The sequence below is a fragment of the Balaenoptera ricei genome, chromosome 1, assembly GCF_028023285.1.
Source record: "Balaenoptera ricei isolate mBalRic1 chromosome 1, mBalRic1.hap2, whole genome shotgun sequence".
Taxonomy (NCBI): domain Eukaryota; kingdom Metazoa; phylum Chordata; class Mammalia; order Artiodactyla; family Balaenopteridae; genus Balaenoptera; species Balaenoptera ricei.
In genome coordinates, this window is record NC_082639.1 from 135132693 (window position 1) to 135204781 (window position 72089).

General features: G+C 39.3%; 1 protein-coding gene across 1 annotated transcript; it reads right to left on the reverse strand.

Annotated features, from left to right (window-relative positions):
• Positions 1 to 19578: 19578 nt before the first annotated feature.
• On the reverse strand, positions 19579 to 37613 carry TNFSF4 (TNF superfamily member 4). Its single transcript, XM_059903586.1, has 3 exons — positions 37461 to 37613; positions 21480 to 21528; positions 19579 to 19928 (listed from the first exon to the last, which is right to left on the reverse strand). Exons 1-3 carry the CDS (start codon positions 37608 to 37610, stop codon positions 19579 to 19581), a joined length of 549 nt encoding a protein of 182 aa, XP_059759569.1. The 5' UTR covers positions 37611 to 37613.
• Positions 37614 to 72089: the final 34476 nt, after the last annotated feature.

Consider the following 72089-nt stretch of genomic DNA (forward strand, 5'->3'; position numbering starts at 1 on the left):
TTCCAAAGAGCCACCAAAGTGCTTCATGAAAGACTCTGCTTTCAACAGCTGCCATATATAAACTGATTCTATTTGGTCGGTTCAACTGATGCTTTTTCTATCCCTTTTACACTCCCAGACCAGCAAGCTGGGGAAGGATGAGAGGATGGGGAGATGGAGAAGCAGCCAACCACATTCCCCTTTCCTACTAGAAGCTTCCAGGCTGAGACAGGCTGATCCAGGGGTAGGAGGAGATAAGCCATTAAATCCCATTTTGATATCTGTTTAATATCTCCTCCTGGATATTCTAATTACTGACTTCAGACTGTGTTTGTTACCTGAAGCAACCCTACCTCCTGAACATAAAAGCCTTGGGATCCACTAGAGTTTTCATAGAATAGGAAAGAGTACCTCCTCTGAAGAAACATTAAAGGGATGGAGGGAGACAATGAACTTGTACTCTGCTTATATCATGAGTTATACATGGTGACTCTACTGCTTAGACTTCATGTGATCCACTCGATAACCAGTGAGGGATGAAGGGCAGTTCTAAAGCCAAGACCCACAGATGTTATCAAGAGGCAACAGAATGTCAGCTAGGTCTCTTAGTTGCAAAAACTATCAATAGCTAGTTTAAGCAGAAAAGGAATTTATTATGGGATATTAGGTAGCTCAAGGGTCCAGAGAAATAAACTTATGGCTGAGTTTCCGAAAACTCCTCCCAGAACTTCACCACAGAACAGCACTTTCAACACTGGTCCCAGAACCAAGCCACTGCCACCTGCACCCAGCCCTTTTCCTTACATTATTTACTCCAAGGTTGCATGTCTGATTGGTGGAATCTAGATTACATGCCAGCACCATCCTATTCAACAAAGGTGGGAATCATAACAGGAGAACAATCAAAGTATAGAGTCTATTTAAAAGACTTTGGACAGCCACAAATGCAGATGTCCTTATTCTGGTTTATTCTGGCTTCTCATCCTGTTTATTGCACTGTGGAGTAATTCTTGACTTTTTTCCAAAGCCTTGAGGATGTCTAGGTTTTGTAACTCTTCTTGGCAATAGGAGTTTTCTGCCTGTTAGGATCCACAAAGATTGCACGTTGCAGGGCAAGCTGCCTAGCATTTTTATTTTTTCTGCTACTCAATCAGAAATCTTAATATTCAGCTACAGCTTACCACATCCATGAAGACGTTTCAGGGAGCTCCAACTTACAATGACTTCTTTTGCCAATACAATAGCAGTCCATGTCCATCCCATTCATCAGCACTCATAGCATCTTTCACTGTGTTGTTGTTTAACTATTGTCTTATTTGTAAAAGCAGCTGGAGTGGAGTGAAGAGAACTCCATCAGGGGTCATTTGTCACAGACATTCATACATACACCTCCCATGCTTGATACATGATCAACGTTGAGCAAATATTTATATAATCATCACATTTAGAAGTCAGGACACCACTGGGTAGTAAGCTTCTGAAAAGCAATCCGAAGTCATGTGATCAAAGTTTCACCACTTTCTCAGTGTGCACCCAGAACTACCTAGTGGCTTATTGGGAGCCTGCCCACAGAATGTACCCAATTCAGTGCTTGCTTGCCACCTCCACATCTCAGCGTCTCTGCCCACTCCACTGTCATCCCAGAAGCACTACTGGCGGGACTTCCCTGGTGGCGCAGCGGTTAAGACTGGCACTCCCAATGCAGGGGGCTGGGTTTGGTCCCTAGTCAGGAAACTAGATCCCACATGCATGCCCCAACCAAGAGTTCACATGCCACAACTAAGGAGCCCGCAGGCCACAACTAAGAAGCACACGTGCTGCAACTAAGGAGCTGGTGAGCCATAACTAAGGAGCATGTTTGCCACAACTAAGACCCAGCACAACCAAATAAATAAATTTTTTTTAAAATGTTTAAAAATACAAAAAAGCAGCACTGCTGGTTTCCAAGCTCTTTTTCACAAATCTCTGAAGAAAGTTTCTATAGTACTAAGGTGTAAGGAATGAGGACATGTCATAAATAAGCTGTGTGACTTATGACATAGGTTGTAGGTCAGTGGCTCCTGAAGAGTTTCTAGGAGCTACGTGAGCCCTCACAAACAGCTGGGTCTGGATTAGCATCAGATGTCCCCGTCCTCTGAAAACCAGTCCCTTCTTACTCGTATGAGTTTCTTCTAACACTGTGTTTCCTAACCAGTGGGAATAGTTCTGTTTGTTGGGTTTGGTGTCTCTTTTTCATGTTGTGGGATTTCCTTAAGTTTTTGTTCATCTTTGTGTTGGGGAACTTGGTTTGTTTTAAGTAACAATTTTGTGTTAGTTATTTTAAACACAAAATTATTCAAGAAAATCATAAGCAGTGTAATTCACTCTTGGCAAACAAATACTTCCAGCCAGGTTTCAGTCTCTCCATAGACACAGACCCCAAGGCACGTGAACATCTGGCAAATTATGATCTACTCAGAAAGGAAAAAAAGACCATGAAAGTGTGAGTAACAAAAACTGGGAACAAAAAGTCAAATTTACGCGAAGAGTTGATGGTATCAGTGCAACATTTGGCACATGGTGACATTCTCCTCTAAACCCATTACTCAACCTCAAAAGAGCCAGACCGATCCCTTGGGTTTTGTTTGGTTTAAATTAGAGATGTTATTTTCCCTGAAGAAATAACCATCCTTGATTGAATTTTCCTCTAAGCCATGGTATGTGGGAAAAGAGGAGAAGGAGGAAGAGTGAGGAGTGCGTATTGATAAAGGCAAATCATAGACAAAAGTGGAAATCTGCTATTTTCTCTTGCTTCTGTGGAACAAGAGGCTATATCATGTGATATCAGGGGAACCAAAAGGACCACCCACTTCTTTCATAGGAGTTAAACTCTGACCTCTTTTTACAGGAAAATAGCCCTATTAGAAGAAGCTCATGCAGATAAATCCATAATTTTCATTTTGGTATGAATTCACTCATTCATTCATTCACTAGTCACCACACATTTACTGACTGGCTCTAAGGTACCAGGATTGCAGTAGATATTAGAGATAAAACTGTAGACATGACACAGTTCTTGCTATCACTGACCCTAAGACCTAGTAAAGGAAGCAGGTAAGCAATTTATCAATTACAGTTGATACCAGACAAGATAGAAGGTATAGGATTTAATGGAAATAGGTAGGAAGGATAACTGTTTAGACTTAGAATGAAAAGGAAGCTTTCCTGGAATAAGTGATAATTAAGAAGAGTAGACATTAAACTAGTCAAAGGGAGGGAAGAAAGCATTTTAGGCAGAGAGATTAGAAAACAGGCTTAAGGAACTGAAACTAATTTGTTATGCTTTAGATATAGGTCTTTGAGGGTTGAGGACAAAAGTGGGTAGAATATGAGGCTGAAGAGATAGATACCAGACCTTAAGCCACGAATATCATTTAGAAATTATGTATGGATGTGAGAAATGGTAGTCACCCAAACACCATTTCAATAAGATAGTGGGTTATTTTTCTCTCATGTAAAACAAATCCAGAAGTAGACAGTCCAAACTATTTCCATGATGGAGGAACCATCAAAGATTTCAGCTCATTCTTACTTTCAGTTCTGCCATCTTTATGGCAGGACCCCTCTCCACAAGACCATTTCAAGGTCTCACGATGGCCACTTCAGCTTGAGCCACTATTTCTTTCAGTCAAGGAGATGGAAGGAGAGAGAAAAAGCAACAGGTTACAGTCCCCCTGAGTTAGTTTCCTTTTGGTGGAGCTTTTCTAGATGCCACACTTGACATTTTGGCTTATATCTCACTGGCCAGAATTTAGTCATACAACCATTCCTATCTGTAAGGAGTGCTTGGAAATGTAGTTTCTTAGTTGAGTACAATTGCTCTCCCTAACAAAATCAGGGTTCTGTTAGTAAGGAAGAAGGAGAAAACAATATTAAAGGGAACTAGTAGTCTTTGCTATGTCATTCCATGTTAATTCTACCTTGAGGGCAATGGAGACTCATCCAAGAGTTTCAAGACAAGAAGTGACCTGATCAAAGTTGTATTTTCAAAAGGACCTCTTACATGCGGGGTAGAGACAGGATTGGAGGAGACTTGATTGGTGGCAAGGGGACCTATTAGGAGGATGTTGAATAAAACCAGGCAATAGGTGATGGTGGCCCAAAAGTGTGATTTGATAAGGATAGAATGTGAGACCAGAAGGAAAACCAGGAGTATAAAAGAGTAAAGACAAGGATCTTGTTGGCATCAAAGACAAATCTCACCCACTTACCATTGTATTTGATATGGCTCATCCCCACTCAGTCTCATTTTCTGGGCAAAGCAAGCCAACGTTGCATTTAACTCAGCTCTTTGGATGTCACTCTACAACTGAGGTAATCAGAGTGCTTGTCCCATGATTTTTTAAATGTTATAAAACCATTCTTATTACATATGCACATCCATTTATATAATTTTATATAAATTCATAAATAGGGCTTCACAAATCCTATTGTTTTTGATGAAATATTTGACGCATGCAAAATAATATGTACATTATGGAACACAGTAATAAAACACTCATTACCCCCTATCCAACTTAAGAATCAGAATGTTAGTGATACTTCCTCATGTTTAAAGGCCTTCACCCACAGAGAGTCAAAATATCCATGCTTTTTGGCCACCTATGACCATGCTCTTTATATATATAGAGAGAGAGGTGACAGCAATATGCGACCTCAGTGGCCTTATATTTTCCCCAGTGCCATAAGTTACCCTAAAACCATAACAATAATAGCTAATATGTAATCAGTGCTTATTATATGCCAGACACTCTTCTAAATGTTTTACATACATGAAATAACTTAATCTCCTCAATGATTCTGTGAAGTAACTATTACTCTCCTCCTTATTTTACAGATGAACAAACTGAGGCATGGACTAGTCTAGTATTTTGCCCAAGATCACACAGCTAATGAATGGTAAAACCAAGATTCGAAGAGGTCATCTGGCTTTCACATCTGTTTCTAGCCACCATACTATCCCATTGCCTGTAGATATATGACAACACTGATGGTAGTGGTGCTGGTGGCAGTGCTGGTGGTACCTTTTCCCCTTAAATATGGCTGGTACTCTAGTAGAATGTTAGATTCAGAAATTTTAGAGATTATACTGACAGATTTATCCATCCCATAGATTTAGAACTTCTTGACAATAAGAATTAGGACGAGAAATTACAGATCTAAGGCCCAGGGTTGTGATGTGCGTGGCAGACTTTATTCTGGAACCTAAGGGTCTTACCTTAAGTACATCTCTTATTCTAGTACACCAGACTGGCTAGGTTACAAAGGATACCTTAACTGTTGTCTTGCAAATAAAGCATAAGTAATGAATTAAACCAGACAAGTCAGTGGTGAAGTTTTCATCTCTCTCCTTGATCACTACTGCAAGGAATCTGGAGACTTTTTTGTTTGTAAAAACTCCAAGTGAGTAATTTAAAATCTCTTTTGAGCAGAGATGTGGAGTCTCAGGTCTCTTTGCGGTAGTGGTGAATAAGGTTATACTCCAGGCACCTAAAACAGTACATGGCAAAATATAAGCTCCATGAAAATTAGGTGTTAACATCATAACCATGATTCTATGATTTTAAAGTAGGAAAAGCCCCTTGGAAAATAACTGATTTGAAGACCCCACTGCTCTTTGTACGCAAGACTTTAATTGTTGTATAAAATATTTAGACTTCTGAAGAATAATGTTTGTAGTACTGCCATATTGCTTGACTTAACCTGTACAACGACATTAGAAAGTATACAAAAGCAAGTGTCACCAAATTACAGAAGAGTGATGTAAAGCTTACCTTTGACCACTTGTATTTTTAATACAAATATAAACATGATTATTCCCCACCAATATGCATTAATCCCAGCATAGTTAGGAACCAGACCAACAGTTTTACAAGTTCCAAGCTATGTCTAGAGGTACAACAGGTGTAAAAAATGATAAAGGTAGATTTATGATCTGATTCCTTGATGCTCTGAGATTTTAAATATGGCTCTGTGAGTTGTTCTATATACAGTCAATTTCTTATTCTCTCCAACTGTTTTAGCTGAGCAATCCTAGTTACTGTAAAAAAAAAAAAAAATCCCAGACTCTCAATAACTTAAAGCAGTGGAAATTTCTTGTGTATGTAGGCCAAAAAGGTGTTTCTGATTGATAACGAGAGAGAGGAAAAAGACTATTTCATGCAGTCAGTTACAGACCCAGGCTGAAGAAGGCTTCAAAGTTTCCCTGGAGATCAAAATCCAGCCAGTATATAGGAGAAGAGCATAGAGTATTGCAAGTAGGATGGGCTACGACTCACATTCCATTGGTTAGAACTCAGTCACATGGCTACTTCTAACTTCAAGGGAGGAAGAGAGAAAAGGAAACAGTTTTGTCAATTAGCTAGTAGTCTCTGCTATTGTAAACCTTAGTTTTCTCATCTGTAAAATGCTAAGTCTGCCTTTTTTTAAAACTTTCTTAAGCCCATAGAAGTTTCAATAAAACCCTCAGGCCTACTACTTCATACAAATCATAAAGTCTGCACCATTTGCTAATGATGCAAAACATTCTATTTATCTTATTCATCTTTCTTGCAAACCCACAACATTTTCTCTCTCTCTACTTCTTTTAGAGGCTCTTATGTCTTTGGTTTCTGTTAAATAAGACTCTACAGGTAGTGACTAAAGATTATTAAATGTCTTGAAAATGTCGAGAATTGAGCTGTGCTTAGTGCTCCATTTCACCCTCACAACAATCCAGTGAGATATGTTTCATTATCCCTATTTGTACAGTGGTGGAGCAGGGAAGGCAATGAGTAGGGGACCTACAATTAAGTAATTAGCCAAAGAACACAGCTGATAAGTGATAGCAAAATCCCAACTTGAAGTCAAGCCTCCTTTGATTCCAAATGTTGGGTTTATACCAATCATATTATTCTACTTCCTTTCTATCTCTCTCAGATTCTCCAGAACACCTACTGTGTCAGGCACCTGGTGAAAGAAACTGAACAAGTACTTGTTCAAATAAATTGAATTGAAATAATAATAAACCTCTATTGTAAACCTCAAGTTTAATAAACCTCTATTGTAAATCTATGTTTTTGAAGGACATTTATATTGTCCCTTCCTTGATTGTCTTCTCCATGCCTGCTTTATTTTTGCTTTTCCTTCACTGCATTCCCTTCCCTTTCTTGATGGTCCCAAGGGCCATCTCAGCCCTCCTAAGAAGGAAGCGTTTATTTAGGAAATTATAGCATACATTGTGCAGCCTGCCACTTAGCCGCTTGAGAATTTCTGGCAAAAGTCTTATGAAGAGCATGACTTACTGCAATTTGAGAGAGTTTCCTGTCTATTTAACTTTATGGGAAAAACATTAATTCAATGGAATGTGGATCTAGACTCAACTGTCTGCTCGTCTAGACTTAGCTTGGGATACTATTTTTTCTCCAGTCTCCTTAGCTAGATATTTATTCCTCTTCCAGAAAGACTCCTGTTGCATGCTAAATGAGTTATGTTTTCAACTGACAGTAAATTAACAGGGAAGTCAGCCAAAACATTAGAAAGTCATGCTTTTTTTTCTGGTCTAAGAGCAACTGGCAGAAGTCTCCTCTTACAAGTATCTTCTGCTTGTAAGCACGTGGCTAGCCTACAGACTCAGAATGAATTCTACAGCTATAAAGGTGTGGGCAGGTGATTAACAAAGGTGGGATTGTTTTTTTGTGGGTAGTTAATTATGGTTTATGAGGCTTGTCTAACAAATTATACCCATAGGAACAAACTACCTTCAGAAAATAAAAGTATGGGTCCTTAGGGAGCTATTTCCATACTACCAATCTAAACAACAACAAATAACTAGGGGGCCGAACCTGGGCTTATAGAAGGAAGATTTCACTATTTAGTGAGCAGACATTATTAATGAGGATACTCTATCCTTCACAACACTTTGGGAAAAAAGAAATGTGGACCCAGTATAAGAATTTTATTAGTAATACCAATGTTTTATCTCTGTACCTGCTAAGTTTCCTCGAGATAAATGATTTATTTATTCACAAAAAATTATTCACTGGCCAACCTTATATGCTTAGCACTGTGTCAGGTATAGAAACTCATCATTGTAGTGCTTGAGAAAAAAAACTTGCTTCAAATCACCATAATAAAAATTTTTTTGAAATGTATCATAAAAGAATTATATAATGTATAATGGGAATTCAAAGAAAGGAAAAGATTTCTTCTTCCTAGTGGAATTAAAGGAGGACTTAAAGGGGAGTTTTCTTTGAGCTAATCCTTAAATGATGATTGTACATTTATTTTATTCCACATTATACACAACACAGTTTCAGAATAGCAGTACTAATATGACTACCATCTATACAGTTACTAAGAACAGTTTAAAACATATTTTTAATATACCCTCCCCATTCTCCCTTACACATTTTAAAGTTACGTTGTCAGAGGATGTAGCCATTATATACTATAATCTCTTCCTTCCAAGTCTTATCTTTATGAAAACTAGGTGTTTCATGATCACCGCAAGTCCTTAGGTCAATGTCTATCTATTTATTATAGCTCATTTTCTAATAGATTCTTCAGGAAGGGTTTATGGGAACAATATTTCCTGAGTTCTTAAAAGTTGAAAGCAATTTATCTATGCCCATTATATTTGAATGTTATTTTTGCTGGATGTAAAATTTTTATCTTGTATTTTCTTTCCTTGAGTATTTTAAATGTTTTCCATTTTCTTCTGGCTGTTTGTTTAAGTGTTTGTGATAGGCTGCATAATGCCTCCCCCAGCCCCCTCAAAGATACCCATATCCTAATACCTGGAGCCTGTGTGTGTTACCTTATATGGCAAAGGGGATTTTACAGACGTGATTAAGTGTCTTGAGATAGGGAGGTTACCCTGGATTATCCAGATGGACCCTAAATGCAATCACAAATATCCTTATGAGAGAGAAGCAGAGGCAGGTGTGACTACAGAAAAGAAAGAAGGCAATGTGTTGATTGAAGCAAGGAGAGAAAATGTGAGGTGAGGCAGGGCTATTGACCAAGGAATGAGAACAGTCTCTAGAAGCTGGAAAACACAAAGAAAGGGATTCTCCCTGAAAGCCTCCAGAAGGAGCCAGCCCTGCTGACATCTTGATCTTAGCCCTGTAAGATTCATTTCAGACTTAGTCTCTAGAACTGTAAGAGAATAAGTTTCGGTTGTTTTAAGCCCATTAGTTTCTGGTAATCTTTTACAGTAGAAATAGGAAACTAATAGAGTGTTGGTCTCAAAGAGTCTGGTGATAACATTTTTGCCAAGATGCCTATTAAATGATTTCCCTTTTTTTTAAGTTCAGTAATTTTACTATGTCTTGGTATTGGTCATTGAGGGTCAGTATTCCCATGCATGCAATATGTGGTTTCAAATCTTTTTGATTTCAGAACAGTTTTTTAAACTATAGTTTTTAGCACTTTTTGTTTGTTTTTTTTTAATTGGTTTTCTTCTTCAAGGACTCCTGTTATCTTATATATTGGTACTTCCCTGCCTCTTCTCCATGCTGTCACTTTCTCTTGAACACTAGACCCAGGGAGACAAGCTGGAATCCACATCTGTCTCTGGATACCACCAACTTTAAGGACACTGGTAACCTGCAGGAGAAATTAGATCCCTTTACCACAGAGCTGCACAAGTATATGGCCCAGGACTTGGAGAAGCCGAGGAAGGAGATCTGGAAGGAGGTAGATAAGCTGTGAGTTCGGGTGTTGCCTCACAGTAACATGGTGACCTGGCAGATCAGCACCAATGGCTGTCAGTTGCCACAATGTCTCCAACCTCTCGAGTATAAAAACGGCTGCTCCTTCATTTCCACCTTCTAATTGTCATGCAAACTTCTCCCTGTACAGGGGAAAGAATGCTAGGAATTATACTTCAACCTTAGCTAACTTGTACTAATATGAACCCACCACAGTTCACCCATGTCAACATAGTATCTTTTAATCATACTTAACTTCCAAATAAAGACAATAGCAAAATGATGCTTCTACCAATGATGCAGCTATCACTTGTGCAACCAAAAACCTGTTAACTCTCACCCACAAATAAGATACAAAGTTTACTTATCCATCTTTGGATGGTGTTCTGTTCCTCTTCCAGCTGAGTCACACTAAGATGTAAAGTTAACACCATGAACACATGTTATAGTAGATGACAGAGGAATGGGAAAGTGGAAGGAAAAGAGTGGTTAATGTGTGCATAAATATGGTCATGTCAAAGTAAGGAAAAATACTCATAACTATTATAGTTCTCATTTCCAAAGTTGGTCACATGGTCATAGATGTGACCAATTTTTTAACTTCCTTTTTCCACTATTCACCCCCACCTCATTGGCCCCTGCTAACACGTTTTGCTTCAAACAGCTGGTTTCTTCAAATTTTCAGATCTTGAGTTAAATGGCATCTCAACAAGGTCTCTCCCCAATTTAAAGTAAATAACCCCACTATTTTTTTTTTATCATAGCACTCTCATTTTCTCTTCGTTTTTTGCTTGTTGTTTCTTATTTTTTCATGACTCTCAAAACAACAGTAGTTTTAATGAATGAGCAAATGAATTCCTCACCACTAAATCTACCACTCACATCCTACCAATCAACAGGTCCTATTAGTTTTTTGTTCCTGATATCTTTCAGATCCATTCCTTTCTTTATAGTCATCAACACTCAGCTTCTTACTGATATCCTGATATCTTACCTGGTATCTAGTTTCTCCTCACTCCAGTTAACACTATGCACTATTCTCAATACTTCGTGGAAAGAAATGATTCTGTGTTTGTCTTTATATTTTGAGTACCTAGCATAGTAGGCACACAGTAACACAAAGCAGGAATTCAATAATTATCTGTGGATGAATGGATAAAATGTCATCAATCATATAAGGAATGCTATACAAGAAATCTACTAACTCTGTCTCTGGTCTCCTTATCTTATGAATTCAACACTCTAAAAATGAAAATTCAGAGACAAAATTATTTTGAGCTTTCAAATATCTGCTCTTTCAAAAATGCTATGTATTTGACTTCCAATAAAATGAGTTTTAACTGTAAATGAAATGAGAATTGTTTATTACTCACCTAAAAAAAGTGTGTTTGCATCAATTTTTAAGAGATTAAAATAGTATTAACATGATTAAGGGGATAGAAATAGTTTTAATGAAAAATATACAAATAATGTGGTATATTATATCAATGTTTTTATTGATCGATAATATTCTATAATGCATCTGGGTAATGCATGTGTGCTAGGAGAAGGATGGACAATAGACATAATAGCAGCAAGTATTGGGGGTTTGAGACTAAAAGATCAATAATAATGGCTCATTTTCATTTCTCATGAGGAAAAAAGGTATCACTAAGTGCCAAGTACAATGCCTGGCATATAGTAGGAGTAGAACATATTTATGTTGACTGCCTGACTATTGCTTATTTATAATCGTGAATGAGATTTTTATAAATTGAAAGGCTCAAGTTGCCTTAAGGAATTGTCATAGGATTACAGAATGTTAACTCTTAAAATAGATTATACAGGGAGGATACAGATTGTCATATCTTAAAAATCACTAAGATGATATATGTCCTTACTAATAAATAGTACATCCTAAATGAAAGTAAAGAGCTGGGCTGAAATGACCTTTAGAAATTATTTCCTGCTTATATTTCTACAATATAGATTGCTTTTTTGGTTACTGTTCTTCTTTTAACCTCAGACCTCAAAAACCAAAGGTCAAGACTGAATAAATCAGGAGGAAAATAAAGGTCTTTTATATCCATTAGCAATAAAGAGAATGTATATGAACATAAAAGTATTTTCTCAGCCTTGGCATGACTCCAAGGAAACCCAAATGCTAAAAGTCTGTTTCAGCTCCTAGCATTTCTCTGCTCCTTCCCACAGACAGACCATAGGAAGATGAACAAAGTCAATGAGTTCCATTAAACAAAATGCTGGTCAAGGCCCATGTTTAACCACACCCTATGTACAGTGGTTCCAGAGTTCTGAAGGGCTGTAGCAGAATGATAGAATACCCTGGAAGCTCAACATTCTCTTCCTAAGGCAACTCCCTGCCTGCTTCTGGATTGAATGCTACCCTAGTTGTCCCCCAGGCATCAGTCAGAACTAAAGGACCTTACATCCCATGCCCTCAAGATTGGCATGAACCATCTGACCAGCTTTTTGTTGGGGGGAGTGATAATGGTAAAGTATTAATAGGCTTCATGTGTCAGCTCTCCTAAGTAATATTTACATTAAAATTTTAACAATATCCTTCCATGTCTTGATCCCATGGATTATGGACTGAATGAGTGGCTATAAGAGCCACCATGACTAATTACTAGGGATGTTCTTGGGGAAGTCCCAGGCTACCCACATACTCTGTAAGGGAGGCTATTGCAGGGGAAAAGTATAGATAGATAGATGATAGAGAGATGATAGATAGGTGATAGATAAGATAGATGATGATGATGATAGACAGATAGATAGGTGATAGATAGATGATAGATAGGTGATAGATAAGATAAATGATGATGATAGGTAGATAGATAGATAGACAGATAGATAGATGATAGGCAATTCCAAAGCACTGCCAAAAACTAAATTTTAGAAACAGGATATATTTAAGTCGCAAACAAATAAATAAATGTGCACAGTGATTGAAATCTTCAGGGATTATTGTTTAGTGCTCATAACCTCTCTCTGGTTGATATCTGAAAATACTTTTTTAAAAATATATAATTAATATTTTAAAAACCACCCACTGTGGTCTTTATTAAACATTAATTCTGAATTTAATAAGAAGCTCTCTGTATACCTTTTGCCAAAAGTATTAAAAACTTTTATGACATTTCCTTTTCTTATTTTCTTCTAGTAGAAGTAATTGAAAGCTTTTGTTCAACTGACAGAGAACAGTACTCCTATGAATTGGGTCAAAATGAAAAGTGATATTGACAAGAACTTAGGCTCTGCCCCCAAATCATAATAAATTCTCTCTATTCAAAAACATTGATTGTCTCCCTTTGCAGGATATGATCTAAAATTCTTAGCTATGTCTTTAATGCCTCCAATATTTTATCCTCAAACTACTCATTAATCCTTACCTCCAACCGCGACCAAACACAGATTTCTGTCCTGGAAAACAGAATATGCTCAAATAAAGGAATGAGAGAATGAGTGTCATAACCACAGTGGAAGTTCCTTGTCCCCAGAAAACACCATGAGAATTTCCACCTCTAGGCATTTGCACACACTGTTCTCCCCCTGCTATGTTCTCCTTTCCTCTTCTCCCATCTAAATTCTGCAAGGCTCTTCCATTTGCTTTAGTGATTTCCCCATCACTAAACCAGATAAATTCCATTATTCACTTGGCACTCACTTTCTGCCTTGTGGAGTGACTTTGTAAATTAACAATTATTCAGTAATAGTCCACTGTATATATGTGCCACATCTTCTTTATCCATTCATCTATTGATGGACACTTAGGTTGTTTCCATGTCCTGGCTATTGTAAATAGAGCTGCAATGAACATTGTGGTACATGACTCTTTTGGAATTATGGTTTTCTCAGGGTATATGCCCAGTAGTGGGACTGCTGGGTCGTATGGTAGTTCTATTTTTAGTTTTTTTAAGGAACCTCCATACTGTTCTCCATAGTGGCTGTATCAATTTACATTCCCACCAACAGTGCAAGAGGGTTCCCTTTTCTCCACACCCTCTCCAGCATTTATTGTTTCTAGATTTTTTGATGATAGCCATTCTGACTGGTATGAGATGATATCTCATTGTAGTTTTGATTTGCATTTCTCTAATGATTAATGATGTTGAGCATTCTTTCATGTGTTTGTTGGCAATCTGTATATCTTCTTTGGAGAAATGTCTATTTAGGTCTTCTGCCCATTTTTGGATTGGGTTGTTTGTTTTTTTGATATTGAGCTGCATGAGCTGCTTGTAAATTTTGGAGATTAATCCTTTGTCAGTTGCTTCATATGCAAATATTTTCTCCCATTCTGAGGGTTGTCTTTTGGTCTTGTTTATGGTTTCCTTTGCTGTGTAAAAGCTTTTAAGTTTCACTAGGTTCCATTTGTTTATTTTTGTTTTTATTTCCATTTCTCTAGGAGGTGGGTCAAAAAGGATCTTGCTGTGATTTATGTCATAGAGTGTTCCACCTATGTTATCCTCTAAGAGTTTGATAGTATCTGGCCTTACCTTTAGGTCTTTAATCCATTTTGAGTTTATTTTTGTGTATGGTGTTGTCTGTCATACAGAGTGAAGTAAGTCAGAAAGAGAAAAACAAATACCATATGCTAACACATATATATGGAATCTAAAAAAAAAATGGTCATGAAGAACCTAGGGGCAGGACAGGAATAAAGACTCAGACCTACTAGAGAATGGACTTGAGGACACGGGGAGGGGGAAGGGTAAGCTGGGACAAAGTGAGAGAGTGGCATGGACATATATACACTACCAAATGTAAAATAGATAGCTAGTGGGAAGCAGCCGCATAGCACAGGGAGATCAGCTCGGTGCTATGTGACCACCTAGAGGGGTGGGATAGGGAAGGTGGGAGGGAGGGAGATGCAAGAGGGAAGAGATATGGGGATATATATATATATATATATATATATATATATATATATCTGATTCACTTTGTTATAAAGCAGAAACTAACACACCACTGTAAAGCAATTATACTCCAATAAAGATGTTTAAAAAAATACAAAAAAAGATAAAGAAACCAACAGGAAAAAGTAAATAAATAAATAAAATAATTATTGAGTATTGAGACCAACTATGTTCCAGGCGATATGTTAGGTACTCTTATGCTCACAATAACCCAGAAGGTATGTGTTAATATCCCCTCTTTACAGATAAAGAAAGATTCAGAGAGGTTTTAAAAAAAAGAAAAATTTGTCAAGGTCACCGAGCTAGAGAATGACAGAGTCAGGATTTAAAACTAGGTTCCAAACATCGTGAGCTTTTCACCACAGCACTCTGCTTCATTTTGTCCATTCATCTCATTCATTTATTGAACTAGAGTGTATCATTTTCTTAATCCAATGAGAACTCACTGAGGCATGGAGGCCTGGTGAGAGGTTATCTCTATAGTCTAAAGAAGAGTTAATGAGGAGAAGCCATAGCCCACAGGCTCATCGGTGGGGACTGGGAAAAGGAGGAAAACAGGATGACACTGGGGCTTCTGGCTTCAGCAATGATTATGATGTCTTTAAACAACATCATGAGTCAGGAGGAGGGGTAGTCTTGGTGAGGGGGAGGACATTCTTTTGCGAGCATCCTGAGTAAAGTGCCCATTACTTCCACATGGAGTTTCCCAGAGGCAGGGAAGCAGTGGTTAAAAGCATGGGTTTTTGGTGTCAACTATCCCTGGTCTTGATTCTGAGCTCCACCACTTATAAGCTGCATGTCTTTGGGCAAATTATGTTACCCCTTAGAGTTTCAGTTTCTCATACATAAAACAGGAATAATAATACCTACCGCAAAGAGCTGTTAGGAAGATAGAATTAAACAATTCATATAAAATGGCTAATATGATGTCTGGCCTATAAGTACTCAATGAATGGCATGTATTACTAATTATACAGATGATTACAGTAAATTTGACTCTGGAGTGGAAGACATCTGAGATGGAGAATGATTTTAGATATCAGTATATGAGCAGCGGTTGAAGGCATAAGAATCAATGAAATTGGCAAGTGTGTGGAACAGAGATCACAACTCAAATGCCCCATGGCCAGGCAGCAAGTGAGTGAAGTGAGCTGCTATAAGCACATCTGCACATTGTATGAAATGGGGGGAACTCTGGAGAAATGGAGAGTGCACAGTCCCTCTAAAGAAGGAGGCTGCTACCCTGCTTGAGATGATTCCTGTCATGTCAAAACTGGGCCCAGCATCACCGGATCTCCTGTTTTGTATCGTTTTGTCAAAAGAAGCCAAAAATTCCCCAATGTTTAAGTGTTAGCAACTAAATTCGAACTTAACAAGCAAATTGAACACACACATAAGCCAGGCTGTGGCTTCTAGGCTGCCAGACTGTGACCCTCATTGTAGAGAAAGAGGGCTGAGGATGGAGCTCTATAGAGCATTATTGTGAAAGTGATGGGTAGAGAAAGAGGAGGGGTAAAGGAGATGGAGACAGGCAGCGAACAGAGAGGGAAAGAGTGGACCACAAAGGGGTGAGTTCAGAAAAGTCAGGGAAGAGGAGCATTCAGGAAGGAGAGAGTTAACACCATCACAGGTGGCACAGGGATCACTGTGGCCAGTTTGTGCACACAAACTCATTAAGTGTTAGGACCTCTACTTAAAACTGCAGATGTAATTACTACTAAGGAGAGGGGACATAATACTCAAAGAGACCATCCCAGACTTAGAGACAAGACAAGAAGTCCCAAGGGAAAGGACAACAGTACATAGTAGAATTCTATTTGTATCAGTCTCTTGAACCATGAAGAGGAGGCCTGCGGAATTCCAGTGAATGCCTTTTCAAAAGCAAAGGTGGACTTTGGCAGCTCAACCATCCCTTGGACACAATTGGGATGGCTGGAATTGGAGGCAGATAGGAAACCAGAAAGTTTACTCTGTCCTCCCCTCATTGGGGAACTAGCTGATCAGAACACGGAAAGGAAGAGAAGGATAAATAAAAACTCTCAACCCTCTAACCAGTAGTGAATTCTGAGATCTTTTATTTGTTTCCATGTAAATATCAATATTATTATTAGCTATATTATTAATATTAATATTAATACTCTCTGAGAGCCAGGAGAGCACTAAATACAAAACTATGGTTTAAAATAGGGGACCTGCCCGGTATGCATAAGAACTAATTACAATTTGAATCAAGATTGGAATCCCTTAAGCCATTCCCTAAACAGAAAGTCACTAAGTAACAATTGGCAACTGCCCTGAAAGGAATCACCAAAAAGGCTGAGGGAAAATGTTAGTTTGTACGAGAAAAAAAAAAAACTCCATACAGTAAAAGAGAAGATTATACATATTGACTCACAGCAACCAGTACATAGATATTTACTATGTACATTCACAGTTAGCATTATGAGCATAAGATTCTAAAATGATCATTCAACAAGGGAAGAAAAAAGCAGGATCCAAAAATGGGGAATTAGTTGTCCAAGGTCCCTTGGCTAGTTAGTGACTGAGTCAAAATTAGAATTCTAATCTCCTGACTTTTCATTTCCACAAAACTCCACTGTTTTCGGAGAAAGGTTAATTATCCCTTTGAAGGAATGATTTACATGGGACACACATACTTTGACGGGTGGCAGCTGGGGGAGTGAGTCTAGTGGATGGCAGAAATGTCCCTGTGTGGCTGGAGGAGGCCAGCATGGGAAGAGCAGGCCATGTGTATCCACAGGGAGTGGGCGCCTGTGAGGAGGGGCCGTTAACACCAAAGACAACCAACCCACAAAACAAGCTTTGGCTTGGAATGTGTACGTCCAGAAGAAATATAGTCAGAAATTCCAAACTTAAAAAAGTAAACATACATTTTCTTAAATATTATCTATATTCATAAACATTTACTTAGAATAAGTAATACTGAATAACTTTGACTTTGAGAACATAGTCAATAACAAAGAAGTACACACGCGCACACACACACGTTTAAATCCTCTGAGTAGTCAAGACGGGTCTCATAGAATATCTTGCTCAGAACAATTCACGTAGGGGAGTTCCCTGGCGGTCCAGTGGTTAGGAGTTGGCACTTTCACTGCCCTGGGCCAGGAACTAAGATCCCGCAAGCCGGCTTGGGGAAGGGGGGAGGGGCAATTCATGTAAAGCATTTAGCCTAACGCTTGGTCTACAGCAGGCCCTCCATAGATGTTTACCTAGGATTATAACAATTATGTGAGTGCCTGGGCAGCCACTCAGAGTTTGGTTACTCTTACCTTATGCACAGTTTCTTTTATTTAGCTTCTTTTTATTTAGCATTTTGATTTAGCTTCTGCCTATAACAGATTAAAACTGAGTGGTGGGAATATAGTTGGAGACAGACAGGCACTTAATTGGAGATGGAAAATAATTGTATCAAACAGACAAGAAAAAAACCCAAATGTAATTGAGACCATTCAGCGTAGGGCCAAACTGCCTTCCACCTTTCTGGAGACCCTGAAGATATCACTGTAGCGCACCACAGTACAACTACTATGATGACCCAGAATCATCCAGAAATATTCTATGATATGTCACACACTCTATTTAAAATTGCAGGGAAACACTTGCTACCATTCTAAAAAGTTTTTATAAAAAAATTCAAATTTGTAAAAGTTTTGACACAGAAAACTTACAAATCATCTGGAAATTAAGAAAAATCACATTTGTCCACAATGCCATAAGCCATATACATTAAGTGGGATATTTAAACTAAACATTAGGTGATCTTATTCTCTTGAAAGCCTTGGTATTGGCTGATTATTGGTCCTTCTCGCCTCAACTATCAATGTGAGATCATATGTGATATTATGGTGTTTCTAGACAGAGATCACTATTTTCCATAAGATGTAATAGTGTCTCAATGTCTTTAGACATAAAGTTGCAACTGATCATAGAATTGCTTCATTTTTTTTTGAAACTAACAAGGTGGTCCATGAGTACAAGGTGTGGGGCTGAGTATACAGCATAAGCAGGAGGATGGGCATGTGCTACTTCGCCTCTCTGTGGCAAAGAATGTGATTTCCTTCCCAGACAATTTAAATTCCCACTGACTGTTACCCTGAGAGGTCCAGTTTCACTGCTCTCCTGAGTGATAAAGATAACCCTCACAATAAATTATCTCACTCTCCCAGTTCAGAAAAATCTCTCTCAGTTTTCCTTAAGTCACTGATTAGATTTTTCACAGCATCACATCCCCGAGATGGTTCTTTGAAGGGAAATTTCTATCAAGAACATTTGAAGGCTGGGAAAGCAAAATGGAGAAAAAAGAAAGAAAAAAGCACAGAGTATTCCTTAGCCAGCTATCTTCATCAAGTCCTGACAGCTGTTCACAAGTTGATTTTCCTTTTGAACTCCGCCACATGAGAGAGGTATTTAGGCAATATGCAAACTTCAACCAATTTCATCTTGAAGAGGCACCTTTGGCTGCCAGGGGTCAATCCACCACCTTTGGCAGATTCATAAACCGCCTCCTTGGTCTTCTTCATTTTGACAATGCCAGATGTCAAATATCCAGCAAATGGTAGTCAAGTGTCTTTTTCAGTAATGAAAGTGTATTACAACAATTTCCTGATCAATAGAAACAACATCCTGAGGAAGAGGCACCTATTTTCCTCACTCTCTCGGAGGTGCCTAACAGGCTTGAGGCAATCCTGAGGGATGAGGGCTAGGTGATTTAGAAGATATAAGGATAAATACATAAAGTTAATTGTTACATAAAATAAAGCTTTAACTATCCCTGAGTGGGGGACGGAGTGATCTTCTGGTCACATCTCAAGTGGCCATATATGAGGGCTGAGCTGGGATGACTCCTCCGCTCCCAAGGAAGAATCTGTGTCCTGTCCACCCGCAGTTTGGCATTCATGTTGGTGCTTGGCTTAGGTGCAGCCATCAGGTCCTCAGTAGACACAGAATCCACCAGGATTTTGATGAATGAGAATCAATTCCCCACCATTCACCTGAATGTCTTCGCAGGAGGCACTGTGAGTGGTCACATTCAGGTAGACTTTGTCCTTGAAAGCCAGATTGGCCACTGTGACAGAGTCAACAAACGTGATCTTGCTCAGGGAGAAGAGGGGTTCCCGACCCTTCCGGTACTGAAGCCTGAGGCTGAGCTCCTGAGAGAAGTAGCCCTTCAGGGAGATGAGATAAAACCCATCACAGTTGATGATGATTGAGTTGTTTTGCACCTTCATGGTTCCATCCTTGTTTGGGGATGTGATGATGAAACCATTCTCATTTTCACACTCTAAGGAGGGTAGGGTAAAAAAAAAAAAAAAAAGATTCCTTAGCTCAGCGTTGGGCAACAGCCTTCCAATATGTCTAGAAACACATGAAGAGAAAGAGATAGGGAGAGATTTTGAGAAGAACGAAAGGAAGAAAATACTGTTTTTCTCCATGAGGGTTGGAATCTGCTTTCCCTGTGGAATGGATGAGGCAAAGCTAATACTAGTAGCCAAGAGAGTTACAGATGGGGCTGGGGTTCAAGAGCAGAGAGATTATAGCAACTGGCAGTTATCACAACATACCTGTGGCAGGAAATGGAGCCTCAAGGTTTCCCTGATTTTTCAAAACCAGGAGGGATTGGCAATTCGGTGCTTCCTTTCTTGCTCAATGGATAGACTAGGGCAAAGGGTGGTGGAAGTGCCCCTTGCCCAGGTCCTGCACACCCCCTCCACGCAAAGCAATTGCTTTTAACTCTTCTCTATCCTCTCTCCACTTGATCATGAAATGAAAATTTTTCACATGCCCCGGGCACTAGACCTACCAACAGCATGTGTTACTGGCATTTGCCAACAGTCGCTTAAGCTTAGTTATGCTGTGATATTAAGTAAAGCTTAGTAATGTCCGTGGGCTCAGATTCTGCTCATTAAGATGCAGGTAGAAGAGCTCAAGAACATAGACCTACTTCTCCCTTCTACCTTTTTATTGCTAGTTTTTCCTGGAAGGTGCCTTGGGAATAGTGGTTGCCACAGGAGAAAGAAAAGGAAGAGTAGGAGGACACAGAATGATGGATTTCATAGCTTTGTGTGGGGCCATTTCAAGTGTAAATCAAAAAACCAAATTTCTTTTATTTCTACGGTAGCCTCAATATCATCCTGAATGGTCAAGCAACCACATCTCAAATTCCCCACTCTGCCCCATGTCCCTCAGAGATAGGAAAGAATAGGTACTTTACTGAAATGTGCACTGCTGGGCACATTTCAGTAATTCTTGCTTTGTATCAAGTCCATGGGAAATACTTTGAACTGAAAAGAAGGATTACTTATAGAAGGCAAGATATACTTTCCTTTAGCGCAGGAGGACTTAACAAATGAATATCCATACAGAAACCACTGGTGGTTGTTCTAGTATCAATCATGGATCCAAATACTGCTCTCCAGGTAAAGTATCACCTTGACTTCAAGTCCCCCAACTCTCATTAAGGTAAAATCCCATCCTATGATAGAATTACTGGGGAATGACACGTCTTACAGTCAGACAAACTTGTAGGAAGTAAAGCCTCAGTTTTCTTACCTAAAAAATGAGAATAATTCCTACTCAAAGGGTTCCTGGGAAGATTAAGTGAGGAATATGAAGTAATACAGTGACAAGCACATATTTGGTAACTAATTACTCCCCTTTTCTTCTTTATACACCTTCTTTGTCCCTAATGAAAACAATATGCAGCCTCCAACAATTTCAGGATTTAATGTTTCCCTAAGAAAAGAGAGAGATCTTGCGTTCTGGGAGAAATTAAGAGGCTGGAGAGAGGATTCTTTTAAAAATATGAATCAATTAAACTTTTGACAATACTTACTGGTAAACTGTACTCTGATACTTTGGATTGGAGGGTATTGAGATGGCACCTAAAGGAGGAAAAAGTATATATTTTTAAGAAAAAAATGAACAAATGGAATTCATATCCTGTGAAGTAGAAATGCAGTAACCTGTAAAGGGAATGACTTGACAAGAGATTTGTTTTTTTCTATGTAGATTAGACCCAGCCTTCTTGCCTGCCCCCCTTGCCTTTCTATGACATCTCTTAAGGTAAGTTAGGAGTCTTCTGCTATTTTGTGCAAGCATCTAAGTAAGATCTGTCCTCATTTGCCAAACTCTTCCTTGGTATATTGTTTTGGCTCACTAAGCCCCAATTTCCCATTCTGGATAACAGAGCACTTAACAGTCATCTTCTTAAGAAACCCACTCAGTCATAGAGATCCTTCATGGACAAGGCTGTGACCAATCAATCCTTCATGGCCACAGACTCCCAGAATGCACTGGGAGTGAATTCTGAAAGCTTCCTGACTGCTTGCTTTTTCACTGGAAAACAGGAGTAAGTGTCCTATTTTCAGGGCATACAGGCAATAAAAACTGTTCTAATCCTTCAGAGATGAGTAGATCTGCGTGTAACATTTTTTAATGTTTGGTCTTTCCCTACTCTTTTACCATGTGAAAAATCTAACCTGAACCAAGTGAGTACTCAAAAGCAAGAAAGCAGTAAAACAATGAAGAAAGGAAAGCTAATAAATAAAACGTCTGTGGAAATTTGGTGGTTAAAAGAACAAAGAAGTTCAATATGGAGCAAACTCCAAAATATTAATATATTAAGTGAAAAAAGCAAAAGCAAAGGGCAGAATCATGTATAAAGTACATTACCATTTGTGTCAAAAAATAATGATAATGTTTGTGTGGGCACTGAATTTATCTGACAGAATATAATGTTGCCTCTGGGGAAAGGAACCGGAAGCCTGAGGACAGGAGTGGGAGGGACCCTTACTTTCCATGGTTTACTTTTTTATATTTTATAAATTTTGTATTACCTACTAAAAAAGGAAATAGAAAACAACAACAACAACAACAAAAACCCACCACCTACTGCACCTGCCAAGGACAAGAGCTCCTCCCACCAGGCTATTTTTGGCAAGATGTCCTGATCAAAGGTGTGGGGAGGAATTTGTTTTCATACTCTGGGGTGTGGAATCCCTGCTTCCCACTTTCCTGGCACACTCATAGCAGCAGTCAAACAGATTCCACTGGGGCCTGCCCACGCAGATGAAGAATCCCCTACTTCCCTTGTACATAAAATCATAAGCCTCACCAAGCTTAAACCAACAGGCAGTGTAGGAAGAAGGAGAGCCTTTCTGAGCCCTGCCAGTGCCTGGGCCCCTGGAGCGATATTAGTCAGCAGTGAGCACATGGAGAGGTGTTGACCTGGGGAGACTTTGACAGTCTTCAGCGCTCTCCCCTCTGCGGACTGTTTGTGAGGCTGGATTGGTGTCCTTCATGCTTAAAGCAATGTTCTGGAAGAAGGCCTCTCAAAAGGCATATTACCCGATCATGATCACCGTAATCCCCTGGGTAAATGAATACCCCCCCACTGCCTTCTGGGCAGGTTGGTCCCAGCCTGAATGGCCACCTTGTTAAAGTCAGAAGCAGCCTGCGCAGTCGTGCAAAGAGCACAGGGCTCAGCATGCAGCAACTTGGTCCTAACGCCAGCCAGGCAAGTATGGTGTCATCTTAGGCAAGTTTCATAACTTCTCTAGGCATCAGTTTTCTCATGTTTAAAAATCCCTCAAAGATCACAGACATCCCTTTCAGCACTAACTGTTCATGATTTAAATTTTAAAAGTTGCAACTCTAAGTCAATTTTAATAAAAGAGAGAAATAGGAAGCTTCCTCATCCCAAATTTGCATAAAGTTCTCTGACCTAAAAGCTCTCGTGGTTTGATTATTTGACTGACTTTGCAAAATCTCCTAAAGGTTCCTGCAAATAAAAGAAATTTCCCGGTGTTCTAAAATACTGTGAGGACTAAGTAGGGGCAGTAATGACCAAGAGGACATTCTGAGACCAAGATGCTGAGAGGCAGCAAGGAAAGCACACGTGACTTCCTCTTTCAGGTAGATGCAAATGCAACTCCAGATTCGGGCTTCCTTTCCTTCTCCTGAAGGTCACCCAGTATTAGAAATTTGCATATTCTCACAAGTTTCTTCCTAGCATCAACACCACCAAGCCTAGGCAATGTTGTGAAATAAGACAGTGTTTCCTCTTGCTCCATGCCCTTCTATAACTTTTCCCTTCATCTTCCATACCTGATCACCTCATGCTGACTACCCCACTGCCCAGAAATACCCTCACAGTGCCCAATTCAAGACCTTTCATCACCTGGCGCCAACCTCCTTGTCAAGCATCACTGCTACACATATCCTTGCTGGAGCCAACCATTTCCTCTAAGCTCTTTGCCCTTCAATAGAGCCTGGCAGGACAAAACAGAGGGCATAGGCTTGGGAGTCAGATTCAGTTCAAATTGTGACCTCTCTAGTTTTGTGAATTTGGAAATGTTGTATACCATTTCTGAGCTTTAGCTTTCATGTCTGTGAAAATAAGGCATAATATTATTATTGGAATGTTCCAGGAGATGACTGTAAAGCTTAAATAAGTTAACATATGTGAAAGTACCGAGGAGTTTGCCTGGCACATGGTAAGCATTTGAAAAATACTTGCTTCCTTTTTTCTCTCCACCAAGAATGGCCCTCCATCTATGTCGACCCATCAAAATATCACCACCTTCAAGGCCTAAATCAAATCCCTGATTTTTGGTCTCCCATAGCAAGTACTTAAAAACCACTCTATTCACATGGATGTTTATCATAGCTTGGTTTATTATTGCTAAAACTTGCCAAGCAAAAGCAATCAAGATATCCTTCAGTAGGCTGAATGGATAAATAAACTGCGATACATCCAGACAATGGAATATCATTCAGTGCTAAAAGGAAATGAGCTTTTCAAGCCATGGAAAGACATGGTGGCACCTTAAATGCATATTACCAAATGAAAGAAGACAATCTGAAAAGACTATATACTGTATGATTCCAATTATGTGACATTCTGAAAAAGGCAAAACTATAGAGACAGTTAAAGATCAGCAGTTGCCAGGGGTGAGGGAGGAGGGAGAGATAAACAGGTGAAGTGCAGAAGATTTTGAGTACTGAAACTATTCTGCATGATACTCTAATGGTGGGTACATGTTATTGTTCATTTGTTAAAATCCATAAAATGTACAATACCAAGAGTGAACCCTGACGTAAAAAAATTTTTTAAATCACTCTATTGACTTTCATTCTACCACCATGGGATACATGTCTCATCTCCTCTACAAGACTACTTAGCTGTGTGCTCTTGGGAAAATGGCATTACCTTGCTGATTTTTAGTTTCTTCATCCGTAAAATGGAAATAGTAAAATCTATATCTCAGAGGGTTGTTGTGAAGATTGAATGAGATAATGTATCTAAATTTTAAGTACCTGACCTGGAACATCGTAAGGAGTCGATAAATGTCAGCTATTATCCTTGGATACCCATGAGAGATAAGATCCATGTCATGTTCTTAATTTAGTCTATATAATACTATTTTAGCTTTATATATGACTACAGAATGAAGGAATTAATGAAAAACGAAGTCCAACAAAATTCCTAAAATATCCCTCTGGCTCTCTGTAGCCCAGAGAAACAATACAAAAGAATCCTGGCTTCATAAGAAAGGTTACCAGAAAACAATCAGAAAATATTAATTTTACCCACATGCACAAATATGGTCTTCTTCATATCAAGAAAATCAAAATCCTCATACCTTCTCCAGATACTAAAAGAAAATGGAATATATCAAAGGTCCCAGAGAGCTTTCATGTAAGGACAAGCTATACAATGAGGCTTCTTCAATATGCAAAGTCTGAAGAGCCAGTACCATCCTCAAAGGGGAAGAGAAACTCCTGTAAGTCTACACACCAGAATCAAAGCACAGTCCTGAAGTTTGAATGAGATGGTTTCAGAAGCATGAGTATAAAAGAAGTCATCTTCTAACTGAACATTGTATTTTACAGATGAAGAAAGTGAGGCCTACAGAAGTAAAGGGATTCAACTCCTGTCCTCCAATCCAGTACAACTTTCATTATACCAAAACACAGTTTTCTTTCTCCCCATGCAAATTTAAAGTGTGGAGAAATTTCTTTGAAGACTTTATTAATATTCCATTCCCTGTGTCCACTTCGGTGCCAAGTTGGAGGAAAGAAGAAGTTGCCACACACACAGCAGATGGGCAGGGTGGTGGTCTCACGATGACCTCATCATAAAAGTACATAGGGAGAGCCAAAAGTTCAGGCTTCCCTCCTGGGTTTGAGGGCTGTCATAAGTAGAACCAAGAAAACAGAGTACGCAGTAGGCAGCTGATATATGGGCTATTTGACCAACTGACTGAATAATGCACATGTCCTGTCTAGGAGCAGCTGATGATGTGACAAAAGGTCAGCTGTCCCACTGTTCTCAAACTCTAATGTACATTTGAATCCCCTGGAAAATCTGTAAAAATGTGTAGATGGCCAGTCTATTCATAAAGATTCTGATTCAAAAGGTCTAGGTGGACTCAGTAAACTGCATTTTTACAAGCACCCAAGGTTCAGGATTTAAGAATTACCACACTCAACTATGAACTCCTGAAGGCCCAAATCCAGAAAATGTATATTCGACCATATGCCCTTGGCAAAAAGCATGCCTGTCTCAAAGCTGGTGCTCAAAGGATGTTTGCTCTACTGTAAGCACTATTCAATAGTTGATTGAATAGTTATATGATTGCCATGTTATTGCTGATTTGAAACAGCATCAACAATTACTGAGTACCTGCTATACGGCAGGCATTACATTCAACTCTAAGAACACAAAGGGAAAGAAGACACAATCTTTATTTTTGACAAACTTGTATGTCAACTGGGGAAACAGCTCCTCTACAAAAAAACCTTTGGTAAGCATCAACAGGCAATGTATGCCACAAGGTTCCAGAGAACAGAAAAATCATTGCAGGCTTTGGCCACTCAAGTAGGAAAGACATGGTCTTAGGCCTTGAAAGCGAAAGAGGACCCAGATAATCCAAAGGCATTATATGGAAGAAAGGTCTAGAAGTGAGACCATTCTTGGTATATTCAAGAAAAACAATAAAAACTTATTGAGAACTTACAATATGCCATGCACTGCATTACTCTTTCTCAATTTCATTACCTTTTTTGCTATTCAAAATAACACTGTTAAGTAGAAATAGTAATTACCCATGTTTTACAGATAGAAAAATGAGAATCAGTGCTGTTAAGAACTTGCTCAGGAAGAAACAAGTATTAACTTGAGTTTGATTGAACTCCAAGTTCATGGTAACATCCTTTCTCTTTATCCTACTCTATTTTAGAGTAAAAAACCCCTATGAAAGCATTTGTCTGAGGGTTCAAAATTAATTTGAATTATTTTAATTGTCAACACTGAGTAAGATTAAAACATTAGGTTTTAGATAGTTGTCACAATATTCAGATATATCTCAAAATATCTAGACATTCTCCAGGAAAGAGCTCCTCAGTCAATCCTACAAGGTTGTTTGTGTAGTACAGATTGGCAAAGCCGTTAGCTGGGCTCTGATTAGATGCAAATGTCCTGATAAGGGGCAGCAGGACAAGTACAAAGTAGGCAGCAAGCAGGTGATGCAAAGAAGAGTCAGAATTATGTCCTTTCCTGGCCTCTCTCAGCACCTGGAGCACTGAACTGTCTGAGAACACAGATGGAAAATGTCTGATATCTAGCATTTACCCAGCAGCCTGTACCATGTTCCCAAAAAGGTGATGCTTGCTTCATGAGCTCATCTTTGGAATGTGTGAGTTTCTAATTCTGACTCACTGGGATGTGGCATGAGGCTGCCAACCTTATACTCATGTGGCATTTGTCCTGGAGGGGGATGTATCTGTGGCAGGAGGGAATGATACTCATCAAATATGAAACCAGGAAGTGGGCTCTGCATTCACTATGTGGGCCTTGCCCTTCCTCACTTGATATCAGTCAAGATCCTAGGTGGGAGTGGGATGGGATGTGAGTGAGTGGAGGCTGGCGGGGAAACAGATCTGTGATGGGGACTCTGTGGTTCACCCTGCAACCTCCACTGGGATGTGAATGTCTCCTCCCCCAACACTGGGCTTCATGTCAATCAGAGGAGACCTGAGAGGTCATGAAAGCACAGCCTCGCAAGCTCTCAGGGTGTGTCTCAACGAGCCTCTTAAGAGGAAGATGGAATTTTCTATATTTACCCATTACAGTGGGCTGGGAAGGTAGACTCTCACCCTGGTGGACTTAGTGTGTACTCAGCGGAAACTCCCTTACAAAGGGAAGGGCCCACACTTCGGATCAGGGAAGTTCAGAACCCCACTCAGAGAAAGGAATAGGAAGAATGGGCAAAAACTGATTCTTTGGCCAAAGAGTCTTCCATAATCAGAAAATTTATCCCCAAAGTTACACTTCTTAGAGATGAAGATGTGTGACTTTGAAAATCTTGATGAATAAAGAGTCTACTGAGATTTAATGAATACAAAGAAAAGCCATTTTAACTGTCATTCAAGACTCTCTCTTTCTCCATCTCCACCCTTCACCATGGCTGCCAGCACCTTTTTGCTGTAATCTCTCTCTTAACTTTTACTCTCCTCTCTACTACACAGGCCCTGTGATATCCTAATATAGCCTCCTTTCTCTAAACACTTCCACTTTTCTTGTCAAATTTACTTAGTAATGGCAAGTCTCTACTAACTGACCCTCTCCCCTCTATCTCAGAGAACAGGAACTGTGGTTTCACTGTCTCACATGCTTAGCAAATTAGCAGATTCCTAAGAGGAATATCAGGTATTCAGGTAAACAACCAAATGAACCAAAAGCATCCATGTGACATGAACACACCTTCAAAATTTTGTGATTTGCAAAATTTTGCAACCAATTCTTTATATCCTCAAGGGGAAGATTTTCTTACATCTGGGTTCCCCTTTCCACATTTACTGGGGAAATCCTTAAAGTACACTGACAAAGGGGTCTGCCAAAACATTTCTAAGAACTCCTTTCCTGTCAGACAGAGAAAGACAAATACTGTATGATATCAGTTATATGTGGAATCTAAAAAATACAACAAACTGGTGACTATGACAAAAAAGAAACAGACTCACAGATTCAGAGAACAATCTACTGGTTACCAGTGGGGGAGAGGGAAGGCGGGATTGAAAGGTACAAACTACTATGTATAAAATAAGGATACATTGTACAATACAGGGAATATAGCCAACATTTTATAATAACTATAAATGGAATATAGTCTTTAAAAATTGTTCATCACTATGTTGTACACTTGAAACTTATATAATCTTGTACATTATATTACTTGTATAATCTTGTAATCAATTTTAAAAAATTAAATTGAAAAAAGAAATAACTCCTTTCCCCACCTTGGTGATCTCCAGCAAAACACCCTAGTCTCTAAGCAAATGGAAGGGTTGGTTTACAAGGTAGCCACTGCATTATCATAAATCTTACAATACCTTAAACATGATGGCATTTATAAATAAACCTTTGCTGAGCTAAGGTGGAAATCAGCCCTTTAGACTATGCCCTGACCTTGGCTAGTGGCTGCATAATCACATAATATCTGACACTGGCTTGAGCCAACACCATATGTGATTGCCCAAGGTTTTTTACATTGCCCCATTCATCCTTAAGTACAAAGGGGGTAGCAGAATTATTACAATCAATATCTTTCTACTTGAAGTCACTCATTCCCCATCTCATTTGCTATATAAAAAAGGAGGCACTATTGCCTTGGAAAGGCAACCTAGTAGAATGGACAAGGCATTGGGCTGGGAATAGGAACACTTAGGTCAGGTCTTAGGCCAGAACAAGTCCTTTCCCTTTCTCAGTTTCTAATATCCTTATTTTTATGTCCATCCTCAGTTAAGATGGTGGAATAAGCACTGTGGAATGAGGCCTAAGGACTTTTCCATACCAGAGATTAGGCAAATCACAGCATTCAAAAGAGAAATCCCAAATTATTGGTAGATAAGAAGACCTTTTGAATAGAAGACCTTTTCAACACAATAAACCCCTCAGCTGTAACAAAAGCAACAGTTTTTTCCCCCAAGTGGGTCCCTATGATGGTTAATAAACAATCAAGAATATCTTTTGTGTTGTTTATGCAATGAAGCTCTTAGCCTCATTTGCATGAGGCTAAATAATCCTCAACCTATATTCTGGTGTGAACTAAGATTGGTGACTGGTAAAAATTATCACCGAACAGCAGTGGAATGATGATGGTGGTGGTAACAATAATGACAATGACATTTTAAACTAAAGCCTTCCTGTTAAATAATGGAAGAGAAACGAAGCACCTAATGCAAAAATTAAAGTATGCTCACTTTATAATCCCAATTGAGAAACTAGATATTGAAGCTAGGTAGATAGCCCTCTGTGAAACTTCTTACTGAAGAGCTGTACCCTACTTGGTTATCCAGTGCTTATCACACACTATGTTATTGCTTGACCATTTTCTTTCTCCACTAGATTGCAAACTCTGAGAGGGCAAGGAAGACCAAGTCTTGCTTACCATTGTTTCCTCAACGTCTGAAAGGTAACTTATTTTCCATAGATCTTGTTAAATAAGTAAATTAATAAATGGTTGGTAGTGAGTTGAATAGTGTCCCTCCAAATTTATGTCCACCTAGAATCTCAGTATGTGACTTGATTAGGAAATAGGGTTTTTGCAGATGTAATTAGTTAACATGAGGTTAACTAGATTAGGGTGGGTCCTAAGTCTAATATGACTGGTGTCCTTAAAAGAAGAGGAGAGGACACACAGATACGCGCAGGGAAGATGGTCATGTGAACTTGGAGGCAGAGCTTGGGGTGATGCAACTACAAGCCAAGGAACACTAAGGATTGCTGGGAGTCACCAGAAGCTAGAAAGAGGCAAAGAAGGATCCTGAAGGATCCTTCCCTAGAGCCTTCAGAGGGAGCATGGCCCTGCTGACACTTTGTGGTACCCAAATTTGTGGTACCTTAAAAGGCAGCCCTAGGAAACTAATACATGGTTGAAAAGATATTTGCATATAGTGTGAAATCACACTTACAACATTAAAATAATTCTTTGAATCAGTCTGATAGAACTAGAAAGGTCCAGGGAGATTATATAGTCTAATCTCCTTATTGTTTTTTAAAAAAAGTACAGCTCGGAGTGAATAAATGACTGAGCTAGTGCCCAAATCCAAGTCCCCTTTCTCTTCTATGAATATCACACATGGCAATGATTTGTTTCATCAAAATAACCTATGTTGTATTATGAGCTTGTTGAAGCTTCATTTGTTGTGTTATCTACATTTGTGTAAGTAGATTTAGATCCCTTTTTTAAAAGAATCTTGCTTCCCTTTATGCCAGGTTATAGATCTTTCCCCCAATTTTTCTTCAAAAGCAATTAATGTCAGAAAAGGAAACAAATTTTAAAACAGCCAGCCGAAATTCTTACGGCTTAGAGCCATGGCGTCTTGGCCAAGTGTAACGGAAAGAAACAGGACTAGAATTTAAACCTGGTCGCAATTTATAACCAGACCTTCCTATATTGACCTAGACAAGTCTCTATGCCTCAAACTTCCTCATTGTAAAACTGCACACAAATATCTGTCTGTCTTCCTCCGAGGTCATAGTGAAGAAGTGAGGACAAAAGTAGGGAAAAGATCACAAAACCAGAGATGGTTATTGCAAGTAGCACCAGGAGTGATGCCCCTCATCCTCCCAGAAAAGAGAGCTTTGAGTTCCCAGTCTTCATCAAACCACATACAGGGCCAGATTGAGATCTTTATGGGCCTTGAAAGTTAAAAACGTTAAGCACCCAACACACAGGTAACTCAAAATATATTTTACATTACTGAGCAGTAAAACATGTGTTTTACAACTTCTTTTATAACCCAGCAAAGTTTTTATAATTTCCCTTGATGACTATTTTGATGCTCGTTTATAATTTTTTGTAATGTTAATTGTCATTTTCATCCTGATCTTTGCTTGACAGTTTCATTGGTTCTCTAGGGTTGTGCTGTGGCGACCTACAGGGCAGCCCAGCCTGAGGGTACATCATTTACACTCACTGGACACCCCCGCAGCTCCCCACCTATATCTTGGGAGTGACACTTTCTTACCATAAGCCCTTATTCAATTAGTATTGGAAGAATTAAAGTTTGGGTCTATTTGCCCATCTTTCTGTCCAAGTATGTTCTTAAATAGCATTTTCAATGTTATCAAAGCTAGACAAATTTATACAAATTAATAACACATCAAACTTGCACTTCAGAATGAAAGGTTTGCTGAAAAGAAAATAATGCATAATTATGCCCATCTTAGCTCCAACATTTCTAATATTTTGAACCAGACCACTCTTCTAAATATAATTTTCTGCCCTATTTGGCAACCAAGTCACTGGAGAATTGGATGAACTACATCAACGTAAAGGGAGATGGAACCAGCCTGGGCCATGTGTTCTAAGTGTGCCATTTTAGATCTCTGAACCACTTTCAGACACTAACTTGATAACATTTTATACCTTCATAAATTCTCCCCTTCATTTTTCCTTTGTTCACTAATACAGCCATGAGGTCTTAATTAGACATCTATATTCAAAAATGCTAGAATTATACCAAGGGGTTTTTTTTAGCCTTAAAAATTAGAGTAGGAAAGTCAAAGTCCATGAAGTTAAGGTTAACATTACCTATAATATGCTTTCTGAGATTTGAGTTTTGGAGTGTTTGTGTGTGTGTGTGTGTGTGTGTGTGTGCTATAAGGCAAACATTTTAGTGGTGGTATGCTTATGGAAGCATGTTCATGAATAATAATAATAATCTTGACATTTACAAAGCTCTGTAACACATTTGTTCCTCACAATAACCAAATTCCAATTTTTGGAAATGATTAAATTGACACTCGGAATTTGGGGGACTTTACCCAAAGTCACGAAGCTAAAAGACTGGACTGAACCAGAATATTCTAGTTCCTGGTCCAGTGTTCTCTCTCCTACACTTCAATGACTCCCCTAAAATTTTGAGAAGATATGTCATATTTTTGTATGAGGAAGTGTTTTAATGCCTTCATTTGGCTACAAACAAAATGCACAAGCCATAGGATGCTGGGGAATCCAATTTCATCCTAACACTACCACATATGCCATATATTTTATCTGTGACTGTGAGAAATAACCCTTCTACTTTGTTATTCAGTTGTATCTTTTCACTCCCTAAATAGGAATAACAACATTGTACATGGCTCCTCCAACCTAAGTGATTCCAGAAGATTAATGTTCATGAGCCATGAATGGAGAACCCCAGAAGTGGGTGGGAAGCTGTGGGTTCTCTGAAAGTGAAGGGCACAGAAGTAATTTCCATTAAAAGAAATAGAATTGGAAGGGCATGGTGGTCAGCCCCTAGGCAAGGCTAGGTCTACTCAGGGCTAGTAGCTAGGAGGTGAGGTCAGAGAAAAGGAATAGGGAGGTTAGACTCCAAGGTCTATACCAAGAGCCCTTCTGCTTGCTTCCCATCTCTCCTCTGAGTGTGTATATTTGTTTCTATTCATGTGTACATATGTGACATTTTCCAGCATGATTCTTGTCCAAGCTATTCTGTCCTATTTTGAGTACTTGGGTCAGAACCCATATCTAAATTTTTCTTGTAGAAAATATCATCACTGTGTAAATAGTGAACAATATTAGGCCCTCTTGATATTGTTCATCCTCTTACACATGGATAAGCGCTTGGCTTCCTGAGAAAAGTGTTCTTAACTCCTCAGGAAATAAGAGTGGGTTCTCTTTAAAAGATATCCAAGAACTGTTAGTTTTACTGTGGTGCCCCCTAGTGCTATGTGAGACAAGACTCACTTTCTGTATTTGTCAATATGTAGACCACATAAGAGAAGTGAAATTTGGAGAAGCGACAATTTGGGTAATTTTTCCTGTATTTTCTTTTGCATAGAATGGAATGAAGTGTGTTCCCTTAGCATGAGTCACAGGACCCTTTGTGTCCTGCCCCCACTTAGATTTTCAGCTTCATCTTCCTCCACTTTCCCCAATGAACTCTCAACTCCAACCATTCTGAACAACTTGCTCTTTTACCTAGAAAGCCTTCTGCCCCTACCTACCCACCATCATCCTTCTTGTCTATTTAAAGAATTTCCACCCTTCTTCTAATATCAGTGAAGCATTACCTCCTCCTCCGGCTTTTACCCTCCCTGAGTTTCTGTTTTCCTATCCGTAAGTGGATTATGTCTAATGTCTGCTCAAAAATCCAACAATTCTATACATTTGCAGTAGTACCTCCTTTAAGAGCCTCAAAATACTTAGTGACAAATCAGTTCAATACTTCAGATGTTTCTTTTTAGCTCCCATACAATTTCTTATAAAATGCAAATTCAATTATATTGAAAATTATTTCCATGTCTATCATAAAAAATTTCTTTAAAAACTTGTTAAATTACATGGGGACACATTTAACTTGAGCTAATCTGAGACAAGATTTTTTAATCAAAAATGCCTCTTTTTCTTCCTAAAGGATACAAAGTCCAAGTTATAGTCTGAAACTTCATCAAGAAACTGAATTCTAATTCTGGCCATCACTGATACAGAATTGGTCAGCTCTCTTTCCAAATGCCTCCACTTCTGTCTTTCCCAGGAGTAAAAGTGATAAGAATGTAAACTTTTAACTGTGGGTGGGATGTGCTGAAGAATTATCACTAAAAGCACATCTTTAAACTACTCTGATAAAGATGATACAAATCTTGGAAGAGCCCAGCTTCAATAGCTCTGAGACACATGGGTATAATCTGCAAAAGCTTCTCACCTTATAGATCAGCTTTTTTCTGCCATTGTTCCCAGGTGAAGTTATGGGGAAGCCTGGAAGCCTGATACTTTAAACGGCAGTCCCAATAAACATCCAAACAGCATGTATTGATTTTTGTGACTCAATTTTACAACTTGTATCATGGATATTCTTCTACAGCATCCACTTCTTTCCCTTTTCTAAATAAGGTATTTTGCTAATCCAGAATAAGTTACTTAGATAGGTACATGGTATATAAATAAATACAGATTACAAATATATGTGCCAATTTGATTTCCCTCAGTCCCTTATTAAGAACCAGGGTATCCAGAAGCTTAGACACAAAAATCTGTTTACTTAAATTGGTATTTCTCAGATCCTCATATCCATTTTATGACTATATATATATAAACTACATACCCACAGGATATTGATCTGGAAGAGACATTTCTTCATCATTTGATCCAACTGCCTCATGTTTCAGATGAGAAAATCAGGACCCAAAGAGGGAAATGTATTATATAAGGAGTGGGTAAGGTCCATCTTTTTTTCTGACATTCAAAAACAAAAACTTCTGCTTTTCACATAATAAAACTTAACCAAGTGGTGAGAAAACAACGGTTACTAAATAAACTTGATTGAAGGGAAGGTTAACTGCCAAATGGAGTTTAACAGTTTCATATGTATTTTTTTACAGAGTCATCCATATAGGAAGATTTTTTATGAAGTTAAAAATTAAATCTAAGAAATAAGAAAAAAAAATCATGATTATTCTCCAAATATCTTTCTCCTACAATGAAAGAGATCCAATTTAACTAGGCAAATGATGAGTATTTCAGCTTTATTTCACCCCCTATACATATCACTCTAATATTATGTCTTATAAAAGTAGAGATTTGATTGGCATCACCATCTACCCCATCCTTCAACCAAAATTCCCAACAATCTTATCTATGAATTTAGAAAAGCTATCAGTCTATGTCCCTTCTTCAGCAGTTACTTTACACCCTTCTCTCTCAATCAATCTCTCTCTCTCTCACACACACACACATATACACACACACAGACACACACTGCTTCCACCATGACTGATCAAGTTCTGGGGAGAACACACATGACTGTCCTTCCCCTTAACAAAGCTTATGAGATTAAATTTAAGGACACAACGTGCTGCCCTGGGTCTTATTAACAGTATAAGAAATTATGTTAGCTAAAACAGTCTAGCTAGAAGTAAGAAAAAAAGTTAATGTCAAGTTAAGAATTTCAAATATCTGTGCCCCAAAAAGTTCCGTATCCAGAGTATACAAGAACACGTTTGTTGAGCAAACAGCTCTAATGTACCTCCTCTATCTTTGTTTCCATTTCTGGACCAGGACCAGAGAAAGCTAATTCTCTCCCAAAGATCAGCTCCATGAATTCTAGTATCCTGGAAGCCAGCACTCAGCTTCCCTTCCAGGCTCTAGCTCAGAACTGCTGGGTGACTTGCTAGAAAGGACCCCTCTCCTCTGCATTCCTTGGGTACTGATAGTTCAGGGCCGGCCCCCGCCACCAGCTGGCTACACATCTGTATCTGTTTCGCCTTTTGCTCTCTCCTGCTCAGAGCCCTAGTGCAATTAATTGCTGAGCCTTGACTGGGGCCATATGTTCTGTCTTTTTATCATCCCACAGTGTAAGGAAATATGTAACGCTGTGGTTGTTTGAAAAAGCACTCTCAGGGCTCCCAGACCTGGTGAATAGACTCAGCTGTTCTATTTTGGGTTACTCTTTGTTTTCTTCTCGGAAGAGCCTAATTCCGGTCTCTGTCTTGGGCATCCTGCCATGGACACTTTGCTCCTCCCCCCACACCCTCTCCCCAGATCGCCTACTCTAATTTCACCCAAAGCGTTCTGTGAAGAGAAGGAAACGTGTGGCATGATGAGGACAGGATGGGTGTGCTGTGGTGCTCGCTGGTCTGCAGGCTTGAGTATGACACCAGCTCCACTTCGGGAATTTGGGGACACCAGCACTCTATAGTACAGTGATCACAACCAAACTCCCACTAGCCTGTAGGCACTGAAAAACCCTATTTCCTGTAGGCGAAGACAAGCCCAGGCATCGTCTAGGACTCTGCTTACCTTATCCTGATCTAATTTGAGGTACCCAGTCTCTGACCTGGCTATCAGAAATAAAAGTTCCTGTTGTCTGACCTTTACCAGGGAGAGACTTTTCTAACACAGAGCATCCACCAGGGAAACAAGAACTATCAGACTAGCCCCAACAAGGGAACATGGGGACACTATTCATTTCTTTTCTTTTCAGTGGAATCTCCTGCAGTCAAGAACATCCTTAAAGGGCTAATAATGTTTGTAGATATGAATAAGTAAATAAGAAAAAATAATGTAAAAGGGACCATAATAAGGAGAAGGAAAAATGGAAAGAATATCTTCATTAAGTGGGGGAAATACTAAAATGATGGTCTTCCACTACATAATGTACTGGACAAAGTGATGTCTATAAGTTGTGATTGGTAGAGAAAGACTGTGAGAAACAATATCTGATCAAGTTACTGGGGTAAACGTTTGGCCATGCACACATACGGGCGTGAACACATATATCTCTGCCCTTAAAATACATAGGCTAGCTATTTAAAAGAACTTAATACTGATACATTTAGCATTCTTCAAAAAGCATATTACTTTGAGAGTCTATGGGGTTTATGAATATGATAGGAAAGTATAATAATGTAAAGAGACTTTCTTATTTCCTTTTTACATGAATTCCCTGATCAGATGCTTACTAGCAGAATAGGTAAACCAAGTAGGTATATCAGTGACTCAAAGCTTCTAAGTGACAGCTCATAAAGGAATACCAGGATGCTTACATTGCAAAGAAAAAGAATAATCCAGAAGCAGTGCCCCTGCCCTATCTCCATTGTGCCCCACCACTGCCACTGATGAAAAAAAGGAAGGAAAAGAGAGACAAAAGGGTGTTTGACCACACTTTACGATCGCTGAGTGGAAAAGGGAAAAAAAAAAAAAAACAATTTTGGTGTCAGATTATTTCCAGGTGACCATTTGCAGCTGTTGGAGCTGCCATCAGCCTGAGCTGGAGGAAAGGACATGCCAGTGGTGCATCTTACCTGAGCAGAGAAGTGCAGACAGATGTAGGTGAGACACAGGAGCAGCCCCAGCCCCTGAATTAGGGAGGACACCAGCAATAGCTTGTTCCTCAAGAATCTCCGTCCTGCTGCGTTTCCAACATGCTCATCCAGGGGTTGGACCCCTTCCATCTTCACAATCTGGATGCAGGGAAGATGAAAACTGTGACAGAAGGGAACCTGAGGGAGGACTGACCTCTTCCCCGCAAAGAAGGAGATGAAGCCAAAACAAGGTGTATCAATCAGAAAACACACAAAGGTCCCAGGACCAGAGACAAGAGGCGATTGAAAGAGCAGAGCGGACTCTCAGTTTTAATGCTGCAGCTTTTGCAGGCAGGCGGGGGAACTTCTCTGTGACTAATCTGAATTTCCCCTTTACTTTCTTTCTTTTTTTTTCTATGGGCTAACAGGGAGTTGTTTTTGTGGCATTCCAGTTCTGATTTGAGTGACTGTGAAATGACAGTCATAAAAGTGTGCTATTTTCTTAATTTCTCATTGCACCAGTAACCAAATTGTGGGTCACTTGATAAAGATAAAAATCATCATCCGTTGATGTAGGAGCTCATCTATCCCTTCTCCGAGGTGTCTTAAATCATAGAAGAGATTTAAGGAAAATGCTAGCCTTAAGTTCTTGTCTGCACTTTATTGGGTAACTAAGTACTGAACCCATTCAACAGATTCAGGGGAAAAAAGCAAACGAAGACAATTCTTCAAGTGAAAAAAAAAAGAAAATTTTAAAAGAGGATGGTGAATCACATAGAATAAAGGAGTAAGATCCTCTAGTTTTAGTCCATTGCGTTATAATAAACTAGCATACACTGAGCATCCACTATGTGTCAGGCACTGTGCTAGACAGCCCTAAAATCTTTTTCTCATTTAATTTTTGAGGCAAATTTAGTAAAGACTTACATGATTAATTTTAAGCATAGCAGGAAAGAAGCAGAAGAGTATCTTGACTTTTTCCCTTCCCTACACTATACATTTTCTCCATACATAAGTTTGCATGAATGAACAAATGAATAGCTTCAAATAAGCTTTGAAGGTTGTTCCTTTCTTTGAGGTCAGGGTAGACACAGAACTTGGAAAGTAAGAGTATTCTACCAATAGACACTACTTACCCTTTACCACTGAAATAAATGATCAAATGAAATAAATGATAAAGTTATTGATAATGTCAAGTTCATATTAATAAATATTTACTGAGTACACAGTGAGCCCAGTACTATATTGGACAGTATAGGTACACTGGGAGGGGCTGTTTAAGACAGAACAACTCTTCTGTGGGCAAGTATGTCTCTCTGAGCTCCCTATCAGCCACTCAACGGATATTTAAAGAAGGAAAGGAGAGAGAAATAACATCAACAAAATAAATGAGCTGTTGTATGCAACTTAATTTTATAGAAAATTGATATGAGGCATATTCAAGAGGGAAACAGCTTGTGGGAAATGGAAAGTACATTTATTAATACAGTTTAAATCAATTAATATATGAATTGATACCCTCATTATAATCATTATACTTTGCATTTGCAGAACATATTGGTCTTCAGAAGTTCAAGTTTTTGTCTGAAATATAAGGTGACTGAGACACTATACCATACACGCCAAGCCAAAACGAGAAATCAAGTTCCATCTAAACTTAATTCTAAATAGGTATTCCTATGAGAAAAGTATGTGTAACATACAGAGTATGGATTAAAAAAAATTGAAAGGCAGAGTCAAGATGGCGATGTGGGAAGACGGGGAGTTAGCGTCTCCCCACAACTAGGGCACCTGCTGGCCGCTGGTGGGGAACTCTGATGCCCAAGGAGATGGGAGGAACCCTAAAGTGAACCGGTAGGATGCAGAGGGACTGAGGTGGGGAGGAGAAGTGGAGGCCAGACAGGATCTATGCCCCTGAGGCCAGGGAGATCAGGACACACAGGCGGGAGGGGCCCTGCGGGAGGAGCAGGAGAGGAGCAGAGGGCGATTGCCCCGCCCACTCAGGCCAGGGAGACTGCTGAGCTCCCAGGCCCATCCCCTGCCCTCCAAAGCCCCCTCCAGGCTGCATGGGTCCTTGGGGGCATAGGAGGGAGGCCGGGGAGATCAGGAGAGGCAGGCAGGAGGGACCCTCCCAGACTGGAGGAGCAAGAGAGGAGAGAAGGGCATTTTCCCCGCCCACTGGAGCCCTGGAAGCCTGCTGGGCTCCCAGGGGAGGTACCCTGCCCTCTGAGAACAGGGGTGGGGGGCACGCCTGGGCCCCTTCTGTTCCTTGAGCCTAGGTCCCACCTCCCACAGACCCCAGGGACTTTTCCAGCCTTGTGGGTCCTGAGCATTGGCCCCACCCACCACCCAAACCTCACCCTTGCTTAGGCCCCGCCCCCTACAGCCAAGGCCTTTCCCCCCCCCCCACCCCCCTGCCTTTTTCTTTTCTTTTCTTTTCCCTCCTCCTCTTTCTTACTGTTGTGGTACTGGTGTACCTTCCGGTTGTTGTTTCATCTATATTTTTATTTTTATATTCTTTCTAACATATCTGTTAGTTTCCTAGTCTAATTTTATTTTTTACTTTGTTAACGTTCTCTTTATTTTTTTTTTTTGTGCCGCTCCATGCAGCTTGCAGGATCTTGGTTCACAAGCTGGGGGTCAGGTCAAAACTCCTGTGGTGGGAGCTCTGAGTCCGAAGCACTGGACAAACAGAGAACCTCAGACCCTAGGGAATATTCATTGGAGTGAGGTCTCATGGAGTTCCTCATAGCAGCACCAAGACCCAGCTTTACCCAACAGCCTACAAACTCTAGTGGTGGAAGCCTCAGGCCAAACAACCAGTAAGACAGGAACACAGTCCCACTCATTAAAAAAAAAAAGAGGCTGCAAAAAACTATGTCACAGATGAAGGAGCAAGGTAAAAACCTACAAGACCAAATAAATGAAGAGGAAATAGGCAATCTACTTGGAAAAGAATTCAGAGTAATGATAGTAAAGATGATCCAGAATCTCGGAAATAGAATGGAGGCACAGATTGAGAAAATACAAGAAACGTTTAACAAACATCTAGAAGAAGTAAAGAACAAACAAACAGAGATGAACAACACAATAACTGAAGTGAGAAATACACTAGAAGGAATCAATAACAGAATAATTGAGGCAGAAGAACAAATAAGTGAGCTGGAAGATGAAATGGTGGAAATAACTGCTGAGGAGCAGAATAAAGAAAAAAGAATGAAAAGAATTGAAGACTATCTCAGAGACCTCCGGGACAACACTAAACGCACCAACATTCAAATTATAGGGGTCCCAGAAGAAGAAGAGAAAAAGAAAGGGTCTGAGAAAATATTTGAAGAGATTATAGGTGAAAACTTCCCTGACATGGAAAAGGAAATAGTCACCAAGTCCAAGAAGCACAGAGAGTCCCATACAGGACAAACCCTAGGAAAAACACACCAAGACACATATTAATCAAACTAACAAAAATTAAATTCAACGAAAAAATATTAAAAGCAGCAAGGGAAAAACAAAAAATAACATACAAAGGAATCCCCATAATGTTATCAGCTGATTTTTCAGCAGAAACTCTGCAGGCCAGAAGGGAGTGGCAGGATATACTTAAAGTGATGAAAGAGAAAATCCTACAACCAAGATTACTCTACCCAGCAAGGATCTCATTCAGATTCAATGGAGAAGTCAAAAGCTTTTCAGACAAGCAAAAGCTAAGAGAATTCAGCACCACCAAACCAGCTTTACAACAAATGCTAAAGAAACTTCTCTAGGTGGGAAACACATGAGAAGAAAAAGACCCAAAAAAACAAATGCAAAACAATTAAGAAAATGGTAATAGGAACATACATATCGATAATCACCTTGAACGTAAAATGGATTAAATGCCCCAACCAAAAGACACAGACTGGCTGAATGGATACAAAAACAAGACCCATATATATGCTGTCTACAAGAGACCCACTTCAGACCTAGGGACACATACAGACTGAAAGTGAAGGGATGGAAAAAGGTATTCCAGGCAAATGGAAATCGAAAGAAAGCTGGAGTAGCAATATTCATATCAGGTAAAATAGACTTTAAAATAAAGACTGTTACAAGAGATAAGGAGGGACACTACATAATGATCAAAGGATCAATCCAAGAAGAAGATATAACAATTATAAATGTTTATGCACCCAACAGAGGAGCACCTCAATACATAAGGCAACTGCTAACAACCATGAAGAGAGAAACTGACAGTAACACAATAATAGTAGGGGACTTTAACACCCCACTAACACCAATGGACAGATCATCCAAACAAAATAAATAAGGAAACACAAGCTTTAAATGACACAATAGACCAGATAGATTTAATTGATATTTACAGAACATTCCACCCAAAAGGGGCAGAATACACTTTCTTCTCAAGTGCACATGGAACATTTCTCCAGGATAGATCACATCTTGGATCACAAATCAAACGTCAGAAAATTTTTAAAAACTGAAATCTTATCAAGCATCTTTTCTGACCACAACGCTATGAGATTAGAAATCAATTACAGGAAAAAAAAAACTGTAAAAACACAAATACATGGAGGCTAAACAGTGCACGACTAAATAACCAAGAGATCACCAAAGAAATCAAAGAAGAAATTTAAAAATACATAGAAACAACTGACAATGAAAACACGACAACCCAAACCTATGGGACGCAGCAAAAGCAGTTCTAAGAGGGAAGTTTGTAGCAATTCAATCTCAGCTCAAGAAACAAGAAAAATCTCAAAAAGAAATCTAACCCTATGCTTAAAACAACTAGAGAAAGAAGAACAAAGAAAACCCAAAGTCAGTAGAAAGAAAGAAATCATGAAGATCAGAGCAGAAATAAATGAAATAGAAATGAAGAAAACAATAGCAAAGATTAATAAAACTAAAAGCTGGTTCTTTGAGAAGATAAACAAAATTGATAAACCCTTAGCCGGAATCAAGAAAAAAAAGGGAGAGGACACAAATCAATAAAATTAGAAATGAAAAAGGTGAAATCACAACTAACACTGCAGAAATACAAAGGATTACAAGAGACTACTACAAATAACTATATGCCAATAAAATGGACAACCATGAAGAAATGGACAAATTCCTGGAAAGGTATAATTTTCCAAGACTGAACAAGGAAGATTTAGAAAATATAATCAGACCTATCACAAGTAATGAAATTGAAACCATAATTAAAAATCTTCCAACAAACAGAAGTTCAGGACCAGATGGCTTCACAGGCGAATTCTATCAAACATTTAGAGAAGAGCTAACAGCGATCCTTCTCAAACTCTTCCAAAAAATTGCAGAGGGAGAAACACTCCCAAATTCATTCTATGAAGCCACCATCACCCTGATACCAAAACCAGAAAAAGACATCACAAAAAAAGAAAATTATAGACCAATATCACTGATGAACATAGATGCAAAAATCCTGAACAAAATACAAGCAAACAGAATCCAACAGCACATTAAAAGGATCATACTCCATGATCAAGTGGGATTTATCCCAGGGATGCAAGGGTTCTTCAATATACACAAATCAATCAATGTGATACACCATATTAACAAACTGAAGGAGAAAAACCATATGATCATCTCAATAGATGCAGAAAAAGCTTTCGACAAAATTCAACACCCATTTATGATAAAAATTCTCCAGAACATGGGCATAGAGGGAACCTACCTCAACATAAAAAAGGCTATATATGACAAACCAACAGCAAGCATCATACTCAATGGTGAAAAACTGAAAGCTTTTCCACTAAGATCAGGAACAAGACAAGGATGTCCACTCCCACCACTCTTATTCAACATAGTTTTGGAAGTCCTAGCCACAGCAATCAGAGAAGAAAAAGAAATAAAAGGAATACAAATTGGAAAAGAAGAAGTAAAACTGTCACTGTTTGCTGATGACATGATTCTATACATTGAAAATCCTAAAGATGCCCTTGAAAACTACTAGAACTAATCAATGAGTTTGGTAAGGTTGCACTTTACAAAATTAATGCACAGAAATCTCTGGCGTTCCTATACACCAACAACGAAAAATCAGGAAGAGAAATTAAGGAAACAATCCCAGTTACCACTGCAACAAAAAGAATAAAATACCTAGAAATAAACCTGCCCAAAGAGGCAAAAGACTTGTACTCAGAAAACTATAAACCACTGATGAAAGAAATCAAAGATGACATAAACAGATGGAGAAATATACCATGTTCTTGGATTGGAAAAATCAGTATTGTGAAAATGACTATACTACCCAAAGCAATCTACGGTATCAATGCAATCCCTATCAAACTACCAATGGCATTCTTCACAGAATTAGAACAAAAAATTTTACAATTCGTATGGAAACAAAAAAGACCCCAAATAGCCAAGGCAATCTTGAGAAAGAAAAACAGAGTTGGAAGAATCTGGCTCCCCGGCTTCAAACTATACCACAAAGCTACAGTAATCAAGGCAGTATGGTACTGGCACAAAAACAGACATATAGATCAATGGTACAGGATAGAAAGTCCAGAGATAAACCCATGCACATGTGGGCACCTAATTTATGACAAAGGAGGCAAGAACATACAATGGAGAAAAGACAGCCTCTTCAATGAGTGGTGCTGGGAAAACTAGACAGCTACATGTAAGAGAATGAAATTAGAACACTACCTAACACCATACACAAAAATAAACTCCAAATGGATTAAAGTCTTAAATGTAAGACCAGACACTATAAAACTCTTAGAGGAAAACATAGGAAAAACACTCTTTGACATAAACCACAGCAAGATCTTTTTTGACCCACTTCCTAGAGTAACGGAAATAAAAACAAAAATAAACAAATGGGACTTAATTAGACTTAAAAGCTCTTGCACAGCAAAGGAAACCATAAACAAGACGAAAAGACAACCCTCAGAATGGGAGAGAATATCTGCAAATGAAACAACAAAGGATTAATCTCCAAAATATACAAACAGCTCATGGAGCTCAATATCAAAAAAACAAACAATCCAGTTGAAAAATGGGCAGAAGACCTAAATAAACATTTCTCTAAGGAAGACATATAGATGGCCAAGAGGCACATGAAAAGATGCTCAACGTCACTAATTATTAGAGAAACACAAATCAAAACTACAATGAGGTATCACCTCACACCGGTCAGAATGGCCATTATCAAAAAATCTAGAAACAATAAATGCCGGAAAGGGCGTGGTGAAAAGGCAACCCTCTCGCACTGTTCGTGGGAATGTAAATTGTTACAGCCACTATGGAGAACAGTATGGAGGTTCCTTTAAAGACGATAAATAGAACTACCATATGACCCAGCGATCCCACTACTGGGCATATACCCTGAAAAAAACCATAATTCAAAAAGAGTCATGTACCACAATGTTCACTGCAGCTCTATTTACAACAGCCAGGACATGGAAGCAACCTAAATGTCCATTATCAACAGGTGAATGGATAAAGAAGATGTGGCACATATATACAATGGAATATTACTCAGCCATAAAAAGAAATGAAATTGAGTTATTTGTAATGAGGTGGATGGACCTAGAGTCTGTCTGTCATATAGAATGAAGTAAGTCAGAAAGAGAAAAACAAATACCAGATGCTAACGCATATATATGGAATCTAAAAAAAAACAAAAATGGTAGTGATGAACATAATTGCAGGGCAGGAATAAAGAGGTAGACATAGAGCGTGGACTTGAGGACTTGGGGTGGGAGGGGGAAGCTGAGGCGAAGTGAGAGTAGCATCGACATATATACACTACTGAATGTAAAATAGTTGGCTGGTGGGAAGCAGCAGCATAGCACAGGGAGATCGGCTCGGTGCTTTGCGATAACCTAGAGGGGTGGGATAGGGAGGGTGGGAGGGAGACGCAAGAGGGAGAGGATATGGGGATAGATGTATGCATACAGCCGATTCACTTTGTTGTGCAACAGAAACTAACATAGTACTGTGAAGCAATTATACTCCAATAAAGATCTATTAAAAAAAATTGAAAAATCAAGTGTGTAGAACTTAATTCTTGAGTAATAGTTAATAGTTATAAATAAACATTAAAATCGGTAACTATTTACTCATTTGTTTCCAAACACTGACTAAAAGAGCCACAGCAAAAAAAACCAAACAAACAAAAAGAAAAAGCCTAAAATACTATTGGAAACAGTAGAGACCAGCTGAAAAAGAAAGAGTAAAAACTATTAATGCTGAAAATCAAAGAAAATATTTTTAAATGAAAAATAAAAACATTTATAGAGTGCATCCTTGTGCCCTGAGCATCTTTTAACAGCCTGGCTTCTATAAAGAAAAACTGCAATTAGTGATATAAATTACTGTCTTTATAGACAATGAGAACTATGCAACAGAATGAATTCCCATTTTGGTGATGCCCCAGGAGAGTTATACTAGCTATACCAACACTTGGGCCTGCACATCTGAGGCACGCCTGTCATCTTCCCTGCCTCCATCTCCTACTGCCGTACTTTGCCTACTTGTAATTTTTTTTTGACATTTAAATGATGTTTTACATTTGTTTCTTTTTTTTTTTTTAATATTTATTTTTGGCTGTGTTGGGTCTTCGTTTCTGTGTGAGGGCTTTCTCTAGTTGTGGCAAGCGGGGGCCACTCTTCATCGCGGTGCGCGGGCCTCTCACTATCGTGGCCTCTCGTTGCGGAGCACAAGCTCCAGACGCGCAGGCTCAGTAGTTGTGGCTCACAGGCCTAGTTGCTCCACGGCATGTGGGATCCTCCCTAGACCAGGGCTCGAACCCGTGTCCCCTGCATTGGCAGACAGACTCTCAACTGCTGCGCCACCAGGGAAGCCCACATTTGTTTCTTTTTAAATTGAATATATTCTCACAGCTTCTTCCCATTCTTTGTGGGAAGAAGGGGAATACACATGGAAAAATAAATATTAATTGGGCTGGAAGTTCTGGGCAAGACCTTTTTATAAGACTATGAAAGCATTTCAAGGTTCATCATTGGGCTGGTCTAGCATTTGGAACAAATGAAACCAGCATCAGAGATATCAGTGTTGGCATTTCAATCTTGGGCAGATGGACAGGGTCCTCCATCTCCAAAGTTGACATGTTTTTAAAGAGGTCAAATATGTCACCTGAATCTATGTGCAATTTTTTTTTAAAGCATCACACAAAGATTAAATACACAGATACACCAGAGCAAATCAGCCTTGGAATGGAAGCCTCAGACTTCATTCCAAGCAATTATCTTCCCATAGATCTTTAATCTCCAAATAAATAGCCACTTCAAGTCTACAGAAAAGTATGGGGGGAGGGGAGGTTTAAAAAAAAAAATCTTTGACAACTAACAGAATACCTCATGTTCAGGAAGCAGCAAAACTTTTCTTTGGTTGGGGGGTTGGTATTTGCTTTTTTTGTTCTTTTGTTTTGGGGGAGGTTGTTTGTTTTGATTTGGAGGGTTTGGGTGGTAAAATCTGCACTTTTCATTTGTTTCTAGGTCATTAGTCCATTCAACAAGCATGAGCCAGATGCCTACATGCTGGTGCTGGGGGAAAAGAAATGAACTAAAAGGAGGTCACAGACAGCTGGGAGGACAATCACAGCCAGGAAAGTACTGGGTCCAAGGTGGCTACGCAGGAGGAAAGGGTGCACAGGAGTGGGTTAAGGACTTTGAACTATATCCTGAAGGCACTGGGGAAATACGGAAAGCAGAGTGTGATATGATTACATTTTAGAAAAAAAATCAGAGTGAAACAGAAATGGCAGGTTGGGATCAAGGAGATCCGCTGGGAGATTTTCCAGGGTGCTCTGTGCCAGTTGAGGAGATGAGTAAGTCTAAAACCCCACCTCTGCACTCAGCTCTCCAAGCCCTCCATTCCTAGAGCAGGAGCTTTCATTCTACGAGAAGGGGAGCTTTTATCTTCTCACAAAGGTGTGCTCTGCTTCCCAAGTCCTGAACAAAGGGCTGCATCCACCCATATAAATGTACGTTTTTCTAATTCATAAACTCAGAGAGGGCTCCTTGTTCTAATTCACACAAAGACAGCTGTATGAGCTGGGTGGTCCTCAATCTCGTAATTATTTAAGTGAGAAATAATAAGGTCCAGATCTAAAACAGAGAGGATAAAGAGGGGAGAAGATATTCACAGTGTCTATTCATTCACCAAACATTTTGAGGGCCTAATTTGTGCCACCCTCCAAGTGTACAAAGGGAGTCATAACTTAGCTCTGACCTGGGACAGGTGACAGAGTCAGATGGGAGGTGATAGAAACAAACGCATTTCAAATATCAAACACCTGAATTGCCATTTGCCTTCTCAACCTGCTCTTGATCTTAATGTTCCCGTTCTAGTTAATGTATTCGGCACTCCAAAATCTCAAAACCCCAGAATCAGCTTTGATTCTTCCTTGCCTCAATCAGTCAGACTTGTAGGACTATCCACTATCCCTGCAATACAGCTCATACTTTGCCATTTCGACTGCTTCTGCTCCAAGTGCTTACTACTTTCTCCCTTGAACCTCTGAATTAAACTTACAGCTGTTCTCCCTACTTCCATTCTCTTTGATGTCTAATCCATTCTGCTTTGGCAGGATCTTTAAACCCAGTGATGGCCAAGTTCTTATCAAGGAGTATCCATCTCATAGAGGATAAAGTTGAAATTCTTTAGCATGACACTCAAGTCACACTGTAATGGAAACCCAAGTTTCCTCTCCAAATTTATCTCCATTTTCTGATTATTTCTGATGATCATTTTGCCTCAAATATCCTTATCCTCCATCTCTGATGATCAAAATCCTACACCCTACACACTTTCCATGAAGGGCTAGCTGTCTTGTGAGGCAGTGAGCTTGCGGTGCTCCAGAAGAGGCTAAACAATTCTGGCATTGAGTAGGGGATTTGCAGGATCAGTAGTTCGCAAAGCCTAGTTAATCATCAGAATCACTAAGGAGAGATTTTGAAAGGTTCAGATTCCTAATCCCTAACTCTAGAAACTCTGATTCGATAAGTTTGGAATACTGCCTGTGAATCTGTATTTCTAAAAGCTTCCATAAGAGCCAAAATTGTGAATCTCCCCAAATGACTACTTAAAGTCTGTTTCACTGTTACATTTCTATAACACGAATCCTTGCCTGGGCCTCCCAGAAGGATGCGGTTGTTTCTGCCCGTGTAGATAGCATTTTTCATACTCTGTCTTATCTTACAACTATTCAAATCTGTTTCCGTCACCTCCATGACGCTGCATGATCTTGAGGTCCAGAGTCCTGTATCGCACTCACTCACAGGGCCAGAATAGTCTTTCTATAAAGATTTGCCAAATTAAATTGAATTTGCTTGCAGTAGATTTGAACTATGCTATTTTCAGGACCAAAAAGGAATGAGAGTCTAAACAAAACTGAAAATGGCACTATTAAATACAGAAGTCTCCTGATAGCTGGACTTTGATCTTAGTGTGAAAGATTAGCAAACCTGAAATGTATACTTTTCATTGAAACCGGATGCACACCATTAGTACAAATGCAAATGTGAACTCGTATAATAATATTCCGTTGGGTTTCAGACTCATTAGCCCCTCGTATGTCAACTCCTCTTCTTCCGATGCTGATTTGCCCTTTCATTCTTCATGTTTGCTCCTTTTCTTTACCTTGAATTGACCACTGGAAGTTATTTTAGGGCATGATGATAGATTCTAAAACTTAGAGGCACAAAACTGCAACAGAATCTTTTTCACTCTATGGAAATATGCCCATGAAGTACTACACCATTATGGAAAGCAAATATATAGACAGTTTTTTGGCTCACAAAATTACATTTTACATTGTGCGTTTAAAATATGTAAGCAAGGCCAAGAATATATAAAAATTTACAAGTAGATCTTTCAACTAATAATATAGGCAAGTTTTCTAAAAAAATCAACTTTACTGAAATATAATTACAGATAATAAACTATATCTACTTCAAGTTAACAATTAGATGAGTTTGGACCGCTGTATACACTCATGAAACCACCATCACATACAGAACATTTACTCATTCCCAAAAGACAATTTTCTCTAAATAGTAAACACTCCAAAAGCAAACCTAAACTAAGTACATAAGAGATTCCCTCCTCTTTCCAAAATACATTTAATTGGGTATAAATTGCGTAAACCAGTGATTCTCAACTGGGGTGATTTTACCGCCCAGGAGTCATTTGGCGGTATCTGGAGACAGTTTTGGTTGTCTGGATTTGGGGTGGGTGCTACTGATCCCTAGTGTTTAGAGGCCAGGGATGCTGCTAAACATCCTACAATGCACAGGACGGCCCTGTACAACAAAGGACTACTGGCCTAAGATGTCAATAGTGCTGAGGTTGAGAAACCCTGGTATAGATGTCCATGTCCGTAACTGACCTTGAATGAGGCAATACAATATTCACTTTCGAAGTCTTCGCATTTGCTTATTGTCCTGCCTGAAATGCCTCTCCAATGCCCTCCAACAAACCTATGAAGAGGGTACTATTTTTCTCCCCATTTTATAATTGAAAGAAACTGAGGCTTAGAGAGATGAACTAACTTGGCCAAGGTCATACAATTAGTATGTGGCAGGGCTGGGATCTGAATCCAGGTCCTTTTACTCTGGAGCCTGTTCTTAAATTCTATGTGATACTATTGATTTTTCTAAATAAAAATACAAGCTCTATGTCTGGCCTGGGCACTTAGTAAACAGTCAATATATCTAAGCAGATATTAACATGCCGAATGTACACAGTCACTAATTCAATAAGAGAAAGTAACTTCTTTCTGTCAATTAGATATTATTTTTTTTCCAAATTATTGGTGAATGGGAATATATCTTATGTTCTTGGGTGTCTTATTTGTACCAAGCACGAAAGCCTCTTTTCATTCAATCTTCCTGGGAACACTGTGCATGGTTATTAGTAACCACATCTTTAACATGAGGAATCAGAATCTCAGAGTAAATTAATTACAATAGTGTTGGGATTTAAACCAAGATCATCTGGGTTTGTCTGTTTATTTAACTGTACCAAACCCTCAGTAGCTGCTATTATAAACCGAATGTTTGCGTCCCTCTTAAATTCCTATGTTGAAGCGCTAACCCCCAGTATGATGGTATTTTGAGATAGGGCCTTTGGGAGGTAACAGGTCATGAGCGCAGGGCCCTGATCAGATGGGTGAGTGCTCTTATGAGAGGCACCAGTTTGCTCTTTCTCTCTACCTGCCAAGTGAGGACACAGTGAGAAGGCAGCCATCTGCAATCCAGGAAGAGAACTCTCACCAGAACCTGACCGTGCTGGTTCCTTGATGAAGACCTGCCAGCCTCCAAACTGAAAAAATAAATTTCTGTTGTTTAAGCACCCAGTCTACGGTATTCTGTTATGGCAACCTGAGCAGACCAAGACAGCTGGAAATTATAAAACTGTACCAAAAGAACACTGTTTCTCAAATTCTCTCTTGTTTCTACCCTCAGATATATCCACTCTGAGATAAGGAACTTTTACCCTGTTATCTTCAACGTCCTTCTAAGGAACTTTTTTCTGAATGTCTTCCTATACTGTAGCTAGAATAAAATAATCTACACAATACACCAAGCAATGTGTGTAGGCAGAGTAGGCTCTACATAGACATTATTGTGTTGTGTTTTTTAAACCTGTAAGTGCTTTTCAGTGTTTATTCTTTCACTGACATATGTTATATTAACCACCCCTTAAAGCTTTTGGCAGGTTCGATCAGCAGTCTCTCTCTTTGTGAAGGCAGTATTCTCTACGTCCCTACCCCCAATACCACTGTATATGGTTTGTTCACTCATTTCTGCCACCCTAAGCTGTACTGAGAAGTCCCTTCTGCAAAAATCACACACGCACAAAAACCCTACAGCTTTATTCAAATTGGCTTAGGGAATTCCTCTAGGCCTCTCCTTCCTTTCTGCTGTGCTCCTTGGTGCTTTCTGCAGTTCCTACCATTTTCCTTCCTATATTAGCTCAAACTTTCCAACATATCTTGGTTAAACTTGGAATCTAGATCTCAACTTCCTGTTTCATCACTGACCCTTAAGTCCCAAAGGATGCCCTGCTAGGCATTGCTCAAGCTCCAGGTCCCCCAAATCCCTCTGCCCTAATGTGGGGTTCTTCACCACACTGGTGACCTTCCCTCTGCCCTAGGCTCAGCATGGGGAAGATGGATTAGGCTCTTCTTTTATCACAGATCACAGTCTGCCCTGTCTCAGAGTTCTGCATGTATGTGCCTGTCTCCCCACATGGAAGAGAGCCCAAGCCCCATTTATTCTCATATGTCCCGGCTCCCCTAGCACCAGGCCATGGCTGTGCTCAAGACAGGAAATGAATTAGACTGAACTGAGGCTACAGTTGTATTCTAGTTCTTCAGAGCTTTTATTCTTCTTTTCTTCTACCCTTCTAGCTCCATGATTCCCCACCCTTCTTTGATCCCACTTTGCTTTTATTCTTGACACTTTGGGCAAAAGTCAGAAGACCTGTATGCAAATCAAAGCTTTGCTACTTGCCACTGGACAAGTTATTTAACCTCCCAGCCTTCATTCAGTCATCTACTATAGAGAAGAGAGAGAAAGAGAGGGAAAGAGTATCTGATATATGTTAGCATTCAATAATTGTTATTTGTCACTATTAGTATCACTATTGTAGCTTGAAAATGGCCATGGTGAGAGTATTTACACCACTGAAATTAGTAAACACTACAAATTGGGACTTTTTTTTTAGACAGCTGCTTTACCAGCACACCACTAGGCTAGTACTGCATATTGAAATGATAATATTTTTGATCTATTAGGTTAAATAAATCATTATTAAAATTAACTTCACCTGTTTCTTTTTACTTTTTTGATATGCCTAGCAAAGAATTCTAGATTACATTGTGGTATTCTTTTTGGCTGGCGCTGGGCAAGATAGACCCTAACCTACATGGCAGCATCGCCCCATCAACACCCCACAGTATGGTCTCCAGGGATGCCCCTCCGAATTCCAGTGCCTCTGACAATTCCAAAGCAGCCTTGGGCCCTGGAGCATCCTCCTTCTCAAGCCTCCCTCGTACTCTCCCCTGCGGCCTCTCCCCTGGCACCCTCAGCTGCCTCATTCTCCTTTGGATCATCGGGTTTTAAGCCTACCCTGGAAAGCATGCCAATGCCAAGCATGTCTGCTCCAAACACAGGAATGAAGCCCACCTTCCCACCATCAGCCTCTGCAGTCAAGGTCAACCTTAGCGAAAAGTTCACGGGCGCGGCCGCCTCCGCTCCTGTTCACAACTCACAGAGCGCACCCTCAATGCTGCCATTCTCCTCGGCCTCCAAGCCGGCATCCTCTGGACCTCTCAGCCACCCTGCACCTCTCTCGACATCATCCAGTTCCTTGTCATCCAAGTCCTCAGCCTCTCCCGGGGCATCCCTGGGAGAGCTCAGGTGCTCCAAAAAATGGTTTGAGTTGATATTTGCCACCTTAATCAGCAGTTCTCTCTTTGAACCATTGTTCTTCCTGAGTCTTCAGGACCCTTGCATGGTCTAATCACCTTGACATTCCAGACAGATCTCTCCACATCCTTGTTTGATTTGCTGTGGGTTAGGTCCCTTCCACAGCTATTAGAAAAGTCTACTCACAGCACCCAAGAACCCAATATCTCTATTTCAAGGGTCCTTATCCACTTCATCGCAGTTCCAGGTGGCAACAAGGTAAGAGCCAACTCAATGCCCATCAGTGAAAAAATCCTAAGGCTCCTTATACACAGAAGTTCCTTCTTCTTTTACACTCTCTCTCCAGTTACTGAGACCTCATCTTCTATTCCTGGCCCAGGGAGAGAAGGAGAAAATTCTACGAGGGACAAAATTACCCTAATATACAAAAAACTACCTTTGATGTTTCCTAGCTGCCCCCGCCTCTAACTTTTACATTATATTAAAGCTTCTTCATAATGTATTAAATATGAGATTCTGTTATTACAAGGTTAGTAAAAAAATCATGTTTTTCATGGGTCTTTTAGTTACTGCTTAGATAAATAAAAGGGAGAAAGGTTTATTACTTGTTTCTTTTTTTACTTGTTTATTAACACTGATATAAACAATAAGACTCAGTAGTCTAGTAGTCTAGGTATGATGTGAAGTGGTTTGACTGCTAGGGTCATGGCAGTAGAGATGGTGACAAATGACCAGATGTGGGTTATACTTTGGAGGTAGAACAATAAGGTTTACTGGATTAGATGTGACAGGTGAAGGAAATCAAGGAATCAAAGGTGACTTCTGGGCGATGTGGCTGAGTAGCTGTGTAGTGGTGTCATTAACTGAGCGTAAGAAGAAGACAGAGGAGGAGCAGATAGGGGAGGCGGTTTGCAAGTCAAGAGCTCTGCTTTGGACAGGTCCTCATTTAAACACCACAGAGGTGCTGAAAATGACTCCAAGAGTAATTTTATTTTCCCCATTTTACAGATGAGGAAACTAAATCACAGAGAGGTTATGTAACTTGGCCAAGATCATTTGACTAACTCACTCCATGGGATGTTTTCCTTTACACAGCAGCATAGAGGTTAAGGTTGCTGAATTCTAATCCCAGGACCACCATCTACTAGTTGTGTGACCCTTTGACAAGGGATTTAATTTCTCTGAGCTGTGATTTTGTCCTTTTGAAAATGGAAAGTTTCCTGCTCAGGATCTGTGTGAGGGTTAAGTGAGACGAGATAGGCAATGTACATGACATAGCATATAATAAATGCTGGGTAAATGTTAGCTAATATTATAGTTGGTCACTTTCAAAGCTAGGAGTATTGTTGTTGCCTTATGATCTTAGGTTTACTCCAACTAAAAGGACCCATCTAGGAGGTATTATTTCTCCATCCAATTGTCCTTTAGCTTTGGCACTAGTTGAAGACTAGTTATTAAGACTAGCTACGACTCATTATGAAGACTACGTACCAGGATGACAACTTGGTCGTCTGTGGTGGATATATTCTGACATCTAAAAATTAGGTGGGGCGGGTAGGAAAGGGGGCGGAGATGTATAAGTGAAACCTGAAATAAAGCCTGACTAAGTAAAGGAAACATCAGAGACAAAAGACAAGATACAAAAACTCCACTGAAAGGGTCTGAAATGACCAAAGAGAAAAAGTCCCAACCTTAATCAGGGAAAGTTAGTTTCATCAGTGAAAAAAAATAACCACACACATGATACAATCAGGCAGTAGAGATCTTGATACTGGAAAACCAAAGGTGAGGAGTATTCAACAGCATTTCCCCCACGCTCACCTCACAGGAAGAACTGGTCCAAAATTAGCAAGATTGAGGGGTCTTAGTTTAAATGCCTGGAAAATTCCTTCCCTGGAGAGCAGCCCCCTCCACCATCCCCATGGACACCCTAACTTCAGAATGCCTTTGGTGATACCATCCCTTCTCCATCAATGGCCAAAATACACAGCAGTGAAAAATCACTGACAACTGAGGGCAGGGGTAGGGTAGGGGAACGACCACTAAACAGTCACCAAAATGGTGCCCTTTCTATAACTTTGAAAAGTAAAATGAGGACGCAATCATTAATTTTAGTATGAAAAGCTATCAGAGGAAGCAGGGCAAAAGCAAGACCCCAGAGAGACAAGTGAAAATGGCTAACGTGTCATGCCTTTTCTTTTTCAGAAGTATAGGGTCCACCCCACCCCAGTCAGGCTTCCTCCAGGTTGGATCCTGGCTACTCCGCTGGTGTGGGGTCTCTGGTGCCTGCAGTCTGGGGAGTCGGTCTAGTAGAACTGTTCAGAGCAAGAGCTCTGGAGACAGGCTGCCCAAGTCTGAACCCCAGCTTACCTCAAGCCTTTCAGTCATAATGGAAGAATTACTGGAGTAACTGGGCAACTCACTTAACCTTTCAAAGACTTTGTTTTTCTCATTATTAAATGAGGGAAAGAGTATAGTAACTGTATCTAGTATCTAACTCTGCAGGGTTGCTGTGAGATGTCAGCGAGGTAATGCACGTAAAGTACCTAGCATGCAGCTTTTAATAAGCATTTACATTATGATGTCATTATCTGTAGTTTCATTCTGATTAGACCAGGATTTCTCATTGGGAATGAGCCTTAAAAAAAACAACTGCCAGGAATTTGTTCCTTTTCAGTCTACTTCTGCGGCTTGCCACTACTCTAGAAAAGAATATTTATTGAGTACTAAGTGCCCCCCAAAATTGCTTAAAAAATAGCAGGGAACCATTACTTAAAGTCCCAAGAATAAAAAAAGAGAGGTGGGAAGATTAGACAAAGGTGGACTTCAGAAGTTCTCTGAAAGAGATGAAATCAGTGAGGAGGGGTAAGAAAAGCCAACTTTTTCATACCTATGAAGGTTAGGATCGTTTCTAATCTGTCATAAAGAGTTGTGACTTCCTCTTGTACGTTTTTATTTTTCTTTCTTTTCCCAAACATATCATAGAAACCCAGGCAACCATAAAAGCTGTGTTGACTGGAAGCAAATACGAAAGGGGAGGGTAGAAACTCTATTGTGCGTCTGTATCTTGTTTCAGTAAGAGCTCCAGGAGAGAAACCCCAGGGGAAAGAATATGTGGTGGCTAAAAGCAGACAGCCAACCAGTTACTCCTGGGGACCCCCAGACAGTAAAGAAGACACAAATGAGGTGGTTGCCTGGGGGGACGCCTGTCAACTCCACAGCAGCAACTCTGGAGGGATATGCCCCAGCCCAAAGCCCCCAGGTGATTTCCTCCTCAGAAAGGGCAGCCTGGGATAATGGCTAGAACGCTAGACTGGTGGGCAGAAAGGTGAAGGTAGTACTAGGGTAATGTATTGCCAAACCAGGATTCTTTGTGAGTGAAAAGGAAGACTACTCAAAGTAATGCTGGTCAACAGCTCATACCAAGAACGCCAGGGCATGACCCTCGTCAATGTCCGCTGTCCTACTCTTTGCACAAACACATAACTAGAAGACTAGAAGCTGCATGCTGGGGAACAAAGAAAGAAAGAGTGGATAAGTGATGAGCAAGGAAACAAACTTTTTTTTTTTTTTCATTTTTTCCCAAAACAAGCAACTTTTTATTGAAGTATAGTTGATTTACAATGTTGTGTTAGTTTCAGGCATACAGGAAAGTGATTCGGTTTTTTATATATGTATATGTACATATATGTGTGTGTGTGTGTTTGTGTGTATTCTTTTTCAGATTCTGGAAACAAACATTTTTAAAAGGCACTGCTGGTGTACCAGGCCCTTGTGGAGTAACTTTATATTCATGATCTCATGTAATCCCTTACAGAGTGGGAACTATAGAGGAAGCGATGTTGCTGGAATGTGAACTGAAGACTGTCTGAAGTTAAAACCCTTCATCCCTTTTTGCCCCATCTTACCACCCTGGTTCCAGCACTCATCACCTCATTGGCAGGCTGTAATGGCCACAGTAGCTACTCTTACTGAGTACTTTGAAAACTCTACTGGATACTTTGTATATGGTGGTGCATTACAATCATCAAAAACCTGCAAGGCAGTAAGGAAACAGAGGTTCAGAAAAGTTAAGGGCCACATGGGGGTAAGTAGTGAAGCTGAAACTCAAACTCAGGTCCGTCTGGCTGCAAAGCCAATGCTCTCACTCACGAAGCTGTAAAGAGTGATGGGATTAAACTGAGAGTGAGGGGGAGTGGACCCGCAGGGCTGTACGGCACAAGCAGATGGAGAGACAGGTCGGTCACAGTAGCAAACTTTCCCACCCAGTCCTCGGCTCCCGCCAGGCCCGTCCTCCCTGCCACCTAGACCCCCTGCGCACGTGGTCCTCGCCACCCCTTTGCAATTAATTGACCACACCGTTCTCCCGTCTTATAACCATCTCCCCTTCCTCTCTACCAATCTATAAATTAGCTTTTGTCATGGTGACACTTTATTTCCGTCACAGTGTTTTACTCATACAGCTCTGTTTCCTGCCTGTCCTGGCTGTAATTTTTCTCTGCATAGAGACTCTAAGCAACTTTCAGAACTGTGACTCTCAGTCCCTTTAATATCCCACAGTGACTAGAAGGCTACAGTCATGTGGTAAGAGGTGGTTAAACCCTCCTGCATTAGGGCTGAATGCTTGTAGCACTTTTCCTCCCCGACCCCAACATCGAAAGAGGAATTCCCCAGGAGAAACAGAAGCTACTCTTTCTCACACACACACACATCACCGTCTCTCTAAGTCTCTTCTGACTTCTAAATATCACCAACTCTCAATTTTCATAGACTGTGCTGGAATGACAAATGCATTAAAAATGAAAAATATAAATAATCCCCAGAATTGCATTTGGTCATTAGTTTCTTCCTCCTCGCTTTGAACCAATCTGTTAAATTGACTTCTCTAACACATGTGCATGCTTGACCTTGCTCTTGGGCCAGATTTTTTCAAAATGCACCAAAATTCACTAGATGATATGTTCCATAAGAGGAGGGACTAAAGAGTTTCTCAGTACCTGGCACATGTAGGTGCTTTACATGTTTTTTGAGTGAATGAGGCCCAGATGGATGATGGCTGTCCCAGCAAATGCCAGGTTAGACAGAGCCCCAATAATTTCTGTGTGCTATGTAAGCCCCTAGAACTTAGGTGCAATCTGAGTAAAAAGAGGAACTACGAATTGAAATTAAGTTGTCATGCCTGGGCCAAAATAAGTGGAGGTTTTAAAAATAGAAAAATAGAAGTTAGGTTGGTTATAATTCTTGAACACCGACATTGCGCATGAAGGCTCATACCAACTACAGATGTGTAGGAGGAATAAGAATTTTCTTGTCATTTTACTGGAAAATAAAAGAACAAAACAAAGACTATTAAGCACCTAGTAATCTAGTAAATCCTCAAAATAAGTTTACTTTACCTGACTTACAAAATGTGAGTAATAATGATATGTATGGCCTTTCTTAAGTTAAAGAAATGAATCAGGTATTGATCTGGGTGGGGCATAATTCATCATACCTAATTATAAGTACATCACCCCTTACATCATATTTTTTTTCAGAGCATGATCACAGAGTCAATTTTTCACAAATATTTGTGGGGCAGATTACGAGTTGTCCCTCTCTTATTCTTAGACCCTTGGTCATACAGGTAGAGATTACATTTCCCAGCTTCACTAGCAGTTGTGATCATGTGATTTGATTCTCCCCAATGGAATGTGAGAGTAAGAGATAAATATAATATATATTCTATATCACTTGCTTAAAAGGAAATTGCCTGCCTTAGGCTTCCTCTCTCTGTTCTCCTTTGAACTGAAACACAGGGTATACCACATGATTTAGCTTTGTCTATGCAAATGAGCATCACTCCCTAAAAGGCAGAGCAACAAGGTGAAAGGAGGAGGCTGGACCCCTGATTGGCCTCACAGAGAGACATGACTTCTATCTTCTTTTAAGTCACTGTATTTTGGAGTCCTTTTTCCCAAACCTTAGCCTTTTCCATATTTAATACAATTTGAGAGAGATTTATCTGTCTTCTCAAGGGCTCTCTTAATCCTTGTGTATCAAAATCATTCTTCTTTGAATCATCTAATCAGGTTATCATCTTTACTGATTTTGTCTTCTTCAATTGTCAACTGATCTGAATCTGCCACAGCCTCCTTTTTCAAAAGCTTTGTGATTCTCCAATGCGCTTTTACAGACTTCTTCTTAGTATCTTGACTCTCTTGCAAGGTTTGCACTTTTACTCATCACTCAGTTTACTTTGCATTCAAATGCTCACAGCCATGGACTTAGAAATAAGATGGGGAAGGATATTTATGTGTGGACTAATTTCACTATTAGCCAATTCACTGGTGAATATTTTATGTTGTAAAAACTTTTGCTTCTCCCTATGATCTAACTGCAGGGACTTGGATAATGTTACGTAAGTGCCAAAGTATCATACCTGAGAAGAATTTCAAAAGGTATTTAAGAAAGGGGGAGCTTGTTGTATGTATATTTTTTGTGGTTAATCTAGATTTTTTTAACATGCAAACTTAACAAACTCTAAATTTCATAAATATTTTTAGCCGCCTCTTAAACACTGCATGTATCCTACAATGTTTCAACCCTAGTCAGCCATCACTCTTTGAATTTAAATTCTATGGCTATCTAGTATTTTGGTTCTATCCTGTTTTGATTTGTCTAACCAATTAGACATTATTATTACTGTTGTTGTTTTATACAATGTTTTTATTTAACCACATATTAATCACATATTTGCTCACCATTTCTTTTTGCAACTCAGACTTCTCATTCATGCTCAAACCCCAGAGAGGACCGGCTTGTGGCTATAAATTCTTAGGAGAGATTTTTTCCCTCCATTCAAACCATGGTCAAACCAGACAAGTTTACTGTCCCATTCCACACGGCAGATTCATTTGGAGTTTAACCTTAAACTGAGCTTTGTGTGTGGGTCTCTTATGAGATCCCCAAGTTAGGCCAATCTTAGGCATTATCTTTTGCCTTCTAAGTCCTGTGTATACATCAAAATAAAACCTCAGGGTCACCAAGGTTTGTCAGATAACCTCAAATGAAATCTGCTTTGATGTTCATTTGCCCTCCAGGTTCCCACTTTCACTTAGTTTTCAACCTCTGCGAATGTCTTCCTTCCTTTCTTGCTCAGAGATGTATTTTTAAAATATTCTTTATATTCCATTCATTTATTTCGGTTGTTTTCAACCGGAGGATAATTCAGGATACCTAACCCTCTTGCTGCTAGAGCTGGAAGTCTGCAATCCTCATTTTAAACAATTAACATTTTCCTAAATAAGGTCTCTGCCACAGTGTAATAGTAGTAATAATAATAGCTAATATTCACTAAGCATTACTATAAGCTTAGTACTGTTAAATGTGTTTTATTTTATTAAGTCATCTAATCCCCACAATACCACTAGAAGATCAAACCCAGATAATCTGACGCCAGAGCCCATGCTATTAACTACTACACATTCTGTGTCTACAAAGCTTAGATGACAAAGGAGGGTTCAATTTCATACGTATAGGAAGAAAAATATGCAAATCTTTCCTAATTAATGCAGCCAGTGAAAACTTCACAGACTTTCCAGGAATTGTTTTTCTAGAACTAGGAATGAGTCATACAAAACCTCTTGATAGGCTCTGTGTTTGAGATGGAGTCACAGGTATAACATAAAGCTAGGATGGTGATAAAGTTTCATCATATATGCCACATCTTTTATATGGAGTGACTGTGTAGGACCTGGCCTTGAGAAGGAAACTGAGGCTGTCTCTAAACTCAAGGAGAAAGGGGGTTTTGACCAATTATCAATGTCTCCCATGGACCAGGATGCAGAAGTGCCATCTCTGGGCTATTCCTGACCTAAGATGTGGATGAGGACAAAATCCAGTCCTTGGGTCAATCTTCCTGCCACCTACCCTGGCTAACTGAGCCAATCTTCCCTAGACTCCCAAGTTATGCTTTCTCTGTTTCCTTTTTAGCAGCAAGTGAAAACCTTACCCAGATAGGTCTAAAGTCATTCTCTCTCCACATTTCCTTTCTCTGGACTGTTTTACCTAACTCTATTAAATGCAGCTTTGCAGATAAACTGGCCCATGTCTTCAGAACTGAGAAGAAACCAGGAAGAAAAGAATAAAAAATGAGCACATAAAATCCTGTTCTAAGTGTGTGTATGCGCATCCGGGGTGGGGGAGGGGCCGGACAGACAACTGTCCTGAGTTTTCTGAGCTTTCTAAATCCAGAAATACCAGAAGACATTTTCAGTGGCGATAAATGTAAGTTCCAGAGTCATTCTGCTGGAGTTTGAATCTCAGCTCTACAGAAAGCTATTTGACTTTGAGCAACTTACTTAATATCTCTAAGCCAGCTTCATCATCTATAAAATAGGGATAATAGTTATACATATATCATAGCAATTCTCAAACTTTTAAAATCTCAGGACCTCTTTATACTCTTAAAAACTATTGAAAATTCTTAGGAGCTTTTATTTATGTGTCGTACATCTACTGATATTTACCACCACAAAAATTTAAACTGAAAAATTTTAAAATATTTATTCATTTTAAAATTAACCTTATTACATGTTAACATAAACAACAAATTTTTATGAAAAAAACTCTATTTTCAAAAAAATTAGTGAGAAGAGCTTTACATTTTTATAATTTTTTAAATGTCTGGCTTAATGGAAAGTAAGTGGATTCACATATCTGCTGCACTCAATTTGTTGTGACATGCTGCTTTGGTTGATGTATATGAAGAAAATATAACCAACTACAAATGTGCAGTTAGAAAAGAGAGGAGTATCTTAATATTCTTTTCAGATAATTGTGGATATTGTCATTTGATTACATACCAAAACTCAAAAGTGATAGTTTATTAAAGGTTAGTTGCCATGTAGAATCAAAAATCATATCAATGAACATATTATACTGTTATATGAAGATCCACAGGAATATCTTACATTTTGAAAAGATCTTTTCCCATGCATAAATTTGCAGCATTATTTATTCATGGGTCATTTAAAAATGTTGGTTCATTGAGTTACACAGATTTTTCAAACATGGACCCACTGCCTTATGTTATGGCTAAATAAATAAATCACATTCATTAACATCACCACTAAGTTCATCATAAAGGTCTTCCAAGTATTAGAAAGCTGTCAATCTCAAGGTAACAGATGCAAGTTTTCCCAAAGTTAACTTTCACTTGAATGCCTGATTTTATCATTGGCAAAAAATACTGTCAGTGGTTCTTCTTGAAACAACAGGCACACTTCTTCCACTTTTAAGAAAATGTCTGCCAAATACTCAAGCCTGAAAAATCAGAAAGACCAACTCTTTGTTAGTCTTTTTTTTTCAAGTAAAAATGGTGTTCCATGAAAAAAAACAGCGAGTTTAGCTCCCAGCTCAGTCACACAAGGGCTTTCCCTTGAGACAAACATCATATTTCAGTGTGCAACATGAGCACTTCATGCACACGTACCATTTCACCACCTAGAATAATAAAAAGATTTACACTTAAAGAGTCAAAGTTGGGGCTTCCCCGGTGGCACAGTGGTTGAGAAGCTGCCTGCCAATGCAGGGAACACGGGTTCGAGCCCTGGTCTGGGAAGATCCCACATGCCACGGAGCAACTAGGCCCATGAGCCACAACTACTGAGCCTGCGCGTCTGGAGCCTGTGCTCCGCAACAAGAGAGGCCCACGCACCGCGATGAAGAGTGGCCCCCCGCTCGCCGCGACTGGAGAAAGCCCTCGCACAGAAACGAAGACCCAACACAGCTAAAAATTAATTAATTAATTAATTAATTTTTAAAAATTAAAAAAAATAAAAGACACAGGAAAGCCAAGGTGTCCACTGAAGGGTCACCTTTAAAAAAAAAGGTCAAAGTTTAATAAAATTAATTTTTGCTGCTTCATCAGGACGTCTAAAGTAAAATTGGCTTTTTTTTTTTACTGTGAGTACCTGAAGAATATAATGACTATTACAGTGTAGCACCAGTACTTTAATTTATGCAAAATTGACAGCAATTATCTGTCATCAGTTCAAATGTCAACACAGTGACAAAGGCACGAATGTCTTAGCATTGTCATGAAAGTAGTTCTGACCTCACAGACCTCTTAAGGAACCCTGGGCTCACAGATCACACTTGAAAATTACTGCTGTAAGACCAGATATCAATAGACTTTTTCTGTAAATGGCCAGATAGGAAATATTTTCAACCTTGCAGGCAACACAGTCTCTGCCACAACTACTCAACTCTGCCATTATAGCGCAAAAGTAAACATAGGCAATACATTAAAAAATGAACATCACTATGTTCCCATAAAACTTTATTTACAAAAACAGGCAGTGGACAGGAGTTGGCCCCAGGCCATAGTTTGTTAATCCATGGTATAAACCAAATGAGATAATGAATTAAAAATACTTTCCACAATTCCTGGAGTATAACTTATAGTAGTTACTCAGCTAATGACAGCTATGATGACAAGTTTTCTTAACTCTCTAACACACACACACACACACACACACACACACCCCACCACAGCAAGATTGAGAAGCCTTAACAATACAGTACTGCTTTCTGCTTCCTGTCCTCTATAATAAATTGATAGTTAACCTAACTGACTGCTGAAATGATAGATTCAAATTAGTTAAATAAATAAATAATGAGACAATAAAAGAAGTTTAGTAAAAAGGTATTACATTAAAAACTTGAGGAGTTTGCAAATTCACTTCACAGCAAGGCACGATTTATTAGACAAGAATTGATCCAGCTACCTGGAGCTCTGAGTCCTAGTTCCAGATCTGTCATTAACCAATTTGTAACCCTAGATTTCTCTGGGCCTCAGTCTCCCCATATTTAAAATGGAAGACATTGAGTTGGATAGTGTATCAATTTCCTATTGCTACAATAATGTTGTATAACAAACAACCACCAAACATCAGAGATACATCACAATAAGCATATATTTCGCTCAGGCATTTGTGTATCAGCTGCAGGTCAGCTGACTGAGGCTTGAATTTGTTGGGTGGTTCTGCTCTACATGTCTCTCATTCTCTTTCTGGGACCGACAGAAGAGTCTGGGCATTATCTTCTGGTAATGACTGAGGTACAAGAAGGCAAAACAGAAACATGTAAGGCCTCTTAGGTCCCAAACTTGGAAGTGGCATACCATCACCTCAGCCTCATTCTATTGGCCAAAGCAAGTCACGTGGCCAAAACAAAGTCAAAGGGTGGGGAATACACCTCCACCTTTTCAAGGAGTACAACTTCACAGTCACATGGCAAAGAATGTAGTTACAGAGAAGAACCAAGGCCATTCATGTAACATACTACAATTTTTACCTGAGATCACTTCCATCTCTAATAAAAATTATAGCATATTTTAAATTAAAAGGCTTACCTATGTAGTTTTTCAAGAGATTGGGATTCTTTCTTATTTATATGATTTCTTCAAGTTCACTTCGGCCAATGAAAGAAAAGAAAGAGGGGCAAGGAAAGGCAATGAGATAATTATGGAAATGGGAAGCAAGAGTGGCATGGGGTTGGGAGGGGATGTGAAGAAAGAGGAAGAAGGAGGGAGGGAAGAGAGGGAGGGAGAGAAGGAGACAGGTGTGAGAAAGAAGGGAAAACTAAAGGGATGAGGAAGGGATGTGAGGAGGAAATTAATAATTAAACTTGTTCTTGGAGAAACCCTATCAAAATGTAACCTCAGCCAGCAAAGTTATTAGAAGCCCATTAGAAAAAAAATTAGCTCATTCTTAGGAACTAGGTTTAAAAAAGATATCTATTATGATTCTACCCAGAATAAGCTGCATGGAAAATGTGATTGTCTAATATACATTTTATTTTTAATCTTTCTGTAAAGCTGATTTAGCATAAAGCATGTCTAATTAATATAAACTTGTAAAGCTTTTATTATAGAACAAATCAAATTTCACAGAAAATTATCCATGTCTAAAAAATTGAAAGTGAGATTTTTAAATTATACTTTTTTTTATTATTGAGCTTATTTTCTACCACAGTTTCAGATCCTATTCATAGCTTTACCTCATTTTTTCACATTTACTGATTGGTATTGGCACTTTCAGACTATAAGTCTCTGATTTGATACTAAGTTTGATTTTAAAGCATTTCCAGCATTATGTTCTGTTAGTTTCATCTTGCATGTGTTCCCCTCATTTTTATGTCTTCTTTTTTATTTTTTTTAATTAAAGTATAGTTGATTTATAATGTTGTGTATATGTCTTCTTTATTAACTGTTTTCCACAAAATAATTTTAGTGCTACAAACACTTTGAAGAGGTCACTTAATTTAGTAAGAGAGAAAATATGCTTCCAAATCTTTATTTTTATTAAGGGGCTATTATGACAAAGGTTAAGACATGTTTATAACTAAAGAGTTAGAAAGCTGGAATCAGCCAAGAATCTGAAATTATAATGATTAACATTTTCCATCTGTAGAGTCTCTAAATTCTGAAACCAGTTTGAACCAATTCGTGTTTGGAGGCAAGTGATGCGTAGGAGGCAAGAGCGCAAACCAAGTCTCAAGCATCTACGTTCCAGTCCCAACTCTGCTACTAATTACCTGACGAATGACCTAACTTCCCTGTACCAGTCTTGCCTGAATCATAACAGGAGGAAATCCAAAAACCAAAGACTGCTAAGTTTCTCCCAGCAGCCATGTCTTGCAAATTATTCTTGTCAATTTTCACTGAGTTATTTTTCTTTCCACTGACAGATGACCCACTGAAAGCATTGAGATTTGGGGGTTTTTTTTTTTAATGATTTTGGCCCTTTATTATCATCAGATACCAGCTTAATTATCTCTCAGTGATATAGAGTCTCAAGCATCCATTATATAAACATGGTAAAGGAAACATCTATCACTGGGGAAAGAAAAAATGGTCCTGAATGCATTTCATGTGACAGGCACTGTGCTAGGTGTGTTGAAGCATGTCATTTAATCTTTACTGCAATCCTTTGAGGAATATTTAATTTCCCTTGATTAAGAGAAAAAAGAATCTGAGGCTCAGGGAAAGTTACTAAGTTGCTCAAAGTCACTAATTCACTCTTTTATTCATCCATTTAATAAGGATTTAGTAAGCGTGTGCTCCATGGCAGATATCATTCTAGGGGAGGAATAGACAATAAAAGAGCACTCAAAGTAATCAACAAGACAAATAATGTATCAAGTATCATAAGAACTAAGAAGAAACCTAAACAGGGTAGGAAGCCAGGGAGTGAACAGAGACATGCATGATATGAAGGAGAGATCCAGGCAAAGATCTGGAGTGAAGAAAGAGCAAGTATAACAACGCTGAGATGGAAACATGGCCACTAAGCAGTGGAGCTAGAATTTAAAATCAGGTCCATCTGACATGCAAAGTGTGTTTCTATCATGTCAAAAAACAAAGGTGCTGGGACTTCCTTGGAGGTCCAGTGGTTAAGACTCCAGGCTTCCAATGCAGCGACCGCAGGTTCAACCCCTGGTTGGGGAACTAAGATCCCACATGCCCCACAGCCAAAAAAAAAAATTAAAAAATAAAAAGCAAAAGCACTAAAAAACTCACACCCTGAAATGAGGTCATTTAAAAAAACAAACAAACAAAGGTGCATTTAATTGATTTCTGTGGAACAGGCTGTGAGGATAAAAATCTCAAAATATCTTAAGAAAAACAAACTCCATCTTTATCGAAAACAGCAATTTATAAAAAGGTGGCTTCAAGGGCTTCTGGTTAAAAGTGAGGAAAACTTTTCCAGAATGGGCTGTAGAGAAAGCCTGTAAAAGCACCTTCTGTTGAAAGGACTCTCAAAGTATAAATGATATAAGGTGTGGGTGTGTGAGAATGTGCTCCAGCCCTTGAGGCTTTGAGACTCATAATTTAGTGGCAAAATCCATCTTTTCCAGAAAACGTACTATTGAAAAGGATGCAGAATGAATACATCAGTAGGGGTGAGGTGTTACAGAACAGAGCTATTAGAGGGTCTCTGTATTATTGTTTTTTAACTTCTACTTTCAGAATCAGAGAATCACATCATTCCAGGTTTAGAAAGAACCTTTTCTTATGATATATTCCATTGAAATCCAGCCACCATACATCAACCATACCACCAGCCCTCCACAAAGGACCACTCAGGCTCACAACTTTATTCAAAATCAACCTGCTAAACTCTAATGCGCATTACTGACTTAACAATGGCAAGTCTGTGAGCCTGCTAGCCAGCTCTCTGATGCAGATATGGAACACTGATCACCACCCTCCCTGTAAGTCACCCTTCCTGCATGTATACACCTGTCCCCATCTCATGCCCATCCCCACCAGGGTCTAGCCACAGAACTTTCTATGTTGATCCTTCTTCTGCAACCCTTTCACCCAATTTACCTTGTTCTATAATGTTATCTGTCCTTCCTGAGAATGTATGATTTGTCTCATACCCACATCCTCTTTCCCAGACCATCCTCACAATCCCTTCTGCTCAAGAGCAACTTCTACCTCCCAGGAACTTGTATCTCATCTATTTCCCCAGATGAGGGAGGCTAGTAGATTTTGACATAGGAACTAGAATCTCATACAATCCTGAAAGAAGAGCCTGGATTAGGAGGAAAAGGGAGAATGAGATGGGTAACTTTAGATCTCCTCTAATATAGCATAGTCTACAGCCATGGGGCAAGAGGCACAGAGCAATCATTTGCTGCCTGTTGGCACTTTCAAGCCCCTTTGAAGGAAACAGGATTTATATAAAATGCAGAATGGCTAGTTGGAACCTCTATTTTTCTGCTGAAGAGCCATTTATGCTCAGGTTAGAAACTAACTACAAGCCATGTAATCAATCATCTGGCAAATATCCATCCGCCAGACCCTATTTATTTTTGTGTCAACTTTGGGTATTCCTACCAAGAGTTTCCCATTCTCAGCTTCAGTAAACTCAATGGTCAGGACTTATCACTTTCCTAGAGAATCAACTCTATCTGTGGATTACTCTGTAAGAAATGCCTTCCTTGCAGTGCCTTCAAATCCAGCTTCTGGTCCTTAGTTCTTTCATATTTCTAGATGGAGTGTCTAGAAGTTCCCAGCCACAAGTGCATTCTGAGGCTGTCTATGAAGCAATAGATACTTCCAAAAAGACGGCACACTGCAGGCTGTGGTGGTGAAAGAGGGGGTAGAAGAGCTGGAAAGAAAGGCATTAAGAAATGTCTTTAAACAAAGAAAGTATCAATTGGTTTTTATGACCGTAACTAGATACGTATAATTTTGTAACTATGGGAGCATAAAACTGTGGCAGGTAGTGGAATTCAGAGCACCCAGGTACCAACCCAGATTTTTCTGTTAACTAGCATGTGACATGGGACAACACAAGTCACCTCTGAGGACCTCTTTTTTCACATCTGAAAATGCAGGGAGGGGTGCTGGAGGAGGAGAAGGGTACCAGATGATTTCTAAGACCCCATGGGGGTACAGAACAAAATAATGGGCTTTGGCATCAATCAACTGCAAACTCCAATTCTGTCACTTTGTGTGTGATACTGTGTGTCACTGAACACATTTTTAGCTTCCCCGATCCTGTCACTTGTCTCTTAAGATGAGGACCATGATCGCTACCTCACTGGACTATAGTATATAATTAAATGATGTCTCCAGTATCACTTTTTGGCATTCACGAAATGCAACTTCCTCTTCCTTCATCCTTTCAGTGATCCACTCCTGGCACCTAATATGTTTGATCTGCTCAGGAGCCAAGCCCGCCCTCATGTGTCCCAGAACACAAATCTGCTGACTCAAGGATCTAATCTTAACCTCAGCCACCTGACAACACGGATCACTGAATTCATCTTTTCTCCATTTCACAGTTTCATGTAGAGATGAACCAAGGTTACAGATACCTCTGACAGAGTTTGGGATTTTTTAATTTTTGTTTTTTAAAGCCAATAAGAAAAGCAAAGGCTAGTAGAGATGAAAATGCTGTATACATATTTTCAGTGACTTTGGAAGGTACAAGATTATACAATACTTGCCCCTACTTAAGACTTTTATTTAATTAACTAATTAATTAGTTAGCTTTATTTTGCCTCTGGTATGTGCCAAGCCATGTGATACATTTATGAACAACAGGATATGGTCTCTGCCATCTCTGAGCTTATAGGTTAGCAGACAAGATAGATTACTAAACAAAAATTTATAATAAAGTATATGTTAGAGAAGTTCGAGGCACTTGTAGCATCACACCTTCCTTCATGCAGAAGAATAGAAAGTTTCCCAGAGAAAGGAATAATTAAGCTGATGTCACAGGTATAAGTAGGAATTGAGGGGAGAGTGTTTCAGATAGGAACAGCATATAAACAAACGGCCCAGATGAGAGAGAATGCATGGTCCCTTCAAGAAGCCAAAACACATTCATCATGATAGCAGTAGAAGTGGCCAGAGACAGACAGGAGAGGGAGGCAGAGGCCAGTCATGGAACATCCTGTAAGCCACAGTATGAGATTTAAAGCTTATGCTAATAGCAATGGAAAGCTGTTAGAGGGTGTTTAAGTAAGAATGTGACATAATAATTTAAGTTTTAGAAGGATCACTTTGACGACAACATGAATAAAAGATGAAAGAATTAGCAAATAAGAAGGAAAGAAAGCACGAAGGGTAAATGCAGCGGGTTGGGAAAAGAATGGATAATCTTTTAGGAATTAGAGTTGACAAGACAATTAATTAGTTGGGGTGAGGGTAGGGAGGAAACCAGAGTGAAGTATGGGTTTCTGGCTTGGACGACTGTGTGTGTGACAGGGCCATTCTTCAAGGTGAGGAACACTAGAGGGGCCTGGCACACGTTTGCAGGGAACGGAGGATAGTTAGTTGTTTTGGACATATCGAAATTGAGATACATTTTGAAGCAGCAAGACTTGTGAGTGCTGAAAAGTTGATCTAGATGTCAAGAAAAAGGTGTTTGTTAGTATCTGAGGACCCTTCTCACATTATCAAAATGCAAGGTTGAGGAAGACATCCAAAGATAAAATTGCCCATTTAATTTCTCCAAAATGGCCTACCAATAGGGAGCTATCCTCTTGGTGTCTCTAGACGGACTACATGTCCTGTGCCTTGTGATGTCACTCTTGTAACAATGCCACATCCTGCACACCAAGGGTGGGAGGACACAAGAAAAGGGCAAAGCTGGGTTTTATAGTCAGTGGGAGGACTTGGGCAGAGCACATGTGACTGCAGGGAAGTAGCCTGAGTCAACCTACTCATTTCACAATACATGCCCTCCCCCCAAGTCAAAGCTTGTGCACTTGAACACCAAAGCTTCCTGCCCTAAGCAATAATACCAACACTTAGTACCAACACATAGTGCTAAATCTTTCTAAGCCTCAGTTAAATAGAGACAGTATTAGTACCTCACAGATTTTGTGAGTAAGAAATAATGCATAATTAGCGCTAAACATAGTGCTTGACACACAGTAAGCACTCAATAAATATTGGGTGGTGGTGGCAGTGGTGGTGGTGGAGGTCATACTGATGATCAGAGGCGTAACAGATCTTGAAACTCCTAAATCATCAAACCTACTAATTTTCATGTATTTTTCAAAGAATACAGTGCAGAGTATCCTTAATTCTGAACATTCAAAAATTGATAATCCATACATGGCAACTCCCTGTTCATCAGTACAGTTCATAAGCTATTCCATATCTAACTATTCTATGTACATGGCATCTAGTGGCTAACTTGAGATCTTCATTTTAATTTGCCTGATTGGTTTGTTTTATGAACACTTTGATTTTGATCATTTTAGCACATGAATAAAACTTGGATGAACTTTAATTTTTGATTTAGCTGATCATCTTGAAACAAACTTTCAACATTAGGGAGAATACGCCCATTTTTAAAAATTAATGGATTACACTGAAAGTTAATACAGAGATAGAGGTTAAAAAGATAGAAAATTTTTATATAAAACTTAGTTATATAAAACTTCCAGTCATAGGGTCTTATTCACTTGAGTATTTTCAGTTTCTCAACATAGATCTCAATAAATATTTTTTGAGAGATGGAAGGGAGAGAAGTAGAGTGAGATCTGAGGCGTTCAAGGTCAAATCTGTGGAGAGACTAAACTCATTAGGGATCCCACCAGAAAGAATTATTTCATAACATAACTAGGAAGACTGAAATTATGCACAGATGATCTAACAAAGGTTTTCAAAGTGTGATTCCTACTCCAGAACATCCACATCACCAGGGAACTTTTTAGATATGCAGATTCTAACGCTCCACCTAAAACTCACTGAATCAGAATCTCTAGGAGTGGAGCTGAGCAATCTGTTTTAACAAGCTCTCCAGGTGATTCTGATGCACACTCAGGTTTGGAAATATTGAAGAGCAATACACAAGTGGGTCCATGGACTTTAAAGGGTTTCTGAGTGTTTAAAATGGCAAATACTAGGCAGATGTGTAGATCTTGGTCAAATTCAAGCAGCTTTGCTCCCAGAATTCTACATTCACCTGGCATACTTCACACCATTTAAATTAACTGCAGATTCCATAGAAGCATCTGAGTTTCCACTTCTGGTTAACTGCCCAACAGAGAGATCTGAAGAGGAATTTTGTTATAGAATGAAGTGGGAAGAAATTGAATTAATCTAGGAACTCCTTGAGGACTGAGACAAATGTTGTTCCAAATTGTTGGACCCCCATTGTCTGTGAGAATGCCTAGCAGATAGAAGGTACTCAAAATCTATTTGTTGAATGAATGGAGACATTCTGCATGTGGGAAGGGCTGACCCAGGCGGTCCCTCAAGATGGTATAAATGGGAGAGTCATGATAAAGACCTAGGCTTGAGTCCCAGTTTCAGCCTTAGCAGCTGTACAACCTTGCACTAGTTGCTTAATCTCCCTAAGCTTTATTTTCCTCATATGCACAAGAGAGATGATAAGTTTCTATCCCCTAGAGTTATTCTGAGAACTAAAAGAGAAAATACATGTTAAGGACATAGAAGAGGGCCTGGGAAATAGGAAACTGTCAATTAATGTTGGTTCTTAGAGTTTTTTTTAATATTTGTTATTACAGCAGTACTACTTTGGATGAGTCAAGGCTTAGGAGTAAGGTCTCTGTCTTATTCAATTTACATTATAAGGTTTTAAGCCTACCCCATATGGCAACATGTTTTCCCTGAAAAGAAACATAGGGACTTGTCCTTTATTGAAGTCCTTTCTAGAAG

Bases quoted from the DNA above. Each gene is read 5' to 3' on its own strand.
- TNFSF4 (XM_059903586.1), bottom strand. From the start codon at position 37,610: ATGGAAGGGGTCCAACCCCTGGATGAGCATGTTGGAAACGCAGCAGGA. The intron at 21,529-37,460 runs GTAAGATGCACC...TTCCTCCTTTAG, and splicing joins GTCTGCACTTCTCTGCTCAG to GTGCCATCTCAATACCCTCC. The intron at 19,929-21,479 runs GTAAGTATTGTC...TACCCTCCTTAG, and splicing joins TATCAGAGTACAGTTTACCA to AGTGTGAAAATGAGAATGGT.